This window comes from Argiope bruennichi, chromosome 5 (genome assembly GCF_947563725.1).
Source record: "Argiope bruennichi chromosome 5, qqArgBrue1.1, whole genome shotgun sequence".
NCBI classification, from domain to species: Eukaryota; Metazoa; Arthropoda; class Arachnida; order Araneae; family Araneidae; genus Argiope; species Argiope bruennichi.
The window spans coordinates 96,855,631-96,927,719 of record NC_079155.1 but is presented as its reverse complement, the minus strand read 5'-3'; positions in this window follow the sequence as shown (position 1 = coordinate 96,927,719).

The following is a 72,089-nucleotide window of genomic DNA, read 5'->3' as shown; positions in this document are numbered from 1 at the left end:
AGAGGAAATGCAGGATGTTTTCTGGGTAATTATCTCCAAATTTATTGAAATTGCTTCGGAATTTCTTCAAATGGTAAAATATTTAAATTGTACAACTGAAACAACAAATTATAAACTCATTATATTCAATTATTTCTCTTTCATAATATGCATCTTTTTCATGGACAATTTTTTATATTAAATATTTAAAAAATATATTACAATTCTTTTAATTTTGTAAGAGATTGTTTTTATTATTAAATAAAGTCTATTATTTTTGAATAAAATCTTCTGCTGAAATAACAAGAAAATTATAAGACTATTGAATGAAAGATATTTAAAAATTGATGTAGGATGACGACCTGAGCATGCTAGTAATTTTGAAAAGAAAGATATGAAAAAAGCATTCAAGATATGCTGAAATGGAAAGATAAAAGATCGTATTCATATGAAATCTAATTTTGCCTTAAAATTACTTTATACTCTGTTATAACTTTTAAAAATATATTTCATAATTTTAAACTTTAATTATATAACTTTTAATACCTTTCGAATATTCAAGTAATTAATTAGGAATTTATGAAGATTCATTGTATAATTATTATTAAATTAAATTTTATATATAAAACAGTTTTAAACATTTATAAAAATAAGAACTTAATATAAATTAATATACTTTTCCTTGATCACTTTCGCAAAAGTTACCTCAGTTTATACAATATTCTAATCTCTAACTTTAAAAACTTCAGACCCCCTTCCCTAAAAAAATAGTATTACGACAGATTATATATTTATCATCTAAAACCAGATTCAGGTAATTATGTAAGCTAACTTAATTATTTTATCATCAACTTGATTATTTTAGTCCACTATCTTTTTTTAACAGATAACAAACTCCGAAGGCACGTTTTGTCATCATATATAAACTACATAATTCTTTTTCAAAAATAAAAGTATTACTTCATTCTGAATTGCCATGAACTATTTTCACCGAACAAAGAATTAATTGATATGAAATAGTCTTTTCTTATGCATTAATTCTTTTCAGGTTTTAAACATGTTGTTTCTATTCATTTTCATAACTATATTACAGGTTGCAGTAGTAACTGTTGATATAATCAAGTTTGAATCTTATAAATAATAGAAGTACTTTTTTTCTAAGAAGTTTTTTTCGTTCCTTATTGTAAAAGTAAGTCGCAGAAATTAAATAGAAATGTGGACGCACTTAAACCATTTAGAGCCGAATGAAGATATATCAGTGTTTCGCAACACTTGCAAAAAAGGCCAATGACGATATATCAGTGTTTCGCAACACTTGCAAAAAAGGCCAATGACGATATATCAGTGTTTCGCAACACTTGCAAAAAAGGCCAATGACGATATATCGTTACTTATGAGTAGGCACTTTACTTTTAAAAAACTATTGAAATACAACTGGCATTAATTTACTACTCTGTAATTTCGCAACATTTTTCTTTTTGAATTTTACAAACATTTTTATTTTGTTTCTCATGAGCTTCTTCCCAAACCCTAGCAAAATCGCCAAATTGGTTGGGCATTAAAAGAGTTAAATAATTCTTTCATTTCTGTACAAGAAACTTCTGGATATTCAAATAAATCAAGTACTGTTTTAATTTTTGGAAATATTTAAAAATAAAATAGAAAATACAAATTGAATCAAGATAATAATTTTTAATATATTACAATATTAAAGTTCGTATTTAATAGAAATTAAGTATGGTGTTGATTTAATAAATTGACGTTTTGATCATTCTTAATTTAATTATTATAGTTGTAAATGCTTTTATCATCTAACATACTTAACATTTCTTCATAACTGTGTTTTACCATAAATATTCATATCTTTTGCGATTAAAATTCTATTGCTATATTACAGTTATACTCAAAGAAAGCTATTTCTTATTGAATATAAAATGTTAATTATTTCACAATAGATATTCGAAATACTTCTTTACTTTCAAAAGAAATTCAGAAGAAAAGAAATATATTAATATATATTTTTAAAGCTTCAAAAAGTAATTTTAAACGCTTAGAAATGTTACATTCCTGACTTATTTTCACTGCAGTAGAAAAAAAAAATAGTAATCTGAAAAATGCTGAAAATAATTATTTCTATATCCTCTTTAAGAACTACAAGAAACTTTTATTCTTTAATGCAAAGAGACTGCCCTTAAAGATATTAGAGCTTTCTTTTCAACATAAAACCAAAACATTCATGGGTAAAAATGAAAATGGAACATTTCCCTTTAAGAATTAATTTCTTTGTTAGGAATATGCACATTATTTAAATTTGTTTTGTAATTCCGTGGTCACTCCTTTGGGAAAATGAGTTAACTCTATTTTTAATAAAGAATGCCTTAAAGAAAGACTCAAAATTCTGATTCTTTAGTAATTTTGGAAGATTTCTTTGCGTAAGATGTGATTTTCTTTCTTGATTATGATTTTCCCCCTTGAGATAGTTAATTAAAACTTCCGAAATATTTTTTCACCTTCATGGGCCATCATATAATTAACTCATGAATCAATGTCAGTAACTAAGATATTTTTTAAAAAGATTGATAAAAATATTTAATTAGGATATAATACAATATTTTCACTCTGCCATTGTTTTCGGCATTTCGAGATTGTTTTTTAAAGATAAAATCAGGATTTTTTAAATAGGAATTAAACTATAGAGCTCTTTAAGAAATAAATTTTAAAGCATAGAAATATAGATTTAAAATGAATTTAAGAAGATGAATATATTTTTATACAAAATTAAAATAGGTATTTTAATGAATAAATAGTGAACTACTGCATATTTTATTATTTTAACTGAAATACTGCAATATTTTAGCCTAGAGATTGTTATACTTGGATATATGTATTTTTATATAGGAAAATTAGATAAAATAACAAATATTTGAGACTAACTTATTTATAATTTGATATATGTGTTTATTTTGTACTCAAAAATATTTTAGAGGTACTTATACCAATTTTATTTTCTTCAAATATCTTAGCAAAAATAGCTTACTAATTTTAATAAGATTATATTTAAACATTGCATAAAACATAATAATTTTTTTTTAATTCAGTCCTATAGAATCTGTGCTAATATAAAAATTAGAAATTGATTGGCTATTTCTAAGTTTTGAAATGAAAGAAAACAATATAGTATTTAAATAAATGGCAATGCCATGAAAAAACCCCTCACATTTATGAAAAATTACATATTTTTGCAAAACATACAAAACACAAATTCATAATCTGATAAGAAATTCAATAAATTGATAATGAACATTCTTTTTTTTCTCTCAAATGTACAGAAATATAATCAAAATATTGCACTTGGTGAATTAAACTAATTCAAAAATTTTACAAGAGAAAAATAAAGCAAATTAATTCAAGATTATTTAGTTTTTAAAACAAACGATTTACAAACTATACCTTCCTGTCTTAAGAAAACTAAATTCCCCTAGATCAAAATATAATTAATCCCAAAAAACAACTCAAAATATTTACTTAGAAACTTTCCGAACGATTTTTTTTATTTAATTTAAATTTTGTATAGAAATCAGCTTTCAGTTTCGAAAACTCTGTTTTGAAAACAATTTTTTGAACAAGTAAGTGAATTTAAAAGAGTTGTTCCAGAATTGGAGCTAAATTTAAAAAATATATTTGAAAGAACGCTGATGAGCCTTTTAAGAAACACGAAATTCTTATAGAATTTTCCAAGAATAACATCACACGAGAATACACTTTAGTATGTCTCTTCACTAATGGAATAATAGCTGTAATTCTCTAATTGCTTTTATCCTAAATTTCAAAATCCCCTTTAAGCAAAGTGCCTGGGTACTTTATAAGAAAACAGTTAAATTTATTATACCATTTCATTTTCGGATTCCTGAGAGGTGTACTTAATGTCAGAAAATGCTTTTTAATCACTTAAGTGAAATTTCTTAAAAGCTTAAATTCGAAACTAACATTTAAATAAAGTAATAAAGCTTCTCTAGATATTTTACTCCGTTTATGTACTCTGCAAAATTATGTTTGATAAGAGATACATTAATATCAAATAAAAATTCCGGAATATTCATAAATAAAAATATAAAATTCTAGTAGAATGAAGTTAGAATTTATTAAAATTTAGAAATAGGCCTTCTGTAATGAAGTATTGTTAAGGTAGCCGACTACGTTCGAAGCAATATTTTTGAAAAATTGGATTTTTTAAACACTATTTATGGTTTTTAGATGTATTGTCAATTATAAACACTATATATACAAAAAAATTATATGGAAATATAATATATTTTGAGAAATAGGAAAATTTGTAGTAAATTTTAATGAAATTTAACATAAACGGCTAACACTCTGCACAAAATTGTAATGCATCTATCCTATTTTTCTTTGAACACAAGTTATAGAATATAATAATGAATGAAATGAACCAAAATTTAAGAAACATTTTGAGATGCAAAGAAATTATGGGTAAAAATGTACGTATATATACATTTTTTCCATAAATTTACAACTTAATTTTTCTAAAAACACCTATAAATAAAAAAGTATTTCACCAACAATAAAACTTTTGGTTCATTTCATTGCCCACAGTATTTAAAACACACGCTGAAATTTTTATGTAAATACCTCTATTAGTTTTTGAGATATCATGTTAACGGTGGAAAATTTTTATAAAAATTAAAGTTTAAGAAAATTGAAGTTAAAAAAAATATTTTAGCTAAAAAATTGTTTAAAATTATCCTGGATGATAGATCAGACCTTCCTTTTCCTAGAAAATACTATTTTGGAAAGAGGAAAGCCTGAACTACAAGAAATAATAATAAAAGAAGAATTCGCCAATGTAGTCGAAAACCAGTGTTTTTAACGTAGTCGGAAAACTGACATCTTTGTTTGAAAGATATTGAAGATTTTATCTGCTAATGGCACGTTAGATAACATACTAATTTTTTTATTGCACTTTATCTTTCTTCGATACTTTAATTTCCACGGCACTAATATTATCTTATTATTCACTAATTATTATCTTATTATTCACTAATTAGCTATAACGATAAGCTGGTTCCCTGGGGATATTGAGTTTATACGTTTGCATACACACGTTGGTTTATTTCTTATCTTTGATACAACTTAATATCTTTGGTTTCGTTACATTATCAGTTATCAATGCCATTGCATTTTAATTGTCTTACAAGTGTTCTTCTGATAGTGTACACTAACCTTTCTAATAGAAAGTAGTTCCATGACATACCAGAGATATTAAAAATGAAATGCCGGGTTCATGTAATTTCTAAATTTCGTAGTATTGTAACTTCACATTTTTTTCGTCTTGCAAATTGCGCAGATATTAAAGAGTATCCTTATTATTTAGCTTTGAAAAAAAAGGAGATTAAATATTTGATGAAACAATGATAATAGTTCGAATTTCAGGGCAACAATGTAATCTACTTTTGGATATTAAAAAAAATATTTAAAAGGTTTCGAAAATTCAGAAAAATATTGCATTTGTATTAAGTTGGCATCGTTAAAACGATTTTTTTTTTAAATTTTGAAAGGATGTAAATTTTTTAGTGCAATGATAGTATCAAATGTTATCGTAGAAAACTTCAGAATTTATCTTCATTTTTAATTAGTTAAACTCTCAAAAAGACAAAAATAACAAACTGACCGTCCATCATATGTGCATATTGTTCAAACTTGGTTGATACAGGCTAAACAGTCTTCTCTGTAGAATCCAATCGATCCAATATTTGCTATCCAATGAATAATTTTATTGGATAGCAAAAATACAATTTTTTTACGAAATTGCCAAAGATTGAAAAAAGTATTGAAGGTAAATAAATTGAAACCATTAAAAAAATCAATATTTTGAATTTTAAAAATGCCAAATATTGCTAAATGTTTTGTTAATGAAGATTAAAAAAGTCATTCCAATGTGCAAATTCTCATTTATAATTTTATAAATTTTCCAAATTTGGAACTTACAATAAAAATGACCCTAGACGAGTTATCACACACACACACACACACACACACACACACACACACACACACACACACACACACACACACACACACACACACACACACACACACACACACACACACACACACACACACACACACACACACACACATATATATATATATCGTGAGCAGTATATAATCGATAATTAAATAACAATTTACTGTCTTTGGGTTCATAAATGTTATCTGAAGCTAAATTGTAAAATTTCCACGGAAAACTGAACAAATATGATCGAAAATTATTGTTAGAAGGTTGTTTTTTCTGGAATATTTTTAAATCATATATTCTAATCGAAAGATGTAAATTTTGGAATTGATATTGGATCAAATTCAGCTATTTCCTTCACGTTAATATCGTATTTATTTTTAAGTAACTGATAATTACAGTTTCGAATTGAGAAAGATATAATTTTTTTTTATTTAAAAAAAACCAGGATAAATTGAATTATAATTAAAAAAAAACTGAAATGTAATTTAACGCCTTATCACCAAAAAACGGTATTTATGTTGCTATCTTTCAGAAATTTATATTCTTTTATGAAGATGTTTTTTTTAATAATTGATAACTATAGTCTCGAATTATTTATTGAATAGAAATAATTGTATAAAAGTCATATTTGTTCTTCTAAAATTTTTCAACTCCTGAATGTAAAATATTTTCTTAAAATATTTTTGTTTTACATATTTACAAGAGATATTTGCTTTAATTAAAATTACCACTTGAGAAATTTCTGTAGCTTTCTGATATTCATTTAAATTACAATTTTTAATGGTTTTCTTTGTTACTATTTTCTTTTTATATGTACATGTAGGGTTGTTATTTAAGATATATACTCTGAATTTTATTTAACATTATTTTTCAGACGTTTTCTGTATTTAATTATATAAATTAAAATTATTTAGTGTTATTAGATTATACTTTTTAGCTTTCATATTAATTGTTGGTTCAAAGAACATTAAATTATATGCTTTTTAGTTTTTATACTTATTGTTGCGTTAGAGAAAACGAAATAATATGCACTTTGTTTGACATCGAAAGTCTAGACACTAATATTTCTGCCTTCTTGCTTTCTGAAATGCAGTATATTATTAAAATTTTCAAAACATCACAGCATAAATTCAATTTATTTTAACATTTATTTTACAATTTTCTACGAAAATTTAAAATTACAACTTACTTGTAGACTGAATAACTTTATACCGAAATAAAATGCCAATCCCAATCTTCTGCAACTTTCGATTGAAGACTTGCAGAATTGCGTTTCACAAGATCAAATTCAAAAAAAGAAACAACTTTATTCTCTATATTGAACCATTCTTATATCAAAGCAATCCTTCCAGAAATTCGACAACTGTTTGAAGAGGTGTGGTGCAACAGCATTTTCTCCTTCGAGCCATGTTTGGAACGAGTTGTTTCGATAATGCAGTATATGTGATGGCGAGGAATCCAATTCTTTGGGAATCGCGTTCAGATGAGAAAGACTTTCTTTCCAAAAGCAGGGGAATACACGTTCAAGGAAAAGAATTCTTACCGACTCTCAAAACCGCAATATTGAAAATGGAACTGGAAACCAATGCCAATTTCTTTCGTGTTATGTCACATGGTAAAGTTATTACATTGTATACTAAGGTTCAATTGTTTTCAACTCTAAATACAAAATATTTCTTTATTTTGAAAAGGTAATTTTACAAGAAAAAATGTAATTTAAAACGGTAGGGCAAGCAAAATAATTGATTGTATCTTCATGATTTATAATTTCTATTTGAGCATTATGAAATATTTAAGAGTAATATCAATGTGTGAATTTTAATCCCTATTTTTATAATTTATAGTTTTTATTTGGATAAAAATATCAGAACCAGAACATTATTTGTCTATTGATGTTTTTGATATAATTTACAATGAAATAAAATAATCTTATATTTTATTTCATGTTTCTGTCTTGAAGCGATAGCAGTAGAACAAATCCCTAAGTTTGAGGCAGCAAGGGAATTTTTTTCTTATGAAGAAATCAAATTTATTAATATTTAATATAGATTTTGATAAAATTATTCCAATAATATTATTTTTATATTCTTATAAAAATTCTTGAAGTTTTTATTATCGTCTTTGTTATAGGTATATGATGAGAGTTTTTAAAATAAGGAAACAAATATATTTAATTTTATAACAATTAAGCGTAATTCCAAAGTAATCTTCTTGAAACAAATAAAGAAAAAAATTCTTAAATAAGGAAAAAAAAATAATTAGTAAGTGAAAAAAGAAGAAAATAAGCGAAGAAGATACTAAATCATAAGGGAATTAAAACACAATGTTTAAGAGTAAGACTTTGAAAACTATAATTAAAATTCGAGGATGTTGATTTTTTGAAGAAATTAATTACTCAGTTTTGCCATGTAAAAATTGCCCGAAAAATTAGCATTTTTTATAATTAAAATTCGAGGTAGTTGATTTTTTTGAAGAAATTAATTACCTAGTTTTGCCATGTAAAAATTGCCCGAAAAATGAGCATTTTTTATTATGACTGGAAAAACGATTAAAAAACTTCATCAAGTAGAGTTTTATCACAAATCATGCGTATAAATTTTATAAATGTTACATGCCTAAGACAAGCACAATATTATGCACTTAAAGATGTTAAAAATTCGTATAGCTTTTATACAATATATTTTTTTTATATAAATTATATCCAAGCAGAAGAAAATTGTATTTTTTTAGTAAATTCTTCTAAATTGTTAAAAAAGAAGACAAGTTAAAACTGAATCCCTAAACGCGTTATCGCATGTCTATGCTTCCCTATCTATCCTTCTTTAATTTCTTATGACCTTTTCTATTCCCTTGTCAATGAATTTAATTATTCATTTTAAATAGCGCTGTAACAAAGAATAAATGATTATCTATTTAATTTTAGTATTAAAAATTAGTGGTTTGAAGATGATATCCATGTTTTTTGCTTGGAATTATAGTAGTTTTTTCCGGAATAGGAAGCCAGAATAAAACACACACAATATTTTAAGAAAGGCTGCTAAAAAGGGAAATTATATGTACCTTACTCCAGAATTATTCAACAAGAAAATTCGATTAATGTCAAAATATAAAAAGATTTTTCTTCCACAGCTTCTTATAAAATTATATTTTATAGAAATAATTTCTTTAGCGTTTATCAAATAAAGATATTATTTCAAATATTTTGTAAACAATTACGGGATTTAGCAGAAGTGAAATTGAAAGAAATGGTCTTTGAGAGCTTTTACATCAGAAAATTGTTAAAGAATGGAAACGTTTTTTCAAAAAAAAAAAAAAAAAAAAAATGAAAATTTGGAAGTTGTTAAAACTAGCAATAATTAGTTATTTTGGAACTTTAAGAGACTCGGATTTAAAATATATTGTAGAAGAAATGCCAGGAAATTTAAAGACGCATGGATATAAAATAGAAACTTAAAAGTTCATTTGATTTATAGATATTTTGATTAATTATCTGAAAATTTAAGTGCAGTCAGAAAGGTGAAATAATTTATCAAGATATAAATGAAATGGAAAGTCGATATTAAAGAAAACGGAATATCATCATAATAACCAATTACGATTGGAGTTTCAGAAGAAATGTTCTACGTCAAATTCATTATAAGTGCAATAAATGAAGTCTTAAAAAACTGAGAAAACATTAAAATAACAATATATGGCCATGTTCTTAAATCGTTTTTATCAATATAGAGAGCACTTATTAAGTGATAGAGTTAAAGAAAGTCAAATATATTTTGATTTTAGTCATTTCCCTCCAAAGTGAAATTATGCTGTGAAAATACCTTAATTGTTAGAAAAAGTAAATTCACATTTTGGAATCAGCGCTGGAAATAATGTAAATATCATTCATCAAAGTTAATTCTTTTTCAAAAAATATTGTTTTTTCAGTCCTATGCATATTTTACATATTAAACAAATATAACTCTCATTCATTACTATATCTATTTGATAAAATTTGTTCATGAATTTGTATAATTGACTTTTATTATTATTTTATTTATAATATAATTATTATTATTAAAATTAATCAACTTTGTAAGAACAGCATTTAATTTTTCATCATAATCAATATTATTTTTCATTCACTGCTTCTTTCAAATGCTCCTATTTTTACTTCTATCAAGTAAAGTAAAATTTTTAAGGCATGGATCTCTCACTAAAATATATATTGGCGCCATATCTTATAAGTGAAATATCTGCGATGATAAAGTGTGAAGCAATATTTTTAGGAAAATCGTTACTCGAGGGGGTCGTATTTATCAAAGGAAGTTATTTATTTGTGGTACTTATATCTTTGAGAGTCGATCATTTAGAAGATAGACTCATTTGCAAATATATAGCACCCTTTATTTTTATGATAAACGGCTGCTTAGTATTTATGAAAGCAAACAAAACAGGAATTGTGAATTTAAAAATGTTTAATTTGATTCATCAAAACCATTAATTTAAAACAGAAGTCTAATTTATTGTAAAAGTATAAAAAGAATTAGAACACCTTTTTAAAAATAAAAATTTCATTTTTAAACATTTTCACAAAAAAAAAAATCCTTGATATTTCGGTCTGAATACCTTTTTTTATATCATAAATCTATTACCTTTTTATATCATTAATTTCCACAATATTTTATAGTATTTTCCTTTGAAATTCCCCTACACAGTTTTGTGGTATTGTATAGTTTATAAAATTTTGTTTCTTGAATATTTTCTTATTTTTTTTTTGAAATATTTTATGTTGCTTTGACCTTATACCAGAAAAATAAGGTACTAATATTTCCAGATAAATTGTTATAATAAGTAAATCTATGAACACAATTGAAAAAAACATTTATTATAAACTATGCTATTTTCTTTTCGCACAATTTACGATCTGGTTATTGATTTGTATGATTTATTAATTATATTGCACATTTTTAGGACGCAAACAAATTAGATAGAAATATTTTTTGCAACCTTTAAAGCAAACATTATTTTAAATATCTTCAGTATTATTAAATCATATTTTTATAAGTTACAACATTAAATACTGCAACATACACAGTTATTTTTAAAAAAATCAATACATCTAGAAGATTCTCAAGAAGTAATAAGATAAAAAAAACACTTATGGACCTTAATTCACAAGTAAATATTGTCTCTTTTTAGCATGCAGATTACGTTTATTGAACAAGTTAGCACTAATTCCCAATTTGTCTTAATCTTCAATTAAGTCAATTTTTACCTTGTTACCAATTTCATCATCAAAGGAATCCTGTCGAGCATAAAAGCTTTTAGTGTCTCATGCTAATTTCATTAAAGTCACCTAAAATTTTTTTATGGATATTTAGTGACTGTCTAATATATTTTCACAGTAGAAAATGGTCTTTCCTAAAACAAGGCTTAAGGATTACGAACTCAATGTTCTTTCGTAACAAAATTAGTTCAAAAAGATTTTTCCCATTTTTCTCAATGACAGAGCTTTAAGTTCCATGACAATCAACTATTATTACAATCCTTAAAAATTTATTTGGTGCTTTAGTGAACATTAAAGGAGTATATCAACTATGCGCGTCCTCCCTTATTTTTGCAATTTCGTATGAGGTTGATTAGAACATAGAATTCCTTTCAGCAAATATATGTCACTTTATAACTGTTTGTTAATTTTCAACCCTGGTTTGAAACCTTTTGACAGTGATATAGCATATTTTCCCTTTTTCATTAAAACAAGTACAACTAAAATATAAATGAGTTTCAGCCCCCTTTCCATTTAATTTATTTTGTATTTTTACAATTTAAATAATGGTTATGTCCATTGAGTGAAAAAAAACCCCACCTAATTGCTTGGAAATATTTATGTTATCTTGGTTAATAAGAAATAACATGAACAATTTTGAGAAAATGTAATTGATTCATCAAAAATAGCACTATAAATTATATATGCCTACTGTATAATCTTATAATGAATCCAAAGAATGTAAAATTTCTTGTCTCTTGAGCCCTAAAGTTAAACTTTTGCTTAAATGACATATTTTCTGTTCTGGTAATTTTGCACTTCCAAATGGTTATTGATGGCCAAAACCAGGTGGTATATAGATGTTAAGTAAGAAAAAGTAAAATTTCGAACTAAGTGCATTATTATTTCTTTAATTGCTTCTACTGCAATCTGCTGATGCTTTGAAGAATAATCAAACTTTTTTTGTTGATACTATTTAGAAACTTGGAAGAACACACCGCTAGTATAGATAGAGAATTGTGATATTTTTTCTAGTTTATAGGATCTAAAAAAGCTCAAGATCAATGCTGCATCACATTATATAGAGCAGTATCTTCTGTTGAAGAATATTTCATTTAGCAACAAATGGCAGAGAGATAAGGGATGCCAAATGGCGTTTCCTTTTGCAGTTATTATTTAATACACATTATTGTGAAAAAATCTTCAAATGAAGTCTATAGGATTGTACAAGATGCTTTAGAAAATATACTCTTCCCTATGGCATGGATTAAAATGTTTAAAAAAAAGAACACAATGAATTTCAAAAGAATGTGAATTTGCTCCCAATTAGGGTTTGCTCTATTGGACCACACTATTTTAGACCATTCTTGAAAGTTTTTTCCAAAAGTTTAATAATACTCTATATAAAAAGGATATATCCTAAAATTCAATTTACTAAATTCAATACTTTTGCTGTTTTGATTCATGAATGTAATTCAGAAAATATATCTAATTATATGAACTCGTCTTTGTTATTTCTCAAATATAGTAGAGGCCAGTTCATCCTTTAATCGTTTATTTTTTTATAATATCGTTTGATGGGATTAACCAGATGGAGAATGTCAAAGAACTAACTTGAGGCCTTCAATTACATACTGCTTTTTACTTATTTAGAGCCGGCGTCCTGGCATAGGGGTAACGCGTCTTCCCCGTGATCTGGGCGTCACGGGTTCGAGTCCCGGTTTGGGCATGGTTGTTCTTCTGTTGTTCTATCTGTGAGATGTGTGAATGTGCCCTCCTGTAAAAAGGGGTTGTGCAAGCGAATGAATGATGCGTGAGTGGCAAAGTCGTACTCTTGGCCCTAGTTGGCGCTGCTATAAAAAATAAGAGACGTTCCCCTCAGGCTTAAATCGCTGTCTTCGTAACAGCGGGCTTGTCAGTGGCAAGTGCCATAAGAAACAAACAAACAAACTTATTTAGAGACCACTCCCTAAAGTTTCTTCAGAAATTTTTTAATACACCCTATAAAATGAATATATGCTAAAATTCAATATATTAAATTTAACTTGTTGGCTACTTTGACTCACGATTGTGATTCGGACAATCTAACTCATTAGATGAATTCTTCTTCGCTGTTTCTCGAATGTAACGGAGTCGAGTTAATCTAATTTGATAATCTGAATCACTTGGGTTGTTCTGGCAGCGAATGTGTTCACTTCTTTAAACATTTATTTCAAATGGGCTTGTTTAGTTAGAATGTATTTCTTCAGAATAAATACATATTAATTCACAGTTTAGTTTAGTTATATTAAAATCCCGTTTTTAAAGCAATACTAGGGCTACTTTGGGACGGATTTTGTAATTTTGATCCGCGGCCAAATGATAAGGACGACGCTTGAGCTGGTACCCCTTCTCCCCCTTTCAAAACTTCCACATCACACCAGCGGGAGGACGTTTGGCCCCGACGGATTTAGCGTGCACTAGGCTCGATTACACGTCGGTTCTTCGATGGAATCGGATCTCGAGCTTGAAACCCTCTGGTTCCGAAGCTGAGTCCTTACCACCAGTCCACCGTGTCCCCTTAGCTACTGTTTAATCAGTGATAAGTGGTATATTTATAACGAATATTATAAAGTGACAATATTATTTTATTAAAATTTCGGTAATTAATTCTTCTGGTAATTCTTCAGATATGACAATTCAATTAGATTTCTTATGCATTCATATAATTTATATTTCTATTTTCAAAATTAATAGACTTATATAAAATTCTAAAAATAATAAAATTACTTGGCTTCGTAATGTATAAATCAAGCATTATCACAATCTCGCTTTTGTGAATACTGGTGTAATGAAAATTAATTTTCTGCAGAATTTCCAATTTCACTTATTTAATGCATCATGTCTAAAAATAAGTCCCTTAGTTCTGTTTGATATAAGAGCTGCCTAAAAATTATTGCTTGCCTCCAGAGTAATTAAAGTAGTTGAATGTGCACGAGAATTTATTGACTAACGGGAAAGCAATATCTTCTGGTAGTCCTGTAGGTGATTACAAGAATTCAGTTATTTTTATACCTCTCTTGGCACTGTGTAATAAAGTTAATGGAAGTGTTGAACGCCATACACCATTCAATAAAATTTATGCCGTGGATTAGATTGTGCGGGATCTTCATGAAAAGCAGCTCCTTCACTTAAACCGAGATTTATCTGATTGATTATAATTTACAGCTTATTTAATTATCACATTTCAAAACAGTGCAATAAGAACAGTTGTTATTCCTAGAATTAATTCATTTTCAATATGAGTGTTATCCAAAAATTCCGAAGATTATACACTGAGGAAGAATGATATTCAATGATATAGAGGTTTAATTTGCATACATTTAAATGCGGACATCTGTTGCTGATGAATATTTTAATATATTGCCTATGACAGTATAGATTACAAAATATTTGGAATTTTAACAAGTTTGGGAGAAACTTGATATGTGAAGTGTTTTTAATTAGTTGGGATATAAATTAATTTGTTAACACCAAAAATTCTTTATTATTAACTATATGTTTCCATAAATCGAAATTTCAGACCATATAGTCATGATCTGAAATCAAGTTAATCCCGAGACTTCAAAAAGGCTTTCTCTCTCTCTCTCTCTCTCTCTCTCACACACACACACACACACACACACACACACACACACACACACACACACACACACACACACACACACACACACACACACACACACACACACACACGCACACACACGCACACACACACACACACACTGATGTTTAAAATATCGGGAGAAAATCTTAAGATGCATTATTTAAATCCTTAATCTGAAAATAATGATTTAAAAGTAAGATATTCTTTCTTTAACTTGAAATGAAAAATATTTTACCAGCGTTTCAGCTTTTTCTGCAATATAAAACCAACAAAAATGCTTTTGAAAAGGCATGATTTGAAAACCAAAACTCTTCCGATATATGGCTTTTCCTCCATTATACGAAGATTGAATTTCTTATATTGACTTCAAGAATAAGACCCATCCAATAGCAGAACGAATTCCATAAAACTCCATATATTTATTCATAGAATTTAGAGGGAAAAAGTGCAGCCATACCCCATAAACAGAAAAATTTTATAGACATCTTCCAAATCAGAAAAGTCCTGTCAGCTGCCAACCCAGTTTCTTCACATAAATATGTAGATAAATGTCTCGTATAAAATGATGAAAATGATGAAGTACTTTTTTTTATGAAAGCGTCTCTAATGGCTATTAGAAAAATAATTTCTAAAAGATTTTGAACATCCTCATCTATTCAATAAATTAATATTCTTATTTAATCAGTTGAGTTGTGATAACTTTTTCTACTATTTATTTGGAATAAAGTTATCTATTTTTCAATACTTTATTTCACAAACAGATATGGAGAATACTTAGGCATAAGCATTAAAAATTAAGAATTTTTAATTAAATTTTATTTATTAATGATATTGCCGGTTTTCAGGTAGAAATAGAAGGTATATTAATTATGCTATGAATTACTGAAGAATTCACAATATATTTTAAAATTCAGAATAAATATTGATGGAACAAATATTGTTTCACAACATAACATGTTATTTTTACATTAACATAGTGAAATAGAGAATTAGTTTTTCTTTTTTCTCCATATTTTTCATTTGGATTATATTACTTTGCTGCTCTTATAGCGAGTGCGGTCTCTGTCAAATCTTGAGAATCGGAGAATGTAGAAATTTATTGAAAGTTTCTTAAAAATTATAATTTGAATAAAAAATGTTCATTTCTTGTAAAAAAGAAGACATTAAAAACGAAACTAAAAAATTAAAAGTTAAATTACTTGCAATATATTTAAGTCAGTCTTATCATTTTTTAAAAATTATTCTTCTATTTATATTAGAAAAGATCTATGTATCTTTTTAAAGATTTTGAAAATTGATATTAGTTGAATGTTTTTGAAGATATTCTTTTAAATGATCATTTCTATCCTATAATAAAATTGGTAAGTTTATACTTATATACTTTTTAAAAAGTTTATAATTCGAATTATTTAACTTAGTTTACAATTTTATATAAATAAGAAGTAAGTAAAAACAATATTCTATTATGAACTATTTTTGAAGAATAAATGAACATTTATTTATTTGCACCATAATTTTGATAAATAAAAAGAGTTTTACAAAATTTAACTTTTTAACATTTTTTTCTTAACAAATCTTACTTCAGTTCATTGTATTTTCTAACTACTAAATTCAATTTATTTCCATGCCAATTCTTAGACATATTATCCCTCATATAGGTCTTCTTCCTACGATTTTCATCAAATAAAAGATTTAACTAAAACTAATCTAGTGAATACAATCTTAAATTTAGTTCTGCAGATAAAATATTGAGAAATAGAAAAGTTCCCGAGGACATTAGTTGAGTTAGAGGCGACTAAAGGGAAAAAATAGAAAGTTTTATTTTAACATCTTATATTTGATTTCATTTTATCTTTCAAATAATTCAGATCTAATTTTTTAAATTTTGTTACAAAATAGCAATTTTTTTCTTTTTATTTGATTCTTTAATCAAATAACTATTACTGGAGCAAATCTATTTGTAAATATTTAAAAGATTTTATCTTTAGTAAAACCAGTTTTATGTTGAACTGTACAGTTTCTAACATTCAATTTGTTTTCTCAATGAAATTTTTATTTCGATAGACATATTATGAAACATAAGTCTATCAAAAGAAGCGTAAAAATATGTACTATTTATATTTGTATATATACACCACAATTTAAAATATATATTTAAATGTTTTCTTTTTGTTAAGATCGTTCCAGTAAATTATTTGTGCATCATCGAATGATATTTATCTATTCCCATTAATTAATAAAGCAAAAAAGCGCCCAGAAATTAAAAATCTATAAATAATAAAATACTATTAATAAGTAGAACAATACTTATACATACTTATATTTTGTATATAGCATCTGTACCTCAAGATATAATATGAATACAACTTTACAAACATGTAAACCATCATTGAAGATGCTACTTTTAACAATATTAAACAATTTATTTAAGTTCCTTAGAAGCATACATGTATTGGACAGTACTATATGATGTTAAAAAATATTCAAAATATTCAAAATATTGTATAATATTGTATTATATAATATCTTCATTATCACAAAATTGGGCAACATGGTGTTAAATGTTGTGCTATTTTTGTTAATAAAAATTCCTACAAATAATAAATTCCTAAATATTTATAATATAAAATTATAAATATATGAGGTATCACTGAATATTATAATTGAAATTTATAAATAATTTTATTGATAACATAAACAAATATATATATATATATATATATATATATATATATATATATATATATATATATATATATATATATATATATATATATATATATATATATATATATATATATATATATATATATATATATATATATATATATATAAATAAATTCTTATGTGTGTGTTTCTTTATACTAATGAAATAAAGAAAAAAAGTAATAATCATATGATCATAATAATCAATACATTCCATTTTCTATGTAAGCCTAAAAAAATATTGTTCTTGTATATAACAAAAAAAAATCCCATAATTTTATTCTTCATTATGTACATTGAAAAAATGTGACATAATTTTAAAAATAATTCTGTCATTTCAAAATATTTTCCATATCCTGAGTCAATTTAAGCGAATATTTTCTTATTCTACAGGTAGAAAAGTTGAAATGGTTGATTTATGCCATCTTAAAAGGGTTTCCAGTTTGGAAATAAATACATCAGGAGCACTATTCATGAGAAAATATAGTTAAATTCGGTAAGAATATATTACATTTGCAGTTCCTTTCAAAAATCTATGGTGTAAAACAATTCTAATTAAATGGCATTCTATTTGTAAGTCAAAGATTCTGTTTAGAAATAGCAGGAAAGATGGACAGTTAGAATTCTAAGAAAGAAACAGAGATTTTTTTTAAAAAAATATATTGAAAAATCTGTTATTTTATATAATTTATACAATTATTTACCAACAATGTATGAAACGTCGGCTTTTCATAGAGCACCTAGGCATTTTAGAAAAGAATGAAAATTGAATCTTATTTGAATATTATATATTTTCTCTTGGTATTTATTACATTTAATATTTAGGTATTTTATAAATTGATGTTTTTTTCATTTATATTTAGACATTTTGTAGATTGATAAGTATTTTATTCATGCTTAGGTATTTTTGTTACATATTTTGTAGGTTAGTATTTAGGCAAAGAATGAAAAGAAGGCATCCCAAGAAGCTAGAACAATTGTATAAACACATATTTATATTGTAATGATATTATGGTATGATATTTGGTATGATCTCTGTGATTGCTTCACAACAACGCTTAAAATTATAGGTTTTATAGAAATGCTTTGTAAATATCAGCAAAAGACAAATTTAAGAACGTTTTTTTCATATTCAAAAAATCATTCAAATAGGTTACATATAAGAAATATAGAATTCTTTTCATAGAATTAAAAGAATTTGAATTCTATATTCCTAATATCATATTCCAAAAGAACATTAAAAATGCCATACATTAAATCATATTACCATGATTGTCTTTGTCTCTTCAAGCTCTCACGTGATATAATTCTAAGAAAACAGAAGTATGGATAGTTGAAACTTTCGTAAAGTTTAAATGTCAATGTTAAACACTTTGCAACATGAATTAAACATTTTATTGTAATCGAATTTAACAATGAAATCATTTATATACTCGTATTTAACAATGAAATCATTTATATACTCGTATTTAACAATGAAATCATTTATATACTCGTATTTAACAATGAAATCATTTATATACTCGTATTTAACAATGAAATCATTTATATACTCGTATTTAACAATGAAATCATTTATATACTCGTATTTAACAATGAAATCATTTATGAATCATTTATATCCTTAACCTCATAAATGAATCATAAAAATGAAATCATGTATGAAGGACTTTGTTATTCCTTTGGAATAGAATTTTCTAATTCACCAGAAAGGAATTCTGTTTTTAAAAAAAGTTTCATTCACTTTAATGCTTATTTAAAAACCCTCCCTCTCTTAGTAAATTTCTTTCATTCAATAATCCTTACATTTCGACAAATAACAGAGAAAATTATATTTATAAAGGAAATCATGAATTACATCGCGAAAATTATGTTTATTTTACATTTACACTGACAAAAAGGTGTAGTTCAATATCATCCCTTTTTAATAAATCTCATATATTGAGAAGTCATTATATTTCGATATGTTGCAATGAATATTATATTCATGAATTCAGCATGGCATGGTGATATCCCTTAAAAAACCCACTGATTATGCATTATTAGTTATTAAAATCATCAAAATACTTGTCACTATCAGTATGCCTTTATTTTTCGTCTGAGTGTAGTAAAATAAATCTGAAATTTTTCCTGTTTTCTTATTTAAAAAAAAAACTAATATCCTGAGAATAATTCATAATCATGCCTGTATGGAAAATACCGAAAAGGGATTGTAGAAGACGCTTTTTCCGTCCACGCGCTTTTCCTAAAAATCGATCTACTCTTGAACGAACACCTCTTCTTTATAAAGAAGAGGGAAGAATTGAAAAGAACTTTTCCTGATTTTTCAGTTAACCAGAAGTTGCTTCAACTGTAAAGGGAATCATAAAGTTTAATAGAAGCTCAGAATAGCATGTGGAATCGGTACATTCTTTCAGATGTATCACGAAGACAAACATAGATTTTGGTTAATTCCCTAAGTTCTGTATAAAGAAGCTTTATTTCTTTGATTGTGTTGAGTCTTTACATTAAAAAAAAAAGAGTTATTTTCTTTGAATTATATTATTCAGATATATCGTGTTTCTGCCCCCTGAGAAAAAATTTGTATTATGATTTGTCTGATTTACTTATTTGTTTGATTTTGTGCTTATCTCTAATATTAGATACTGATATTTATAGCAATGTTTCATGGTAATAATTTTTGAAAGTTTATTAAAAAAAGTATTTTTGATTTTATGTTGAATTTATGTTTCTTTGTAGATGAGTAGATGAATTCAAAATTAGATAAATCCTCGAGTTCTCTCGGAATTGCAAATGCAAATTTCAAATCAGTATTATTAATTTTGAAATAGTTATATATAATGCCTTAATTCAATATTACTTTATGTTCGTTTAAAATATTTTATAATTGAAGAACAGAAAATGAAAATTGCATTTTTATGTCAAACTTATTGGAGCTATTTTAACAAGAACGCAAAATTTTAAGAGTAAACACTCGATGATTCCTTAAGAAAATGCTAAAAAATAGTTATAACTTCAAAAAATTTAGAAAATTTTCAAAATATTAACTAATTTTTAAACTGTACCTTATCTCATACCGTTCTCCATTTTCATTTTTATCTCATTAAAAACATACAGTACTTTGCATTCTTTATTCTTTACCCATATCTTTAAAAGATATTTCTAGCTTACAGTCTGAGTATAGCCTTGTAAAGAATCACAAAAAATAATTTTTCCTATCACCATCTTACAGGGACTTTTTTTTCTTTCTTGTAGTTATTTTAGATCCAGTAATTAGGAGCTTTCTCAAAAGCCAGAGTGCCTCAGGCATAAAGTTTCTGCCATGTAAACAAAGAAAAGTAAATTTGGCTACACCACATTTTTGTAACTTTGCAATGTAGCTGTGGGAATACTTAAAAACAACATTTTTGGCTGTGGTAATACTTAAGAAATCTTGTTTATTGAGGACGTCAGGTAACCTTGGCAAACTTGAAAGACAGTATCAGTATGTTGAAAGCATCACAATCGACCAATTATGATACGCAGTTGAACAAGCTGTCTACAGAATGCAGATTTCACATCTTGAAGAAGGGAACCATAATGAGCAGTTTCCCGTGCATATATAAGGTCCTTCTGTTTGAATGTTTGATGCGTTTGAATAAAATGCGCTACAAATGTGTATTTTGTGTCTTTTCTGTATATTTTCTGTTGCAAAGCGCCATCTAACGGTATTTTTGGAACAATTTTTTTTCAAGTAATGTGATACCCCATGTCTTGAAAGGTATGCTCAACAATTCTGAAGCATTTACATTAAGTAGTTCGTCGCTGCATAGGAAGCTCATAGTAAGGGTGTTTTAATACTGATTACCTTGTATTTAAAAATCATAGTAAATTTTGATTTATTTTAAAGTAATTGCATTCCTTTCTTAACGCTTCTCTTCATTTCTCCATTTAGAAGAATTTTTGTCATTTGTAGAGATGAAAGATCGTTTTATATAATTCGTCTTAAGAATGATAGACATTTTATTTATAATGAGTTAATTAGCATTAAACACCATCGTTATATTTATCTCGTTTGTCAGAGTATAGAAACGTGCTATTTGGAGATGTTTATATGCTGATACACTAAAACAAATTTTAAATACTTTTTGAGAAATGCCATTGAAATTTATATGCCTCAAAAACTATTAAGGTGTACGTACACACTTGAAGATTTTTTTAAAAATTTAAACTTTAAAAATCTAGTTTTTTCACAGTAGATCATAAATATACGTTTAAACTCATTTAAGTGAGAAGAAACCATATTACACTAATTATTAATTAATTAAATAATATTTAATGAGCTAATTAGCCTATTTTTTGAAACATGATATCTTAAATTCTAATTTGTACAGACACACAATTCTAGTTTGAAATGATGCCTAATATTAGTCTTCATGTTGTCTGCCTCAAACAAGTTATAAAAATATATAGTTTAATTTTAACAGTTTTTCCATCAACGATGAATAGAAAAAGCGAGATTTTTTCTGTCATTTTAAAATTTAAACAGCTATTAAAAATTTATTTCTATAAATATAACTTTGATTGAGGCACAAAACATCCGCTATTTCATACAGATTATTTTGATATGTATATAATTGTATTTCTTGTTGAGTTATGATTGTTTGAATGAAGCAACATAGTAGAAAAATATCATTCTTCATAAAATGAGTTTTAAAAACACCGTAACTAGAGTTTTTAATGAAAGCACCTCCAGAAAAATAATTATAACTCGAGAAATATTTCGAATATCGACAACATCTTTGTATCGTTTGAAAGCTAAAGGATCAGAGAACATTATTAATCAATGAAAAAAAATATTCGATAATTTGAACGATATTCGAAGTTTCAAGTGTGTACATACACCTTAATACCTTACAATATGTTGAAATATGCAACAGAGAATATTCATAATGTATTGTAAACATCAAGACAAAATTTAATAAAGTTGCAATGTGAAATCTGTGATACACAATCCCTACTCTAAAATTTATGAACTTGAACGAAAGTGTAGAAAGGAGAGTGTTCTCTGGCAGTGCGTGTCGATGTCTCGTTTGATGAGGAACAAAAACTTCTAGAAATAGGATTTGATTCTAGAATTTCAATAAATCTCCGAATTTCGTTCGCGTAGAAAATAAAATAGCGACATTTTATCAATAAATAAACACAGAACTCCGGAATAAAACATAGTAGAATGAATATTACATGTTTATCTGACATTGTTTGGTTGACAAATCTTATCAGCTCTAAAAGTGTGGAAAAAGTGAGCATATATATATATATATATATATATATATATATATATATATATATATATATATATATATATATATATATATATATATATATATATATATATATATATATATATATATATATATATATATATAATTTTCAAAATTACTAACTTTTCATTTCATAAAATGCAAACAAGTTGTGCAATCAAGCATTTCAATATATTTATTCCGATAAAAATGCTTAATTTGCTTGGCTATTTTTTAAAAAACGGCGACTTCATGTCAAATATTTTGGAACTCTGAATGTAATTGTAAACATAATCCCGTTTTATATATGTATTTGTACCTTTCAATAGTATTGTAATTTTCTTCTATATGTAATCCCGTTTTAAAGGATTCAACTTGTGTGCAGGCGTTTAATGCTTTAAATTTATGTTATTAATTTCACCTGAAACCTTTCATAGTTGTTTACTACTAAAAACGATTTGGAAAGGACTTTTTCCACATTCTGTTGCAACAAATTTAATTCAAATCGATGTTTCCCTATTTTACTGACTGAATTTAAAAAGCCCATTTTTGATACTTACCATTTGAAAAATTCATTTAAATCTATACATGTCAATCGTAGGTAAGCCTTTATTAAGCACGTCTTTGTAATTTTGCCATCTCCTGCTATTTTGAAATTAATAGAAAGAAATTCTTTCAGCTATCTGAAAAATTAAATTATTTTCCCATAAATCGGTACCCTCTGTGGTTCGAATTAAACTATTGACTAAAAATGAAGTGCATTTCCTCTTGTCAATGGAAAATGTATCATGGAGTATCTCCTTTTGTGAAATCATTTATTAGTGACTTAAGAATGATTTTTCAAATCTTTGCTCAATCTTGCTTCATTTTGCATTTTTATAAGGTAAAATATGATTGGATCTGACTGTGTAAAATTTAGACTGCCTTTGAAAAATATTTATCAAACATTTATTATATAAATTATGACATTTTGTGAAATGAATCTTCAATGTTTTAAAAGGGATTTTCAAGTATGATTTTGATAAATATTCAGAATAAATTTTGAAGGTATGATGTTTCTTTATTTTGATAAAGATTCTTAAGTTTTAATTTGTAATGAGAATATGTTTTAAGCAGTTTTAATAATGTTTAAAATATATTTGTGGTTTCTCCACACATTTGCATTTATAAAATACAAAATTAATAGTTCTTTTTTTTCTGAAATTAATAAAGTATTAATTTGGATTTATAATAATTTTTGTACTTAATATACAACAATTTTTAAGTTATTTGAAAATGTTTTAATTATATATAAGGAATCTAGGACGATTTTCATTTAAATTGATAAAATTTATTTAAAAGCTTTTAGCAAAGTGTGCATAAGATGAATTAATTCTTTTACATTTTCTTTATAAATTAAAATTTATAATGAAAGTCAGAGTGCAGAATTAAATTAAGTATTAACATTTATTTTTATGGGGTTATTTTTAAGTATAAAATTTAAATTAATTAGTTATATAATGTGGACTTTTCTAGATATATAAAATATTATAAATGGATTTTCTTACTTAAAAAGATTTATTAATTATGTTATGCAAAAGTATACATACGTTTTAACATAACGGGTTGAAATAATCACTTTTGCAAATGATATTTTTTTATGTAAACGATATGATATTTAAGAAAAACTTTCCTTAGTTCATGAATAATGTGCAATCGTGAATATTTGCCTTCAAAAAGACATTAAATGTTGCATTTCTTACTTCAAATAAAATTAAAAGTAATTCGAAATTACTTTTCATTCCTCACGAGATTAAATTTAGGTTTATTTCAAATAAAAAAAAACATTATATGAAATTTATATTTAAAAAAACTAAAGAGATTAAATATTTTGCTTTTATTTAAAACATTCTTTTAACATTTAACATTCATTCTTATTAACTCTTGAAAAAGAATTAAGGTGTACGTACACACTAGAAGATTTTTTTAAAAATTTAAACTTTAAAAATCCAGTTTTTTCACAGTAGGTCATTAATATATGTTTGAACTCATTTCAGTGAGAAAAAACCATATTACACTAATTATTAACTAATTAAATAATATTTAATGAGCTAATTAGCATATTTTTTGAAACATGATATCTTAAATTCTAATTTGTACAGACACACAAATCTAGTTGCAAATTATAACTAATATCAGTCTTCATGTTGTCTGCCTCAATCAAGTTATAAAAATATATAGTTTTCTTTTAGCAGTTTTATAACTTTGATTCTATAAATATAACTTTGATTGAGGCACGAAACATCCACTGTTTCATACAGATTATTTTGATAAATAAATAATTGCATTTGGTTAATTTCTTGTTGAGTTATGATTGTGTGAATGAAGCAACATAGTGGAAAAATATCATTCTTCATAAAATGAGTTTAAAAAACACCGAAACTAGAGTTTTTAGTGAAAGTACCTCAAGAAAAATAATTATAACTCGAAACATATTCCGAATATTTACATCTTGGTATCGTTTGAAAGCTAAAGAATCAGAAAACAGTTTGAAGCAATAAAAAAAAAATATTCGATATTTTGAACAATTTTCGAAGTTTCAAGTGTGTATGTACATCTTAAATTTTTATAAATAATGAAAATAAAGAAATAAAGTAAAACATTTTTATATTAAATACATAAACAGAATCATTCCAAATTTCCATTCACTGCACATGAATCTTTTATAAGTATAATAACATACAATGATTAAGAAAATAAAAGATATAACATAAGTAAGAACACAAACCAATTTTTTTAAAACTCTGAATCGAAAACGTAGAATTAAAGGCATTTCTGAAAAACAAACTTTAATTTCAAACAAGTATCGAAATGACAATTTTCAGAAAACTTATTTATAATTAATTATTTGAACCTCTTACCTTGATTATTATAAAGAAAATTATTATTGTTAAATATACTTAAGATGTTTTATTTTCTTAAGTTCATATTTAGATGGCGATAAAAGATCGCTTTTCTTGATTGCTATTATTTATTTTTTATTACATTTGAATTGCATATAATGAATTTTATAAGCGATTTTAAAATAAAATAAAACACGAATAGTTTAAAAACATAGGACGAATTAAATTTTTGATTCCTAAAGAAATTTGAATTTCCAGCTCTATGTATGAATTTTGTATTTAGAAAGATAGAAATATAGCTATGAATAAAAGATAGCAATACAGGTATATTTCTATCAATGATGCGAAGTTTTAGTGTTATTTAAATATATTCGGAGAAAAATCATGCTAAAGATTTAAACCAGTGATAAACTTTTCGTGATATTTAAGTACAGCCATTGAATAACATTCAGTTAATGTTATCAGTTTTAATAAGAATTCTAGGCACAAAGATTCAGTTTACAAGTATAAACAGATTTCATTTCAATAATAGAAACAGTAGAATCTCAATAATTACAGAATGCCTTCAGGTAGATACATGTGAACTGCCGTCTGAAAGGAACTTAATTAGTATATGCCAAATCAAAATCTACAGTTACACAACTGAAATACGATTGCTTGAGGGTTGTTTCGAATAATGTATTCTGATTATTTAAATTAACTTTACCACAGCATAAGTCAAGTTTATCAATAAAAATATTTGCGATTCATCGTTAATCTAGAGAATAGAGATGAGAAAATCTGTCAGGATATTTGTCGAAATAAATGGATGCACGTTAAAATAAAAGCCTGATGTTATTTTTATTTGGAAGTTCTTTTATGTATTTTGAATTAATCAGACGATTGGAGTATTTGTTTATTTTTAATATTTTGAATTTTGCTTAATTTAATAACATGATGAATTTCTCAAAATCTAAGATAACTTTTGGAAGAAGAGAGTGAAATTGCATAAAATGGAAGTTTGAAATTATTTTTATTTTCTCGCAAGGCCTTTGGGTATAAGGGGGTTTTGATTGATTGTTTTGATAAAACTCTTTCAGTTATGCTCTAAATTTATTTTCTTTATTTAAGTTTTAAATTGGAAAAATTTAATTAATAAGACAGCAATAAAATCTTTTTGAAATGGTAATTGCCTAGCCGTTGCTTAAATTCATTCTATTAAGTTTATTTGGTTGAAACCAATAAAGAAGAAATGTAGGAAGTGTTATTTTTATTTCTTAAGAGATCAATACTTTAATCCATTTTTATTTCCAGATAAACATGACTTCTCTTCCATATATGCATAATCTTCTACCTACTGTACATATATGGAATTGAATTCTTTGTAATATTTTTGATGAAATGTGGTACAAGCGTACTTCAAGAAAAAAGGAAGGACAGCAGTTTTCCAAACTCAAAACATGATTAAAGTTTAATTAAATTTAAAAAATTGAGTTTATATATTTTTTTTGGCAGCTGTCTTCAGAAAATCTCAAAAAAATAATTTTTACTTTATCTTAAAAATTAAATAAAAAAATAAATAAATAAACTTTTTCATTTGCAGCAATTTATCTTCCGCACAACTGTACGTTTTTTCCTAATTTTAATAATTTTTCATTTATTTGATGGGCACTCTTTATCAATATTTTAAAACTTTTTTCTTGTGTGAAATTTAAGCTAATTGCCAAAAATGGCAATTTTTTTTCTTTTAATATTATTTCAGAAATATAATTTTATTTAAGCTTTTAATTGGCCGTCTCAATGCGCTTTACACTACAATGCGTCTGTAGTGTATTGATTCGAAAATATTTATTTTTTTCAATCTCATCAAATAACAAAGTGAAATTTTAAATAATGAGTTCCAAATTAATCGTGTAACTACACAAATAGCTTATACTCTGCCATACAAGCTGATTGCCATAGATGGTTAGTTTTATATAATTATAAGAAATGTGCATTCATTGAAAGAATGCAAAATAAACTAGTATATAGATAATGATTTTTTTTTGTTTAACAAAATTCTTTAATATTAATGATATTTAATTTATTTAAAGTTTTATTTTAAGAATCATATCAATTAAGTACTCAATGAATGTTTATCTAGATTTTGAAAAATTTTACATTTATCCACTCTGGAGAATATATTTTATTATTTTGCAACCCAGAACAATTGGCAAAATTTATTTTCTTTCAAAAAACTTTAGACAAAATATTTATTTTTTTCTTTCATAATTTGAATATTAGTTGTTGGTGAACATATTTTTTCAAAGATTTGGGGAAATTTCCTTACCATGAAAAGGATTTGATGAACTGAATCTTCGATTAAATTGTATCTTTAAAACCTCAGAGTCATCGGTTCGAGATTCACAGGCAAAATGTATCCTCTTTTGGTGGACAAGTGTTTTAACGAAATGAGTTCAAGCGAAACGCGTCATTTTTTAGCAAAGCTTAGAATTTCGTTTTTATAATTAGTATAAATGGATACCATTGGATTAAAATGTTCCTCTTTTTGCCTGGAGTGGAAATTCAGAAGGAAGTCCATCTGAATTCAGGTCATGCTTGTCTGGGAAGATAACCGAAGACTGGTGACTGTGTGTGATGAAAATTCCACCCAGTAATGACATTTTATTCTATACAAAAATATAAATGCACATATAAGAAAATATAAACAAAGCGCATGCATGAACAGCACTTATAGTAAATGGAAGTATACAAGTGAAACGTCTGAAATAAACAACAGTAAAAGCACAAAGTGAACGTTAAAGAGAGGGATTTATTCCAAATATATATTTACGTCTCTTATCTCGTCCGCTAACATCATTGACTCAATATTAACTGTATCTCAGTTTTTTATAATTCCTGTGATAGTAAAAGGAAGCTTTTAGGAAGAAATCGCAATATACGATATATCGCCAAAATTGTAGTAGTTTCAGGAATTTTTGTTTCTACCACAAAGGTGTAAAATTCGTCGCCAAATCACTCGGTCGTTCACTAGGTGTCCATTCAATATCTGCAAAACTCTCTTCCTTACCATGATAGTGATTGCGCAGGGAAGCAATATTACAAATTCAACACAGTATTTAGCTTATGAATCCTTATTTTTCAAAATCTCTGCTAATGATATTTTGACATTTTTCTTAATAGATGATCAAAATTACATATTGTGAGTCTTTTGGCTATTCAGAAGTTCCATTTTAAAATTATTTCGGATGCATCAGGTAAAAACATAACTGTTATTTCAAATGGAAAATAAATCCTACAAGTGATCTAATAAGATGAATTTTAGAGAATAGCGTTATTTTTCAGTAATCTTTAAAAATACTTTTTTATTATTGGTAAATTCTAATTAAAAATATTGATATTAGCTTAACCAAAATATTTCTATAAACAAAATTATTTATTTGATTAAATGTTCCTAAGTTGTTAAGTCTCATGTTAAAGAGTTAATTACAGATAGAATTTACTGGAAGAGGAATTTTTGTTTGCAATACAGAACAATATGTCAAATTTAAGTAGCTTACATTTTAGCAGTTATTATTATCATCAATTCTCCTAAATATTAAAAAAATCGAGATAATCAATGATTCACTTTATATTGATGGTTTAAAATTAATGTTTTCTGATAATGTTTTACATTTTTTAGCTAAATTGTTTGAAATTATTACCCGAAGGAAACGATTGTCATAACATTCAAATGCACAAAGAAATCTGCTACAAAATAATTCAGTCATGTTTGTTTAAAAGATATTTTAAAATTATAATCAAAATAAACTACACACAGAGAAAACAACATAAATGATATTAAATGGTCTTTGTAAAAATTGTTGAAGTTAAAAAATATTTATGTGATGTATGCTAGGTTTTGAAAAGGACATTTGTATTCCTTCTGTGTTCATTCTATTCAAACTGTCCTTCTTGTGAAGCAAAGAAATCTAAATCGAATACAAGCTCAAAAAACATCTTGTCTCTCAGTTCTTATTTTGCAGTGCCATGCTTTTCCTTCAGTACTGTAGACTGCCAAGAACTACTTCGTTCTTTGGAAACTTTTTTGGTAAATTGAGGCCTGCATTTTTAAAAATCTAGTCACGTGATATGCTTCTCGAATGATTTTTTTGGTGTACTCAATTGCCTTTAAATAAATGTTCTGAGTGGGTAATTTTGAAGAGTAAAAGAACTGAAAGGAAGTTCGAATTTTTTTCTCTTCATTTTGTAGAAAATGAACGATATCATTTCTCCTTTTTTTGTTGATTAGTAGATGATGAATACGGATTTAGGAAAACTAAATACTAATATTATATGCCAGTTTTGCTCGATTTAAAATAAATTGTTTCCCTTTTTTTCGGGGGGGGTGATCCAAAGAATACAGTTTTTTTTGTTAAAATTTGCTAAAATAACATGAAGTAATTTACGTATAATTAAAAAAAGCATAAATAAGAAAATATATGTTTTTATTATGATCTTATGAATAAGCCAAGATCGCAATGTTTTGGCGATATTTCCCTATCATCTTGGCGATATGTGTCGGATGCTGATTGAATCTCAAAGACTCTATAATATGGAAGGACCTTAATAACCGTTCCCAAGTTTCAATCACAGAACCATTTAACCATTTTTTATATGATCGTTTAGGATCTCTATATATATCATCTGTTCCCCACAACTCCTCATTTTCGACATTATTTCGATGCATATCGAAGAAATCGGAGAGGTCTCCATGCAATTATCAATGTTTCGAGGGAATCATTTAGGATTCTTAAAATAAATATGCACGTTTAATATTATCTGAAACAACTGCAAACAATAAAAACCATAAAATATATGCTGCGGCAAAATATTTGTTACACATTGATTATCAGCACTTGGGATAGTAATAATCGATATCAATGATTTAGTTTTCAAGACAAATGTAAATATTTAGTATTATCTAAAACAATTACATAAGCAATGAAAACCATAAATTGTATGCTGTGATAAAATCGCTGCAGCTTTATAATAAAGACACTGTGGATATGCCATTAAGAATAACTTAAAAATTCTCATTTGGTAACATAATTTTCTTCACAGAAAATATATTGGCATAGAGCATTTTCTCCATATTAATAAATAATCTATTGAAATTGATTCAATTTTGTATGTGAGACCCCACTATTAGACAAACTGTAATTGCATTACTGCGCCTAAGTGATTGAGACAATAAAGGTTTCACCTCTAAGGGATAGAAATGATCACATAAAGGATTTTAGAGAAATTGGTATTAAGCAATTGTCATTCCCATCATTTTGAAGCATATCCAATTGGGCAATGATTTATTGAATATATTGGTCATTCCATTTATGTACTATATTCAGATTTAAAATATTTATTCACCATAAGAGTGTTTGATTGGTGTATGCTTTGGGATGCATTGATTAGCTGTCCAGTTCCTACAGCTTTCACAAATAGGCTATACATATAATTAAGCCACTGCATATAAACGAATATCTTTAAATTCCATGAAACGTTGCCGAATATAATTTTCGTTATACTTAACTAAATTAGTATTCTATATAATGAAGCTATGTGAATGCGGTTTTAAGCCTCATCTCTTTGAAACGTGATCAGATGACAAAAAAGACTTTTAACTGGTCACACAACTCTCTAAACATATAATAAAGAGTGAAAGGGTTTAGATAAAAATAACATATTTAAAATGCACTAGGTATTATATGGCAGGAATTTCAGAAGTGCTGAGTTTTAATTTTTTAGATCTTAAATCAAGTGTATTACTGTCTGATTTTCTCTTTATTACACATTTGAAAAATAAGAATATTAGTACTAGTTTGAATTATTTTTTATTGATAATTGGAAGAAAAGTTTTTAGCTCCCTTATTATTAAGATCCTTTTAAAAAATTCTGAAAAATTGAGAACATTTTATTACCTACTGGTTTATTTGCTTACGATTTAAATCAAAATAATCGCCGTGTTTTAATATACTGCATATTCTGATCCTGGAGTGGAGCTATCTGCTTTTCTTATTAGATGAAACATGCATTAGCATTTGTTAACTTATAGTTTATACTACAACTAGGATTTTCCTGCTTTTTGAGAGTGACAGATGTGAATGGATTATAAGCTGTCATCATTCAAGTTGAAAATCTCTAACTCGGAAATTTCCCACTTATTTTATTGAAAATCTAGGTTGGAGATTCAGTCTACCGAACGATCTGAAATGTGTACGTGGCTAGTTCAAATTAAAGCTGCTACTACAGTCAAATGCCTTCAAGTCTGTGTGGTAATTCAAAATGGAAAACATGGCTTATATGCCTTTTCTGTTGATTCAATATTACTCAAATCAACCTTAATATCTAATAAATAAAGGACCAATACTTGAAGTTTAATCTGTAGCAAGTCAAATTCAAGTCCACGTGAGTTCAATTCAAAGAAAAATTCAGTTTTCAACGACCATTTTCAGAAACATTCATGGCTTTCCATGCAAATTTTCACACATTATATTAGAAAATAATAATATAACATCTATATTTATACAGATGCAGGAAATGAAAAATTACTGGTAGAAAAAGATAGCGCATCATTTGTTATAAAACACTTTGGAACTTTATCCAATTTTTAATAAACTATTTATACATACGTAATTAATACGTTTTATAGGAATTTTCTGGTTTGAGTTTCATATGTAGTTTTTACTACGATTACTACGATAAAAAAGAAATGGTTATCGGTCTGCACAACATCAACTCTATCAATCCTCACAAATGTTTCGCATTCCGAAATATCATCATATAGAAACAATCTGAAGAAAGAAATATTAATTCACATTTTCATTAATTCGGAGTTTTCAGAAGTGTGACTAATCTAAAATGAATATACGGAAACTTTTTAGCATGTGAAAATAAAAAAGAAATAATTGAAATCCTGTTTATATGTTCAATCCATAATCATACCTAATTAAATATACATTTCTAACTTATTAGAACAATATTATAGTTACAGGAGAAGTGCGTTATTAAAAAATTCCTGCTTTGGTAGCAAAAAAAAATTATTGCTTTATTAATATAACATGAGAATGAAACTATTTTAAACAAGTGGGAAAAAGTAGACATATTTATAACGAGATGAATAAAAGTTATTCAAATATTTTTTTAATTACTTGACAATAACATTAACACATGGTCTTCAAGATTTTAAATTGTTAGTGTAAAAGTTAATTTAAATAATTAGATATTTATTTTAAAGTCAAAATATGGTTCTGCATATGATAAGTCTTGTTTATAGCGCAGGAAATTCTATGATCAATAAGCATCAAAAGTTTTAAAAAAATAAGGAATTCATAAACTATTATCTAAAACATCTGATTAAACTTTAATTTTATAAGTTAATTAAGTAAATTAAATAACAAACATTACAACTTTAGAAAGGAAGAAAATATTTCATGAAAAGCAATAAATTAAAAATCACTTAGTGGGATTCCGAAAAGACATCAATTCCCAAAATATATATTTCTTAAATGAGGTGCACGAGTGATAATTGGTTCTACAAAATCGCTTTTCAAAATGTCTGCCTCATAAAAATTTTCGAAAATATCGGAAGAGCAATCAAAATGATTAACTGTATTGCAACTCAAAGAATTTTTTGAAGTTTTTCTAAAAACAGATAAGTGACTGACATTTTGAATATATCTATTCTTCAAATGTAAAAATATTACAAACTTGAAAAAAATCTTGTTATTAAATTAAATCTAAATCTGTATACATTAGATTACTAACAATATTATTGATCTAATATAAGATTACAGTTACTAGGTATTTAAAACTTGTTAATTTTTCATTAAATAAGTTTTTAAAATTTATTTAGTGGCCTATTTTATGAAACGGAATTTTAAAATAATTTAAGTTAATATTTAATTGGTCTAATATTTTTTTAACTCGGATTAGTCTTTAACAGAAATAGAACCAATCAAAAATCAAGCAAAATAGTTCCACGCAACTGCTTGTTTCAAAATGAAAATCGAACAAGTAGTTTAAGTATAATATTTGCTTATAATTAATTTACGAATTTTAAATACATGGGGACAAACTAAGTACAAGAATTAAACATATATTAAAAATATTTTGTGGTTTTCACTTTTATAACAGTTCTAAAACGTTCCTCTAAAATATCTGAAATTCTTAAAAATCATTTGAGGAAAGATGATGATTAAAAAAAATCAAACAGAAATTATGATTTGAAATATCATTCATATAAAGACCTTTCTAATTTGAATAAATATTTATGTTAAATATATGTAATTTATCCTTTTTTTATTTTCAGAATACAGATTGATTCATAAAGAAGTATATAATTCTCAGATGCTATAAAACATTAACAGCACCATCTTAGCGAATCGTAAGGTAGATGTACTCTTAAAAGTTTTTGTTTTGCCCTTGATGGAAGTGATATAGGACGGAAATGTGTATCATGTGACTTGCCAGTCGAAATAATGCCGTCTGAAGAGCAGAAACATTCTTATGTTCTTCAGTTTAGCAAAACGGAACCCGCAACTTATGTGCAATGGCATTTTAGATCACAATTTTGAAAAGAAGATTCAACTGGAAAATATATCCATCAATTAAGGGCATAAAAAATTTAATTTTATGGGCTTTTTCTGCAAAGGTACTGGACACTGGTAGAGTTTGCACCGCCATTCAACGGAGCCCAGGAAAATCAATGCAGAGAGTAAGATTTCTCAGACCATTATCTAGAGAATTTTGAGAAAGAAGCGGAAAATTATTCCAAACAGAGTACATGTAATGCAAAATCTGAATGCCTTTGACGAACAAAATCGCTTTGACTTTTATGCCGAATTGCAGCTTCATTTTGAAAATGATGATTTCGCCGATCGTTTAGTTTTCACTGATGAATTAATATTTCACTTCAGTGGGAAGGTAAACATGCACAATGTTTGTTTTTAAGGAAGAGAGAATCCCGAATACACAGTCCAACGCATGCGAAATCGCCTTAAACTAAATGTATTCTGTGCAGTATCCTGAAAGAAAACATAGGGGCTCCATCTTTTGTCACGGGAGTCACTTCTTTTTATGTGTTAAGTTTTTGGTTGATGCCACATTTGCAAGACGACATTGACTCTACTACTCTAATTGGCCTACGTAAGGGATTACGCCGATAAGCACTCCCACATCGATGCCGCGGACTACAGCATGCCACTTACCCAATGGCCGCCCCTCATGATTTCTTCTTATGAGGTTACGAAAACGACAAGGTATTCGTCCTTCCTCTTCCTCTTGATAAAGCGGAGTTGAAACAGCGTATCACTGTCACTATCCATTGATATGATTCAGATACCTTAACACGTGTTTGGGTGGAAATTGATCACCGGTTCGATGTGTGACTAACGGGTCACATATAGAACATTTGTGACTGTCTCTAACAAAATGTGAAATAATCCCATAGAATGTTATTAAAGATGATATATAATGTCTTACATAGTTCTTAATTTAAAGTGCATTGAATCTGTATACTTATTTCATCCTGTAGATTCTTTCTTATAGAATGTCTTCGGAGGAAAATATCCGAGGGTTTTGAATGAAAATGAATTATTTCTTTAAAACGAAGTAAAAAATTGAGTCTTTCCATGAATTTTATATTATTAAATATTTTAATTGCATGAAACAGATGGTATTAGGATATCATAAATTTCATTATATTTTCATTCAAAATAAATATAAAATATAACTTTTCGAACCTACTGTACTTGTAGCCTATATTTTAATTTTTGAAATTTATTATTATTTTTTCAATAAGCTCTAATGTGAAACTGATATTTACAAAGCTGAAATATTATATAGCAGAATATAAAAAAATCTTAGTAATTACAGATAACTAATTAAGTTAAGCTTCATTTTTAACAACATTAAGATTGGTATGAGAGAATCTTTTAATTTGAACCATGCCCATATGACGAGAGCAACTTCGCAACCAGAACCCCACAATTTAAATTTGAGGGCTAACAATAACCAATTTATTGCACAGCAGAGCTTGATATGCGACGATGGAATGTTTCGCGCATAAATGACCGACTTACGGAATAGAAATAGGATGGCCGTTTTAAAGGTGCACATTAGAGTTCAAATGACTCAATGTGGTTAGCGACACATTGGCGACAAAAGCGAACAAAAAATTTTTTTAAAACGGTTCAGGATTTTCATGGGAGATATTCTATACTTAATAAAAAAATATGATATGAGAAGCTAATATTTGAGATAAGTAATTTACAACCATGAAAAAATATTGTAATTACTAAATTTGAGCATTTTAAGTATTTTCTGATTTTTTTCTGGGGACTCCTCAAACGTATTTGGAGGATTCAAATACGGGTTCTCCAATTTCAATACAGAATCTTAAACACTATCTTTCCTTTGATAAATTATTTAAAAAAAACATTATTATCGTTTGTTTTATCTGGTCAAATTAGAAAAGTAGAATTATCTTCTGTTTTCTTTGATGAAATTTATTGCTAAACAGAGAAACAAAGAAGAGTTTTTATCTTATTTCTGTTGAATTTACTTAATTCCACAGTATATTATTGTAGATTTTAACAAAATTCTAAAAAGCAAAAATGAGACTATACTCTTTATAAATGTATATGTACATACATAACATTGTATATGAACATAAAATGTATATGTACATTCCCCATAACATCATTTGATTCTGAGACAAGTCTTACAGACAACCTTCACTTGATATCACATCTTGGCATTTTATTCAGAGAATCTCCGTTTCTTAATTAATGAAACACCTGTTCTTAACATGATACAAAAATGAGAAGGAGATATTAATCTTATTTCGTAATGCTGAAGTACTTGTGCTATTTTTGCTGAAATATTATGATCAGCGAAAATAATCTTTTTTTTAATTTAACCATTTGAAACACAGATTATGCCCCTTACATAACATTGGTTAATTTCAAAACTTTATGCTTCAGACGAGAAACTTCATGATGAACTCACTTTTATAATTATATCATCGAGAAAGAAATTAAGGACAGTTAAATGAATTACCATTGCAATATATTATTTTACATGAATTAATATTCTTTTTTTAAAATCAAAGAGGACATATAAAACTTATGGATGTCATAGAAATATTGGAAACTATACTGTAAAATTAATTTCTCTAAATATTTCAGGAAATTAGATAGAGAATTAATAATTCATATGAAAAATTGAAATTAAAACTTTAATCAAGACACTTTCAAATATAACGAAAAAAAAAGAGATTTTTTAAAAAAAGTTCCTAACTGTTAGTAGATATGCAGCATGTCTGGGATATAATTCATGATTTTTTTTATTTTTGTATAAGATCAGACTGATTAAAATATTTTAATTCAATTGAAGTCGGGAATAATTAAAAAATCCTTAAAGATATTGCCATTTATTATTTATGTAAACTAAAATTAATTTAGGCATGTTAGAACTTTATAGGACTATATGTTAAAGACTGTTGGAATCAAATGCATTTTCTCATAAGAGACTTCTATTTTATTTAATGCTCACCTCTTCCCATCTAGATAAATTATAGCACAATTTGACATAAAATATAAATTGATTCAGACTTAAATGCTTTTTTAATTTCAATGAAATGAAAATTATTCAGTAATAATTAATATCTACACACATTTTACGTCTTTTCATCTATGCATGTCATACAAATGCGTTTATAATTCAAAGTGATTGCTTTCTTTAATCTTAATCAGTATTTATTAAGAAAGTTCGTTTTAACATTTTTAAAATGATTTTTGATACATTATTTTTCCAACAGAGGACACAAATATACATTTCGAATCAATTACACTATATGCGAGAGATCAAACAGTGTTTTAGATTTCAATCGTAAACAGATGACATGAGTTTTCACTTGGCACTTCTATATTATTCTGTTATATGTTTTTTTCTTGTTTTATCTTTCATATTTCTTTTCTTTCTGATATAGTTAAGAATATAATATGATATGATCTAGAAAATATTTATAACCTAAGAGAGTGCACTCGGATTTCATTGGTAAAAAAAGGTTTTGAAAGTTAACAACGAAGTAAGCTAAAGGGGAAAAAGTAATAATTAGTCTTTTTTTCCAATGTATTCATGTTGTGTTAATAATTTTTATTATAGTCATGTTTTTGTTGTAAATATTTAAGACAAAAAAGTTTTATCTAAAGATTACATGAATCTACGATTTATTCTTCTGATATTCATTCAGTATTTTAACATCCATTCATTTTCCCAATGTTTTACGATATAGGAAACGCGAATACACTCAATCTAATTTGTCTTTTCCTAGAATTCGCTTTCTTGGAATTTATATTTTTAAAAATTTTTATGCAGTATTAAATATTATGAAGCAATTTTCATATTTAAATATATGGTATTTGTAGCAGAAAAAAGATGCATAATGAAATCCGCGTCCTTATATAAATATTGATTCTTCCATCAGAATATTTTTATATTCCAAGAATTCTAATACAATATCGAGAATACCTTAATAAAAGTAAAGGGAAAGTTTTAGATTCCTACATTGCTTGAAAATAGAAGAAAAAGAAAATCCACTCACTTGTGGAAGTGGAAGAAACAAATCGTGTAAAATGTAATGGGAAGATATTTGTTCGTGTTCAAAGTGTGCTTTTGGTTTCATCTCTTAATGAGATCTCCTCATTAAGAAAGCTTTCATTTCTTTGTATGAATATTCTCAAAGATATGTCATAAAGAAGATTTCTTTAATTGGCACACAACTTGGATTTCCGTGACAATCGGAAAATAATCTGTAATTGGTTTTTTTTAATGAGTGGTTTGCTTTAATCAGAAACAAATGAATCTTTATTAAGTGGCCAAAGTGCGTGTCTTCTTAAACACTGTAACATCATAACAGAATGAGATAAACTATTTCCCAAAGTTTATGCGTGTTGTCTCGTGAGTGTTTGATTATGTATGTATATTTTCTGTATCTTTTTTTTATTAGTTTTCTTTCAAATGTATCGCTTTACTGCTTTGCGTTTGTGCATATATCCATTATTCATCAGACCGCTTGCATTGATTTCAGGATTACTTAAATTATTTTGAGAATTAGATTATTCCTTAGTCAGAGGTTGTAGAAATTCCAATAAATAAATATTTATTTAATAGCTCTTGTTTGTAATTTTTGGAAAATTATTCAGTAAAGATTAGCTTTATGGTTATTGAATTATTTAAAAATAAAGAAATAGATTATGCATATCATTGACTGAATTCCTAAAATGAAGTTTACTGATTTTTATGCACAGACAGTGGCTTAATTGATATTTGGATTTTATTATGTTTCTATAAAGCAGTTTTGGTATAATATCTAATAACACCAATACGTAAGAAATGTCGAGAAATTTTTTTTAAAATATATACATCTAACATTTGAAGAATACTTAAAGATTTAATAGCTTAGTTATTTTAAGATGATGTTGCATTTCAAAGCTTTAGTAACAAATAAAAAAAAATATTTGCAGTGGAAAATTGGCTTTAAAACAAAAATTCCGGATTTTATTAGTTTCAAGTGAACATGTTTTAACTTATGTTTTTTGCCCAAATGTATTTTTCAAGCAAATATATATTTCTGCTAAAACACAGACAAAATATTCAAATTCAAATTAATTTTTTAGAAAACGTTGGTGTTTTTATCTCATGAATGAATTTTTACCAAAGGGTATTCAACTTTTGCAGAAAATGTATGTTTTATCCAAAGAAATTGAGAAATGTTGCACACTTTTGGATTATATTATAAACATAACAGATCTCTGGTGTCTTAATCGGAAATACGAATGCACAATTTGCTTGTTATCAATACCGTTGAAACAACACCAACTAAACTTTTCTCTGTTTTTCCAGCATTTTTTTACATCTATGTACCATGATTTTCGGTTTCTATGATTTTTGATTTCCTCACTTGAAATTCTTAAAATTTCCTTGATTTCAGAATTTATAACAAAGAATTGATTTTACTACGAAAAGAAAGAAAGCTTTGATATAACCCGATTACCATTTACCAGGGAACTTATAAATTTTAGCAACAAATCAATATAACAAGACATAAAGAGGGAATATTAATTCTGTTTAGAAAAGAGAAAATAGGAAAATGACAAGATCTTCTTTTTTTTTTCTTTTTTGTTACTTAACTGTAATATTCTCCCTTAAACTTCCTTGTACAAAATGTAAAAAAAAATGTAAATAAATTGAATGCTAATCAGAGATTTTTGAAAACAAAAATTTACTATTATACATAAAGCAAAAATATAATTATTTTTCATACTGATGTATAGATTAAAACTAAAACGTAGAACACTTATATATATAATATAAAAATCTTGCTTAATAATTTCATTTATTAAATTTTACTACAGCTATTGTTTTAATTCAATAATCATAATATTAAAGAATGAGTTCTAGCAATATTCATTGCTGGATTGAACAATTGATATATTCATGTAATACAATAAATTCTTTTTTTATATAAATAAAAAAATGGCTGTATGCAAATGCTTCTCCTATCAAATTTCAAAATTTCACATTTGTTTTCACTTTATTTTATATTTACTTTATCTTCAGTCGAGCTATTTGTTTTTATCATGAATAAAACAAATAAGTATCAAATGCTAACAAATCTCTTAACGACTGTTTGTCAGTCTATTTATTCTTTTTTTTTACGTCAATGTTCACATTTGTAGTAAACTAGAAATATAAATTTTGCTAAAAGCCATTTACATCAGGCTTACTAATCTCTAAGACTTTTGGAATTAGTTGGTTTAAGCACATAAATCAAAGATGCATACTCAGTTTTCTCACAGCGTAGGAAAATATGAATAGCGGCATACTATAGAAATATTTGTAAAAGCTCAGAGATGTAAATTTGCACTAATTCTAACATGTGATACATGTACATTGTATTCATGTAGATAATTTCGCAACTTCCTTTCTACAGAACCTTATTTAGCTGCTATTATGTTTACTTACGCTCTAATTTTAAATCATATGAGAGATATTTCATGATAGATCTCGAATCATTTTCAGATAATGGATTGAAAACTGAGCCGACATCACACATACCAAACTTTCAGACAACAGCCGAATTATCCAACTTATAGATTATTCAACCTATCAAAAGGACAAACAATCAATTTCTAATGTCCAAAAGCCCCACTCCTAGAGTTGAAATCTTACCATAAGGTTAATGAAGTTCGATTAGTAATTCTTGATAAAACAGAGATAATACTTTAAGAGAAAACTTTTAGTATAAATAAAAGATTTTAACACCGTTATATTCTTGATTGGACTTCTACTTGAACTGTACTCTATTATGATTCATCTGAGCAACTGGAACTGAAATGCCAAATATTAAAGAATAATTTGTACATTCGGTAGTTGTATAGGTTGTTATTTTAAATATATCTGGCAGTCATGGTTTTTTTTTGACTGAAATAATATCCAAATGAAGACACTGGACTTTTTCGTTTCGGATGATATCAATTTGCTTCAACTGAATAGTTTCGTTGGGTACTGCTGGAAGAGATGACGTATTATTACATCTTAGAAAGATATTAGATACCCATTACGCGCCTACAGCTCACATTCGAGCATTTCCTTATAATAATTCACTTAGCTGTTTAATCCTTCATGCGATATCTAAATCTATTAGCATCCAATCTCAATTTTTCACACATTTCAGGTGATAAGTATGAAAAACTAGCTGAATTGCATTGGAATTTTCTTTATTCAAAATTGTTCTCTTCTGGGTAAGATTCCTTTGATTTTATCTAGTGGAAATATAGCTAAAGGACCATTTTAGAAATGGAGATTTTTTAATAATAAAAAGTCTATAAAAGAGGTTCTTCGTCATCTTATTTATTTGACAAAAAAAGACATAAGTGAAAAAACTTTTGATAAAAAACGATTTTTAATATTAACTTTTCTCATCTTCAAGCAATTTAAAATTCATAAGAACATGAATTAATGGAAAATCAAAGCTCGTTATATATAAACCCATTGCCTTTAAATAAGGTTAGTGAGAACAAAAATAAAAGAAAAAATCATTTGATGCTTCATAGATGGTATCGGAATTTTGATAAATGTATCGATTTTAGATAAAATCAATTTTAACACTTCATTTAAAGAATCGTTTAAACTGTTCTAAAGAATATTAATCTAATCTACACAAAAAGTTTCAAAGGAATCAATAATTCTTGCTACAAAAACGTATGTAATCGACAGTAGAAAAACTTTAAAAGGCTGTAGATTGTTAATTATCTTTAGGGCTAAAAGGACTTCACAAGAGATGAAATTCTTTTATTCTGCGGAATATTAATTCAAGTTTCGGTCATTTAAATATTTCAAAGGCAATTAATTCAAAAGATTAAAACCTTGTTAAAACTTGCGGTTTCATAATTCTTTTATTTGTATCATTATCATATTATAAATACTATTATGAGTAACTGTTAAATACTTTAGAATGAAAGAAAAAAAAGATGTTTTTTGAATGGTTGTTCATTAGCTCAGAAATTAGTTATGACGGAAAAAAAACTTACTAAAAGCAACTCGACAGTAGATTATTTTTTTTTGTAATCCTATGCATTGTATTTAAGACAATTATCTACGTATCTATAGTGAATTTTTTATCTTAAACAACGTATCTATAATGAATTTTTTTATCTTGAACAACGTATCTTCAGTGGATTTCTTATCTTGAACTACGTATCTTGAAAGAATTTCTTATCTTGAACTACGTATACTGAGTGAATTTCTTATCTTGAACTACGTATCTTGAGCGAATTTCTTATCTTGAACTACGTACCTTGAGTGAATTACTTATCTTGAACTACGTATCTTGAGTGAAGTAATTTGAAAACATATTAAAAAGATAAGATCATATCGCGGAAATATGAAATCAGAAGAGAAACTATAATATAGCAAACAAGAGAAAACGAAATATTATATATGAAACTAATCTTGGTTATGAGAAAACAATTAACGGAGCCCCAAACTTGAATTGTAGACATCCTTGCAGAATGACTGTAGAACTCAGTAGGATAAGAGTAAGGTTTTGTTTCCCAATCTGCTACTTAGTTATGCGAAGTGAGTGATTTTTAATGCTATCGGAGGCAAATTACTGTCCAGCTCGAATTTTGTCAACTCCGTCATTGATTCATCATCATAAACAAAATTTACAATTGTAAAATAATGTTTAGCATGCTAATAAAGTAATTAAATTTATTCATCCATTCATCAGCCATCCTATTCATTTCATTTTGTTTATACCAAAGTAATAAAAAAAGTTTTTCTGTCTTTCTAAAAAATTGTTTTTTTTAATTCTTTAACCTGTTTGAAGAATAAATTAATTTCTTTTTTTTATAGTTATCTGTTAACAATAAAGATATGAATACTGTGATTAATGCTTTTAGTATCTATCATTTTGTTTTTTATGGCAAAAATGTTTTGCATAGAAAAATTTGTCTGTTAGAAATAATTTTTATGCAACATTTCAAAAGACTTACAATGCTTTAAACATCATATTAAATGAAAAGTAAATATTTGGAAGTAGTAAGTTGTTTACAAATGTGAAGTTACAAAATGGGAGAACATATTTAAAAAAAAAAGAAATGGATCGTTTCTTTTAAAAATGTGGTGGTGTCCTGGCCTAAAGCTAATGCAACTTCCCCATGATCTGGGTGTCCGAATCCTGGTTCGGGCAAGGTTGTTCTTTACCCTGTGTTCTATCTGTGAGGTGTGTGAAAGAGCCCCCCCCCCCTTGTTAAAAGGTGTTGTGCACGCGAGTATGTGAGTGTCATCTTCATATGAGATAGAAGTCAGACTTCTACCCTCGGGTGCTCAGGGACCTATACCCTCAGAAGTTACTGCATAAATGGCTTAAATCACTGATTTCGTCTGCGGACTTGTCTATGGCAAGTTCCACAATTAACAACAGCTTTAAAAACTCTTGTTATTCTTTAAAATATTTTTTCAGACAGCAGAATTTTTAGTAGTTGTTCTTATAAGCTTGGAAAATTGAAACGAAAATGTACATCTTCAAATTAAAATAAAAGTTTAAGGCATTTCAAAATAATTGAAGTGATTAATGAATTATGAATTTCATGAAACATTGACAGGGCACTTGATAAGAAAAATGCACAATTTCTCAAGGAAACCTGAATAGAAAAGTCGAATTACATAAACAAAAAATAATTGAACCATGAAATATAATATTATAACACTAATCTGTTGTGAAACTCAAAGTCTAGTACTGTCAAGTGATTTATCAATGATTGTCAGAGAGTGCCTAGCCTGAGACCCTTCTTTATAACGGTATTAAAGTATGAATTTTCCCGATTTTAAAACTGTATGAAATTTATTGTAATTTTGTCATTGTGAGTATATTATTAAGGAGGAACTTTAATTTAATTTATTTATTCTTTTTTCTAAAGTAATAAGGCCACATGTGTTACAATGAATGTATAAACTAAAAAAAAACACTTTTATGTGAACTGTATTAAACATTTACAACATGATTTTCTTTTTGTCGTACTAAAGAGCATGAACATTTCTATAAATATCTTTAAATAATACAGAAACATTATTTTGAATATAATTTATTATTAAAATTTATAATCCAAACATATATCATTGTATTATTATACTCAGTTCTTCTATTTTCAATTTAAGAAGTTATTGATGATGTCGTGCGGGCGTTACCACGGAAAGGGGGTTCAGTAGCTTCTGAAGTTGAAGACCCGATGAGCACCTAAGGGCAGGAGTCTGACAACTTGCTCATATGAAGATGAAACTCACACATTTGCTTGCACAACCCCTTTTTACAGAGGGCCACATTCACACACCTCACAGATAAAGCACAGATGAAGAAAACCATGCCCGAACTGGAATTCGAACCCGGGACGACCAGATCACGGGGAAGATGCGCTATCCCTATGCAAGGAAGCCGGTTAAGAAGTTATTACAATAAATATATCAACTGCTTAATAAACAATTCCAACGTAATGTCAAAAAGAAGACGGGATTATTAGAAAAGATCAAATGAATCACCATGGATTACAAAGAACAGTACAGATTAAAAAAATGGTACCGATGATTTGGCAAGAGAGGTTCCAAATATTAAAAAAATAGAGAAGTTTTGATTTAAATGAACTTCTTTAATCTTAAAAATTGAGCTATAATATTATATGTGAGTAATATTGTTATGCAGTACAATTTATCATAATTATCAAATGAATAATTTGCAAAGTAATTCACTAGAGATTTATATAAATATATTTCATTTTACCAGATTGTTTAATAAGATTATTATCGGTGTGTATAATGAAAACGAAGGAATATTCTTTTAATAATATTATATATTTTAAATTTTAGATTTATAAATAATAATTTCTTAACAAAAAAATCGATTTTCATGCAAAACTCAGTAAACGCACAAAGACATATAAATTCAGAACTTTCATTGATGGATTTTCTCATGAAGGTCCGAAAATGTTATAAATTTACCTTACATATAACTTCAGTTGTTGCATCTTGCTCTGTGTATCTTTTCTTAGAGTATTTGATGAACAGGACACAAAAAAGAGTAGTTTATTGATATCTATCATGTATCCATTAGGAATTCCATCGTAAAGAAAAAAAAATCTTCCTCTAGTAGTAGCCTACCAGAAGGAATATTCCTTTAGATAGGGGCTTTTATTATTTGCCTTTCGTGTGTATTGAACCGTTATTTGCTGACATTTCTCTTCCAAGATAGCACTTTGTTTGACTTTCTGACTCAAAGGAAGATTTAAAAAATGTTCTTTTTGCACTTCATACGCATCCGAATAGCTGAAATTCGTGTTACCGAAAGACGTTTATCAAACCATTTATTTTCTTGATTTTATCATTTTGGGTTTCAGAATAGCATTTTATGCTGATGCTTTCCACTCATCGATAAATCCAGTTCTTCGGACATTCTGAATATACTGGAAATGCAATAAAATGTTCTGTTTGTAGAATATCAAGGCAGAAAAATTGCATTCCTTTCGATGTTCGTATAAATTGAATATTCTCAAAGACATTCATCTATATTTTAGCTGTTTTTAGTTAAATTTAATTGAATGTTCCTCAGAATTGGAGATAAAAATCGTTAGCTTTTAATCCAATATTAATTCATAATACAATTCATATATTTGCATTTTCTGAGACTTCGAATAGTTGAAACGTTTCTTAAACAGTCTGTTTTCTTGATTTTATCATTTTGGGCTTTAGGATGGCATTTTATGCTGATGTTTCCTACTCATCGTTAAAACCTAGTTGGGAATGAAATAAAAAGTATTGTTTGTAAAATTACAAGACAGAAAAATTGCATTGCTTCGGAGGTTCATGTAAATTGAATATTCTGAAAGATATTTATCTATATTATACTTCTTTTCCGTCAATAAGTTCCTCGCTAAACAATTCATATTCTTTATAACTTTTGATTTTGCTACGATTGTATAAACTTCTGTAGAAAAACCAAAAAGAGACTAAAAATTGTATTGGGATGTATTAGGAAAAGAATAAAAAACTAACAGCTTGTGTGGGCAAATTTAATTCCTCATAGTATCGGCAGTACAGATAATGCCAATAACGAAATATAATATATTTACAGATAAAATTAAAAGCATTCTATAAGAAGACATTTCCAGAGACAATATTAAAGTACGACACTGCAATGAATAAGTAGATTTCCCAGTCCTTAGTTTTGTCACAGAAATTGTCTCTTTTTACAACTTTTTGTGTCTTTTTTTTAAGCCTTTACACGAAACATCATGACAGACAAATTTAGACTATCAGACACAGACATTCTCCATATCTTTGATGGATTGGGCTTTTAAATACAATTCTGATGATCAATGATACTTTACGATCTTGAATCAAATAAAGTTTTTCATTCCAAAGGCAGGTAGTAGGAGAACTGTTCCAAAAATTTTGGATAGTCTAGTATCCATTTTTTTATTAATTAATATTCTATTAAACTGGCACATGCAAGCAAGATAACTGTTTCTAAATAAAAAGAATTGCTTAGTTCAATATGCATTGCTAGCAATAAATTTTCATTACTTTTCAACTCAAATAAGAAATCCTATTAGAAAATAATAAAGCATGCGCTGTTGTTATCATTTACTTCTTTCTTCATATGTACTTTTACCTAGTCAATGTCATTAAATTATTATTTTAGAAGTCTAAAAGATTGGACTCAATACATAAAAGTTGAAAAACACTAGAGCGTATTATACGTTGGTAGAGAATTCCATTTAAATTTGAATCTTTATCAGATATTTGTGTGACCATTTATTGTCGTAATATATGTGCCTTTTTGTTTGATTTCAACTTGATATAATGGTTTTTTTTTTGCTCCAGTAGTGTCTAAAGATACTGCACTCTTGGCACCAGAGAAATCATGTTCCGAAAATTGAAGGAAATGGTGAGAATTGCTAACCTCAAAAATATTCACCATGGCTTTCAATGCTGATTATGGACACTTAACGTCTTGCACACTTTCTTAGAATAATATTTGGAAAAGTGGTATTATCCAATTCCATGGATAGTTTCTTCGTTCCGATGGATGGAAATACGAAAAATTTTCAACGTCTTTCAGCAATTAGAAAAAATAAAATGTTTCCTCATTAGCTTCAAATTCTTCCATCAGATCTGAGAAGAGTTCTATTCCATTATCCATCAAATCTGGTCTTATTTCTTTTAAAACTTGAATAAAAGATATTAACTTTTTTCATAAATCTTGTTCCTTCTATATGGTATTGCAACTGCATTCCAGCAGCAAGACTAGATTGTGGTTCATCTTTCTGCATGAATCTTCCTTTATCAAAAACTGAATGTCACCTGTCACTTTTGCTTGGAATTTATTATTAGTTAATAGAGATTTACAGATGAATAATTAATCTCCAAACTTATTTATTAATTAATAAATAGTTAATCTCGAAGTTTATCACTGTTTGTAAATCGAGGTGACCCCCCGGGGGGTCCCAATATTTAGTGAAAGGTAATTGTTTTTGTAACATTTGCATTATTTGTAAGCATCAAACAAACATAAAAAATATATATATAAAAATCTTCAAAAAAAACAATTTTTATAGCACACATTTAGAAATATTTATACCGTTAAAAAGGTAAAAATATAACACATTCATAGACAAAGCAATTCACAAAAAATATACAATAGAAAGGCTGTTTTAAAATTTAAAAATATATAAATACGTCATTGTATCCACTGTTCCACACTTATTTATCAACTCTGTATAATCTGATATGAAAATAAAATTCAGCTTGCTTCATAATATTTCTTTGTAAACTATATTGGCTGGTTGATCACTTCGCTCCTCGTGATATTCATTTTGTCTCTGTAGTTCCATTGCAGTGCGATTTAAAGATGGAAGGTAAATTTGCTCAACAGAAGACTCTCCTTCATTAATTGTGGATATTTTTTCTCTGGTAGTCGCTAACCGAACGTTTCTTTCGTCTACTTTTTACTTATTGCACAACAAACGAAGCGTTTTGGCATTTAATGTGCCCCGGCCAAAGTTGGATTTCCTTTTTTTTTGGGTGGGGGCATTATGAGTTTTGAATCGCTGTTTAAAATCAGATGTAAACAAAGAAATGTATCGCATATGTTCTTACTATTTCCGTATGCTCATTTTGAGGTTTTCGCACATGCGCGTATTAGTGCAAAGCACATATACTGCTGTTTTACGCATTTGTGAATCGCAATAGGAAAATAATTAAAATCGCAATTATAAAACTTCTTTTTTTAAATTTTGATATGACTTCAATATACTAAAACCTTTCCCAATAAATGCCGTACTAAATGGTGCAAATATCTCCAATATCAGTTAAATAATTCTCGAGTTTTTCTTTTTCAAACACAGAGACGCTTTCAGGCGACTTAATTTTATATTATATATAGATAATTCACCTTTTAAATTACCCCGTTTATTTGCTAGTGAAAGAAAAGTCCTATGAACTGTGAACCTCTAAACAGATTTAGTTCCAAATTTGACATATATCTTTATTTTACATGTTAGCTGTAAACTAAATTTTATTTTTCTATCTCTTTTCGTTTTATAGTTATCGCGCTAATTTATTCTCTGAAAGCTGAATAGATAGATTTTCTCAGAATGGATGTCGTTCAGACTTTGTTAGAAATGTACTAGATTGATGTTGAGGTCATGCAATAAATTTCATCAGTTTAGCCTAAAGCGTGTTTCACTTATCATGCCCAGACTCAAACATAGTTCCCAAACGAATTTTTCTTTATCAGGGAAGTCTAAAACTTGGAGACTCATACAATTTTCGCGTTCGAACGTTTTGACGATCATTATACTTTCAATTAATATCCTTCTATTCGAAAACGTCGGCTACGGAACTGGAGGGTTTCAGGTTCGAGACCCGATTTTCTGATCGTGTAAACGTGTCTGCGGCACGTTAAATCCTTAGGGACCAAACGTCCACCCACAGGTGTGGTGCGGAAGTTGGTAAAGGGATGAGAGCTCGGGTGTCGTCTTCGTCATCTGATCATTGCTCAAAATTAAGAAGTCCGTCCCAAAATAGCTCTAGTATTACTATAAATCGGGACATTAATATAACTAAACTAGATTAAAACTTTTCGTAAACGAGAATATAATAACTTTTCGTTCTTCAATGTGATAAACTGAACACTTTGATATTTGTCACTAGATAGAAATTCTCTAAAAAGGAATTATTGCGTTAAATAAACTAAAAAAATATTTAAAAAGTCAAAAAAATATTGAAGTATTGTCAGTTACTTCTACAGTCTTTCGAAAAAAAAAACGTAGTGTAAGTTTCAATTTATATTTTATATAACATACATATTTATATGCCAACCAGAATGAAAATTGAATTGATGTATTTGACAGTAAATAAATAAATTTTTGGGATCCTCTTTGCAGAAAAGATCACAAACAAAGTGTAAAATAAAGATTTTTATCCATTAAGAAGAAGAAAATTCAGAGAAGCAAAAATAAATATCAAAATATTAATTGGTTGAGCTTTTCTGACGTCCTGTTACTTAACGCAACAATAAATTTTATCAAAATCATTATGAAGACAGTATAAACGAGAAACTGAAAGGAGCTGAGAAAAAATTAAAAATGATTTTTAACATCAAAGAAATGACTTTGGCTTTAATTAAATTTTGTCGTGATGGAGAAGCATTAATTAACTCAAAATCTGAGAGGAAAACTCTAATTAACGAATTTCTTTACCTTCTGCGAATTGTTTTTATGCAAAACATACACCAAACCAACACCATGTTTCTTCGAACGTTGAAACTACTTTATATTTCGACATTCTTTAATTAAGTAGTGCATTCGGGAACGCGGAAATGTAAGTGAAGTTTCAGTTGTTTCTGAAACAGAGTCATCTTTTGTTTAGAAGTTTTCATTGACTTGTACCTTTGGAGATATCGAAGTTAAACAATTGCATATTTTAAAACCAAATAAACTCAACAATTATAATTAGTTTATCTCGTGGTTTGATTTTGAGTCATAAAATGAAAATATATATAAAAAATTGAATAAAATAAAAACTCTTTTAATTTTTAAAAATTTTTCTTATCTATTTATTTAATATAGTGATAAATAAGTTTGCAGAAATAATTAATTTTCAATGTTTTTGTTTTTTGCGTTTCTTTAGATGCTATTCAGGGACAAATATTTCTAGTTTTATTTTTTTGAGTATTTTTATAATCTATGTACCAAAAAAAAACAAAACAAAAAACAAAAATAACTCCTCTATTTTTGATTTTGATGAATTGCAAGGATTGAAGTATATTTTTTTAAATTTGATTTAAAAATACAATCGTATTTTAGAAAAAGTAAAGATTTTTATCACAACATTTAATGAAAAGTGCAATTTTATTAACTATTAAATGAAAGTCAAACACGTTTACTTCTTATTTGGTTTTTAATTTTTTATTTCTAATTTTTTTTTATCAAGTACTGCTTTACACAAATATTATTTGATAAATTTAAAATGGACGATATTCCACCTCACTTGATTCATAAAACAACCCCCCCCCCAAATGAAAAATGACCAAATAACATTAGATTCACTACTTATTATTTTCATTTAAAAGTAAACCAATAATTTTTCTGTTTATTGAAAAAACGACAAAGGCAAGATTTATTGAAATATAAATTGTCATTTAAAGGAAAATGAACATTAAAACTAATTTTCATTTAAAATATTTCATGAAAATATGAATACAAAAGTTCAAATACGATTGAACATCATATAGCATAAAATTTATATTACTGGCATCAAGTTATGATGAAATTATTATTAAGAAGTTTCAATTTGTTAAGAACTTTTGAAAGAAATCTTTATTATTATTCAACAAATGCGTCTGTAGAGATGTGTTTATAGATGATATATTGTGAAATCGAGCGTCGCCTCAATCATCGCCAACAGTAGCCAAATATCACAATAATAGTGCAAAATCGAGAATTCGAGTTTTGAATCTACGTTCTAATTTAATATTACTTCTAGTCAGACATAATTTTCTATAGGTATAGCTGCATGCCATAAATTTATTTCTTCATTCTTTACAATGAACACACACACACACACACACACACACACACACACACACACACACACACACACACACACACACACACACACACACACACACACACACACACACACACACACATTTAGCATCTCATATAATATTTCTTGAAAATTTAATTCTATTTATTACAGAATATTATGTAAACAATACTTAAAGAGATTTATTTGAACCGAGTAGATTGAGATCCTAATACAGTTTTTTGGATTGATATAAAAACCTCTTTTTATTAATAATCATGCAGTTTTGCATTAATTAAAATCAATCATCTGCAGCTAATTATATAAGAACCATATGAACTATGTTGAAATTCTTGAATTACATTTTTCTCCAATTTATAACCCTTTCTGCCGCAAATGAGCACTTTGCGTAAATGTTTAATCTAAAATTTAGACTTCTGAGTACATTTCTGCTTCCTATTCCTATAACTCACAACAGCCTCAAGTAAAGTCTCTCCATTAACCTTCATTAAACAAATTTAGAGTTGAAAGCCAAGCGACTTGACCAAATTCAGGAGACTTTAATATTAGATTATACAGATATATTTGCCTACTACCATTTAGAACAGTCGATACATGCATCCCAGCAATCATTAAGTTAAGCTCTTTATCCTCAATTAGCCAATTGGCGTGTACAGAACAATTCATTAACTCTAAACGGTCTAACGGTTATCATTACGAAAGCAACTACAAACACGAAAATGCTCTTTAGATCCAAGTATTAAATATTTCTCACTAAGCAGTGGAATATAGTTTTGATAATATTTGTATTGAACATAGATATTTGAAAATATATGATAAATGTTGAAACTTTAAGTAACCTTATTGTAAAATTCAAATTATTTACCATTTTGTCTAATTACCGTTTCCCAATATTGTTGAAATCATGTTCAACCTCCATGAACAATTTGATAAACGAAATTAAAGTATCAGGAGGATTTAATTTATTATACAGAATTTAGTCTTTCAGAAATTAAAAAAAAAACTCAGAGAACTTTTGTATTATTTAATCGATTAGTTCCAAATATCAGTAATTTTGAAACTCTTTCGAAATATTTCACACAATGTAATTATTAAATTCGAAACGTGAAAAATCCCTCATTACAAAATTTATAATTAATAAATTCTATAATGGTTATGAAACAGCAAATATAAAAAAGCAATAATAATTATGAGATATAATGACGGCCGATAGATTATATTAATTCCAATGTAGTTAATCTCTTATTATTGCCAAGATATAAAATGTTTGAAGTTACTAGCTATATTAAATTACAATAGAAAATTAACTTTTAATTGAGGACACAAAAACATTGAGTAAAATAGCACAATTTGAGAAAAAAAGATGCAAATATATAAGTCATAAGGCATCTACATTTTCTTTTAGAAGTCAGTATAGAAAAATCCTCTCTTATCCAGCGAAATTGAGCAAATCCTTAGTTGTATTAGGACGTCGTATTGTGAGCATTTCATACATACTGTAAACATTCACCAATATTATTACCCATCATCTTTATTTAATCCAATAGTCATGGTTAAGATGGTATTGGGCCATCTGATGCTTATCTAAAGGGGAAGATTTCTTCTGATGTTAAAGAATTAAGTTTTCCTAAAACTCTAATGAATAAATGATTTCTTTAACTATTTTCCTATTAGAAAAAAAATGTATATCCTGACATATTATTCGGAATTCATGATAATACACACATGTGCACGCATATGTGTAAATGTTGTGATTTAAATAAGATTTATATGCATTAAAATGCACAAAAATAATAAAAATGAAAATGCATAGTGAATCCAGCAGCAATTTATCATTATATTTTCTTTGATCCTGAGGAAAAATTACAACAATAATTGAATCTATCGTCAAAGCATTCATTTCAATGCTATACAATTAACCCTTATGTTCATTTTGTATAATATACCATACATACAACTTTATAAAAATATACTACCACTATAAAGTAATTTTTATAAAGTTGTATGTATGGTATATTATACAAAATGAGATGCTATACAAAATGAGGTATACTATACAAAATGTATAGCTACCTATATACATTTTTTTTATTTTTGCTTTTCTTCAAAAAAGCAATTTTGCCACGATAAAGGTTAAGAGAAAAATACAAAATGTTCAATTTTTTTCTATAAATATGTTGGAAAAATGAAAGGAACAACGTAGATATATTACAGAAATAATGTAGATATATTTGTCTCAAATCTAAGACAAATTCTGTTTCAATTGATTTAATTTAAACTTATTCACTAAAAATTACCCCCGATCAACAGCATTAGCAGATTTTCTGAGCCATTACGGTTAATTAGTCAAGCCGGGGGTTATGAAGCAAAGATTTGTAATTCGAATTCTCAATAGATTAATGGCGCACGTGAGCTTGTTCACTTTAAATTCTTCAGATGACTAATTTGGGAGTTTGGAAAAGCTATACAGGTTGAAACAGCACCTTCGCTCAAAATCACCTTTTCAAACCGAAAATAGTTTTAAATTTGTTTCAAAATGGGCTATAAAGTAACTGAATTAAACATGTTTAGATACAGTTAATCAGTTTGCTGTTTATACATTAATTAGTCCTTATTTATTCAATAAGGAAAAGAGTTATTGATATCTTAGAGGTATTTAATGAATATTGGCTATGAGTTTTGGAAATAGGGAAAATACTATAAGAATCAGTAGCGAAATTTTGAGACCTGAGTAGTTGCAAAACAGTTAAAAATGATTTTTGGCAATATTATCTAAATTATAAAACGTAACATTTTGTTTAAATTTCATAGAATACCCAATTGCTGTTTATATACATTTGGGATATTTTTCAATCCTATTTATTAACAAAATTAAGTTGTTTCGGTTTTTTGAGATTAAAATACATTAATTAGGTGCTGATATTTAATATACTAAGATAATTCTTTGAATTTTCATGGAGACTTGGAGCACGAGATTGAAATGTTACAAAATTCTAGCAAGCTGTTGGTGACTCTATCGATATAATAATCGTAGAGAGGCTGGTTAGTTGTTTTATCATTATTAAGGCATATAATGGACCTGTTATGGGCTTTTTACAAAATTCATACTATTATCTTTATCAAACTGACCACTTCTTTTCTCTTATGCTACTGTGGCAAGATTGACATTTTCAGACGATGTTGGTTATTTCTTTTATATTAGTTTTTGATATAATTTGTACTTTTTGATACTAATTTCTTATATGTTGTCGGATGTCATTCTATTGAATCGTTTTTCAAAAACATCTAAACAAATGCTATATTATATTTGATAATGATTTATTCTTTATTAAATAACCCATTATTAAATAGTAATAAAATTTTATGGGATTTCGATCTTTCTGAAATTGCATCAACAAATTTATGGAAAAAGTTTTACAATTATCGAAGTTCGTTTATTAACAAATAAAACCTCTTCATATAAGACAGAAAGGAAGTCACTTATAAAAACATTAGACACATTTTTCTTATAAAATTTTGTTTTCGAAGGGAGCAGTCATATTAGATATATATATATATGTATATAAAGGTTTTTTTTTTAAATCTCCAGTTGAAGATTAGTTACATTAACGCGCCGTTTTAATGCAACATAGAGCTATTTTCAGATGGATTTTGAACCGCGGTCAGATGACGAGGAGGACATACGACATCTGGAGCTGGCATCCCCCTCCACACCACGTCACACCAGCGGGAAGACGTTTGGCCCGGACATTTAACGTGCAGCAAATCCGCTTACACGACGGTTCTTTTGTGGAATCGGGCCTCGACCCTGAAACCCTCCGGTTCCAAAGCCGAGACCTTGCCACTCGGCCACCACGGCCTCTGCCTGCAATTGAAATACTCATACTTTAAGATGAAATAGAATGAAAAACAGTTTATGGAAACATATATTGTATTATCTCAGTACTCAAGATCAAAAAGAGAAAAAAATCGTAAATAAAGCTTTATATTTAAAAAAAAATAAGTGTCCACCTTTTGTATCTTCATGCCATTGTACATGATAAATAATTTTAAGGATAAAAATTTAAAAATATAATTTAAATAAAAATTTAATAATAAATTTAAATAAAAATTTAAAACTGACATTCAACGGCGTTAAACAGCAATCTATCAGTCTAGAGATAATGTATTTTAGAAATACTTATTTCAAGAGCTTTCACTAGACAAGTTCGAAATTTAAATCATTAACCTTTTGTTATTTATTATGGTTTGTCTGGTTTTTCTTGAGTTAGTTTCTCATAGATTGTACACTAGTACAAAATTTTAAAATATGTGTTAGAAGATAAATAGTGTATAGTTTTGAGATAGCTATATCTATCAATGAGATTTATGTGTCTTATTTGATAAATCCCGATTGATAACAAAATTTTGGCAAACCTTGTATACCTTTTTTTTAATATCCTTACAGGAGCTTAGCTGCACCACTGAAAGAAATAAATCCTGTCATTTGTAGAAACGTTAAGCTAGGATATCATAATCATGATTTTTGGCACAATTTAAAATATATCTGACAGAAAGCAAAGGGAAAACAGAAAAGTCTGAGTTTTCTAATCTCGTCTAGACTTTACGAGTTATACCATCTTATCACCTAGTATTAGAAAGACAAGTAGAGGGAAAAAAAAAAACATAATCTCATGCTCTGATGAAAAAGCAAATCACAGGATACCAATTTTCGAGTAAATCTCCCTTCTGGGCTTTCTACCATATGTATCCAAAGCGCAATAGCAGTGCAATCAGAAAAACTATGTATTGATCCAATCAAATAATTCGCTTTTTTACTAACACCTTTCCTTTTGTTACATTGTTTCTTTCATTTTCGTTTCTGATTTTCTGACTACGTGATGCTGATTTTTCTGGTCATATATTTCTTGGAATCTTTTTTTAGATTAGGTTTCGTCTTATTGGAAGTTCCTTTCTTATACGAAGAACTTTTAAGATTTTATTTCTTCAAATAAAAGCACCATTTGAAGAAAAGAAATGAGTTCAAAATATAGATAGTTTAAAAGTGTCGATCCTATTTAATTTTGATAAATATATAAATCATATATTTAAGGAAAAGTTTCTTTGAAGAAAAAGTGACTTTTGTCTTATATTTTAGAAAAGCCATTCTTTCAAATGAAAAACAATGAATAGAATTGTTACAAATTTGTGATATTACTTCCACTCGCTGTAAGTCTCTTCGTAAATATAGTTTTAAAGGGAGCTTTTACGGTTATGCGGAGTCAATGACACCCCTTCTTAGTGACAAATTTACTGATGAATTTGATGACATTAGAGACAAATTCAACGATTCCATAAATTACAAGAATCTTGCCGATAGCCATGTTGATCTTTCTAAAAGGTTCTTTTCATTGTTTTCTAAACTGTAAAAGCAAAAAGGAAAAGATGAGGGTTAATTAGTATTGGACCAGTTGAATGTGGAAGACATGCCAAGAGATGAGGATGGTTGAGCGAAATCTTTCTGTTGAATGTTCTTTCTAAGATCGTTATGCTGTGTGCGAAATTGCAAAGCTGTAATCATAATTTTCTTTGCACACAAGTCGACACTGATAATGATTTAGAAAATGGCCCAAAATCTAAGAAATATTTCGAAATGCATGTAAATTATGAGGTGCAAATATGTAAATATTCATCTTTTTAAATATTTTATGACTGAATTTTGGTATAAGTGTTTATAAATGAAGCAGAATTTATGGGCCAACTGCAAAAATTTTGCCTCATTTCATTGTACGTATTAATTGAAACCGATATTGCAACTTTCAGACAATTACCTCTATAAAGTTCCGAATTATAATGGTAAGGGTGAGATTTTTTTTGAAAATTTAAATTATATGAAAATTATATTTATAGAATTCCTTTAAATTAAAAGAATGGCTTCTAATTTCATTGCAGTTTAAAATTTTCCATAATGGAAAGTACGGACTTTCTTTTTCTTATTTTGTTATATTGAAAAAGTTTCTTATTTGTTGCGCAAAATGTTTTTTTGTTGAGCATTGTAGAGAATGTTCTTTGGAACATTAATTAGTTAACTTTCAATTAATTAATAAGTTAAATTTCAATAAATGACAAGCTACTTAGCATGCCGCTTTCAATTCTCAACATTGATGTTTTTAGAAGGTATATGGAAAATATTTAAGAGAGAGGGAGATATTTAAAATTAAAAATTATAACATAGTTTATGGTGAAACCACTAATTATTAATTGAACGCAATTCTTCAAAAGAAAAATAGAAAAAAAAAATCCAATTAAAAAATAAATCTTCAAACTTTAAAATTTCAACTATAAGAGATGTTTAAAAATTACAATAAACACTGCATCTTAATAAAGGTATAACTTCTAAAGATTGTAAAATTTCCAGAATTAAAGATATTTTGGGCATAATATAGTTTAATTAAACAGATATGGCATCAGCTTACTATTTTTTGCTAATGATTCACATTTTATTTCTTATATTTAAACGGTTATTTATCATCAATTCTTTTGCATACAATTGTTTACCTTAAAACGACATCTTAGCTTGGAAATGATCATTTATACTGTAAAAATGACTAGTATAATGTCTACAAAATTAAAATCAACACTCGCAACCATATTCCTCCAACACATACGATTGTGAAAAGTTGTTTTTAAAAAAAATTGGCTGTTATTTTATTATTTAATTTTTACTTTACAAAATTTAATCTCTCTCTCTTTCTTTTGCTTTATCTTTTCCTTAGCATCATATACTATACTCTTGCAATTATTGATGTTAGCTGAAATTCCTAAAAAATCTTGTCATTTCTATAAATAATTAGATATGATTAAAAATTAATCATGTTTTAAAATTGATTTTTGTTATTATTGTGAAGTATAATAAGATCTTTCTGATGATACATTGGATATACATGAAAATATTAATTAATGTTAATTAATAAATGATTAATATCATACACCAAAGAATTAAACCATACATTAATTCTGGTAGTCATAATTAACGCCGGAATTATTCCATTTACTGAAAAAAAAATATAACTTCAAAAATCAGGTGAGAAACATAACTGCGCTTGTTTTCTGACATCTAAATTCACATTATCTTGCACTAACATAAACCGTCACATCGTCCATTTTTTCAAAAAATTAAGTTATTTTATAATTAAACTGCATATTACATTTCATATGATCATGAATTATTTGCATTATGCATTTACCAGAACTTTTGTTTGTTCACGACTCAAGCATATTTTTTCAGTGAAACGGAAAAGAGATTCAAATCCACGTGTTTCAGTCCAGATAATTTATTCATAACAATATTATAAACCATCATGTTATTTATTTGTGGTATTATATATTTTGAATTAGATGACTACATATTTTAATAAAAGTCAATACCCCCCCCCCCCCAAAGAAATAGTAATAAGCGCTTGTTTCCTGTAATTATTGCATTTAGATATATTTACATTCAACTATAAAGCTTCAGGAAATAAAGCATCTAGATATATGAAAACACTTTAAATTCTGAAATGGTTCAGAATAATAATAATAATAATAATAAATAAAAAAATAAAAAAAACTGAAGAATAAATTTGTGCATCCTCCATAGTAAAAGTATTCCAATGAGTAAAATGCTTTTTCTTATGCGCCTCTATAATTACACAAAGTTTAATTTTTATCCACAACATTTTCTGAGATTAGAACTCAACTATATAGAGATTAAAACTCAAAATATATATCATTCTGAGATAAAAACTCAAAATATATATCATTCTGAGATAAAAACTCAAAATATATATCATTCTGAGATAAAAACTCAAAATATATATCATTTTCTCTTACCTTAAACTGATGTTTGAGATAGGTTTTTGTATACATATCTCCCAATGTTTATTAAAAGGGAAGAATAAAAAAGCTTATGCATAGTGATAGACGTATTAATTTTCATTAAATTTTAAAAAAATGTGAAATAAAACATTAATAAAAATACTTCAAGCACATGTTGAAAATAAATGATTTATAAACAAAGTTGCATTTTAATAATAACATTTGTATACTTTCGATACATTTTATCACTTTCTTATATCATTAATCCATCAATATAGATAGGCCATTCATTGCATCGATATAGGATTCTTGAATTATCCGGAAACGTTCTGTTGCGTTTATTGGAGAGTTTTCATATGCAGGATATCATAAGCAAGCCCATAAATAAAAGTCAACAAGGAAGTAAGTCAGGGGATACAGAAGGAAATTCAACAAGTCCTTGAACCAATCCATCTATCTTCTAACCCAACATCAATCATCATCATACAGCTGACGTATGAAGAGAAGAAGAACCATTTTTTTTTTTTTTACTATTTTATCTGAAGAAATACCGTAAAAGGCCAAACGATTCGGACACAACGGCATTCGAAACTAACTAAATATGTCGGTGACCATTCAGTTTACTGTTGTACAAAATAGAACCAAACAACGAGTTTTTTTTTAAATATCCCCTTCACATATTTATAGAAAATTTAACTTATGATAAGCCTATTTATATAGTATGAAGGAAATGTTTTTTTTTCTTTCGAAAAGTAACTGTTTTAATTATCAGTGCTTCTATTTTAATAAAATTGATGTGCATTTGCTCAAATTACATTTCTTAAAAAAAAGAAAGAGTTGATTCCAAATGAAATATGACTCGATTTTAAGAGTAGACGTTTATAAATTGTACCTGATGTTAATTATATACAAGTTGCTATATGGATTCCTGTAATTATGTTGTAGTTCTCTATTTTGTATTATTTTTGGAGGATGACTTTTCACCTAATTATTTGTAAACTAACATAAGAGCAACTTGATATGTAAATTAGCCAAAATATATAAACCACTAGCATCCTCCCCGGAGAGTAAAAATCTGTTATTTGCAGTCCATAAACCGTTTTAAAAAAACATTTTTGGATAGGATGTTATAAACTTAGAATATGATTTTAGTAATAGGCTGCCATTATGATTACATATAAAATAAATCAACGACATTTCAGAAACATTCTTAGTTAATGAAATATTTATTATCAGACTCAGAATTGCAAGCAAAAGATCTTCTTTTCTTTTGAGATATTCCATTACTTCTTTGAGATAACATAAATATTTTTTATATCTAAAATTTCGATATAATGAATGTTTATATTGAAATTTAAATGTAATAAATGTTTCCAATATAATTTTGTGTTCAATGACTCTGAATTTTAAATAAAAATATATCAGAAACTTTTTTTGATAGAATCGTAAACTTTTGTGTCCGCAGTAATGGATGCAAGGGAAAAATTTTACTGATTATCCCTTTCAATTTGCCGTGATTGTATAAAAATGTATTTCTTTAATTTCAACCTCCACAGAAACCAGAATTTTTCGTAAAACTGCCTATTTAATTCTATGAAAAATTGCAAGAGGAAGTTTATCTGAATGTGCAATATTTAACAAAATAAACACTTATTCCATCTGTTTGGGACATCATGTATATCAAAACACTGAGTAAGCAAAACACAATGACAGAATTTAGAAAATCCCTCTTGTTAATATAACGTATGAAATAAATAATTTATATTTCTTATCTTTGCTGTCAGCAGAGTTAATACGTGTAATGAAAGAGCCTTTAAAATAAATTATTAATTTTATTTTTTAATTAACATACATAATAGCTTTTTACCGAAGCATTCTAGCATAGATTGTAATAGTTATTTTGTGTTTTCCACACGGAATAATAAATGCTTCGCACTTTTTGATGAGTAATTAAGATATTCTTATTCATGAATCTACGGGGCCCTAACTTTTAAACAATATTGAAGAGGAAGTTAATTAACAGCGCAAATATTTATCTTTGTGCTGATTTATGACTAGATATGTGTGGAAATGTGAAATATGGTAAACATATACTAAAAAAGGAAGAAATAATTCAGTAAATTTATATTCAGTAAAGAAGTCTTTGTACATACAAGCATGCTTCTATTGATTCTTTAAAAAAATATTTTAACATAAATTTCGAAATTTTTATTATGAGAAGTTTCATCCTTGCTGTGGTTTTGTGTTTTTACTATTTTTTTCTTTTATAATAGGGGAAGAAACATTCTCTGCATCTTTCTTGAATTCAACGAAATATTTTCTTTTAGAGTCTGAAAGTCTGTTAGAATTAATATTTTGTTTGATAAAAAAAACTTCATTAATTATTTTATTGCAGTATTAAATTAAATGAATTATGATAAATTTTAAATTTATGGAAAGATAAAACAATAGAAATATAGCAATAATAGCGATTTCACCGAAAATTTCTAATAGATTATCTAATAAAAGTGTCATTGTTATTTTCGCAGGGGCTTAGACTTGTTCCTAAACTTCAAAAGTATCCTTATTATTTTAACCCTAAACTGGGGGGAGGGTCTGGATGACTTTCGGTCACCCCTTTTCTATTTTGAGCTCAATTGAGTGGATTGACCTTGTAGCTTCCTGTTTCGTGACCTTAAGTTCACATGCGCTTTTTCAAACCGGTTTCAGCGGATCCTTTTTGAAATATTTCAGCTAGTTCTTTGTGCGACGTCCGTCAGACCGCACCTCCTTTTTAGTGCTCCATTATTGTAAAAGCCTTAGCAGACGGCTCTAAAACTTGGTCCTCAAAATATCATCCAATCTGTTGATTCTCATTATGAAGCAGAGTTCCAATGACTTTTAAACGAAGCAGAAAGTGATTTTAGTGATAAAGATAATTGTACGGAAGATTTTTTCGATGAAAGTTCGCATTTGATTGATTCTGATATGTGTGTTGAAACATAATTAATTTTTCTAGTAATAATGTATATTAAAAAATTATAAAATATATTAATATATCAAGAGAATATCTACATAATTTATAGCTTGATTTTTATACTAATATTTAACCTGTATGTTTAAAATATCCTCGAAAAAGTCACATAAGCCGATAAAATTTTTTTTATTTTTCATATAATTGTTGAATTTTCCATTATATTATTTTCTATATACCTTTGTATGCTGGAAAAATAAATATGATTTAAAAGTAAAAATTAATATGTTTTTTCAAGAATATTATTTATTCTAACATGCAATTTAAGTAAAAAGAATGTATGTTCCAACGCAATTACTTTTTTCAATTATAATATATTTTGAAAATTTTCTAATACATATTTTTATATCAAGAGAAGTACATGCAGAATATACTCATGCTAATACAGTCATTAGAAAATTTAGTTTGAGTGTAAAGAAAATGCGGTCTCATAGACAGCATCTCCAAAGTTAAGTCCTAAAATTTCATCTCCCCAGTTAAGGTTCAAGTATTTCTTTTAATTTCCTTATCCCGTATGTCAGCATTTAGTATAGTATAGAGAAGAAAACTAAACATGCATTTTCAGCGCCTGTTTTTTGATTGAAAATTTACCACAGAATTACGATGACAAGTAACAAAAATCCCTTGCAAAATTCAACTTTGTAATTGCGTTTATAATTATCCTGTTTATAGGCGTGCTAATGAGCAGATGGTCAATTCGTTGACAAATTTGATTCAAACTTTAATACGCATCAACGCTTTAGTTGTTCAGGTAGTATACCTACGCTTTCTATTTATCGTTACTCAGACACCCTGAGAGACATATTTCCTGTGAAGGGATAAATTTGACAGTAGTTTATTTATTTGAAGTAAACACTTTATCGAATTTTTTCCATTTAGCTCCAATCTATGTTGAGGAATCTTATCAATAGATAGACAGAACAACAGAAGCGTAATTCCAAAACGGGAATTTTCTAATAGTGGTTCGAAATTTGAATCAAAATCTTTAACTCGAATTTTAAACAAATACACTACTTTCTCTTTGAAATACAAGAATGCAAAGAAATCTTAAAGTAAATAAAAAATTAAAAAAAGTTAACTGAAATGAAATTTTGATGTTCAAAATGTGATTAAAAAATAGAAGACATTAAAATAAAACAGTGAAAGAATAAGGTAATGTCTAAAAAATATAAAATATCGTGATATTATATTTTAATTTTGAATTCGAATTTATATAGGATGTTCTTTTTAAAAGAACATAACATTTCCTTCATTTAGAATGTGTATTTTGAGTCTATTTACTAAATAATTTTATTAAATAGTAATAATTATTGCTTGGAATAATGCAATATGTTTGTATGTATTAAAACATATCTTAGGAATAACAAAACAAACAAAATATTGCAAAGGAATCGTGTAAGAAACAATTTTGGACAGCTTAAAATTTTCTATATCACCAAAGAACACTTCAAAGCATTTCTGTTATTATTTATGGATAGCAGTTATTACATTAACAATAAAAGAAGATGATGAACTATTCGTCTTGAATAACAGAAATAAAAATATTAAAAACAAGCTTATGCCTTGATTATCAAAACGTTAAATTCAAATCATACCGCAATCTTTTATACTTGTAACTGTTTGTTTCAACAAACACTTAAGTTTAAGCGTGAACTTATAAGCTTAAATTCATTAATTTTATTAAAATAAGAATCTAATTTTTTTACTTAAAATTTTTTAATAATCACACGTTATAATTCATTCTTTAACCAGATGAGGGGGTGTTGCTCTTAAATATTTAGCATTCTCCAACAAGTTGGTTGTTTTAAAGTTTATTTTCGTTATGTAACATTAAGTTTCGTTTTATTTTGTTCGTTTGAAAGATCATGTTTATATATTTTTGTCTTCTTTCTGCTGATTTATTAGGTTCAAAATTTTAAATGCATCTATAATTTTAGTTCACGAGAGCGTAACAAATTTCATTTATCTATCCCTTTGTAATTGTGAGTTATCTTCTTCATGGTCTCCAAAGCTGACATGTAATCAATCGAGATCCGGCAGATTTTATTCTAAATCTGATAGAAATCAGCAATTCTATTAATAAAATCATACATCATGTCACATATATCTAACTTCTTGTAATGTGAGTCCTTGTTTACATACTAGAATAGAGAAAGTCTTTCCATAAAAAAGTTTCTTCCAAAATTGTATTGAAATCAACAGGCTTTAGGCAAAGATAGCATATTAAATCTCACCCTTCTAGCTTATTGCATGTGAAGAATAATTGAATTCGCAATCTATATTGCAGGTAAATTCTAATTTTTTTTCCCTAATGCAGTGAATTCTAAAGCCAAGAATGTATTCAAATTTCGTGGTAATTTTTTTTCCAGCGATACATTTTTCTTCGTCAATGGTCTGGTATGACATACTCAATAATGAATGTGGTTTGTTTATTTTTTGGTGATATCAATATCATTTACTTATTTATTAAGTTCGAATAGAATTATTTCAATCGAAAGAGAAATTATTGGGCGAAGTATTTTCTTTTCTACACATTTGTAAGTGAATTGTGCCAAATAGAGACAAAGGTAGAAAGAACCATTCTCAATTGAGTTGTTTTATTTTTCAAAGGTTCCCTGCGTAGACTATTCTTTTATGGCTATTGATTACTGGAAAAATAGAAGTTTCATTAGAGAAGCATAGCACGCTACCTGATTTAAAAAGGTTTAAGCATCAATTTAAAAATAAATTTAACAAAGTTTCGTGAAGATTTTTCTTAATACTGAAAGAAATGCATGACACTGGAAAAAACTTATTTATTATTCCTGTTTCGTTTAACATTTTTTTGTTTAATAAACTCATAAAAAAAGTACGGATGTTGTTTGCAAAAAATAAATTGTAAATACATGCGCAGTGAAAAAAAAATACAAAGACAAAAAACAATGTCGATTGTAAGAGAATGAAGAACACGTTAAGGTAGCTGTTTTACTCTGTCTCGCCATGTTTTAGTTTTACATTTTGATTTTATCAAAGAATTTATCTCACTTTTTAGCACGCGAATATTATCTAAGCATCAAAGATATTCCTATAATATTAAATCAAATATTAATAACCATTTTTAATTATAAGATTATCTTAATTTGTTTTCTGAGTCATAATTCATCACTTCATTTTTCTCCTTTTCAGTGAATCAATTTATTTCCTCTTGATTATTTAGTGCGGAAGATCTACAAACGTTGAATCTTAATTTCTTTCCACAATTAAAAATTTCACCAGAAAAAGAACATATGGAGAGTTCATAAATGGTTGTTTATTGATCTTAAATATTGACAATAAAAACAGTACAATTTATTTGAAAATAGAAAAGACGACTGAATAAATTTTAATCTCTGCAAATTTAAAATTTTTTCTATAGATAATTCGATATCTCAAAATATAGCACTCCTTTAAATTATAAGTGTTATTAATTTAAAGATCATTATTTGTTAATTTAACAGAGCAGATATTATGAAAATCCTTAATTAACCTTGTATGTTAATTAGTTTTTTATCCTTAATTAACCTTGTATGTTAATTAGTTTTTTATCCTTAATTAACCTTGTATTAACCTTTGTAATAACCTAAGTTATTTGGGGAATCTTTATAAGATAAATCGTCAAATATAATGAAATTATAGTGCAATCAAATACATAAGGGTCAGAATTCTATATCTTCTTTGAGCTACTGTAATTATACAGATAATATTATGCCCATATATATTATGCAAATTCTGAACAGAATTATTCTTTCTTACATTTCAAAGTTGAAATAAAACCACACAATTAAATAATTATTGGAACAATTAAAATGGTTTGAATTTCAGTTTAATAATGAAATTTCTTTTTTAAAACTATAAAAAGAACATTTTTAAAAACTTTCCGAATTTAAGGTAAGATTTGCACGAAAATTAATTGTTGTCATTATAAAAACAATTTTTAAAAAATGGTGTAAAAATAAGTTTTATGCAGTATATTTTAAAGATTTTTTGAAAACATCGTGATTTTGCTAGCTATTTAATTAATAAAAATTTCAAAATGTTGCCAGGTAATAAAATTTTTTATTATTCAAAACATATAAATGCGATACTTGCTAACTCTAGATCAAAAGATCTCTTCTACGAAATACATATTATCCTTTATTTTTTCTAGATAATATTTTTATTATATAAAATTAAAATATGTGTAGAAAATAAGAAATATCACTCATTTTGTTCATTATAAATAATTGCGCATCATAAATCATAAAGAAAACATTATAAGTAATATATATCTGTTTGTGTATTGAAATTTTTCTTTCTCTACACATGAAATATTTTAAAATAAAACGTGGTATTTTATTAATTTCAAAAGGAAGAGTTTCTAAGATTTGCTATTACTAATTTTGATTGCATAAAGATTTTTACAAATAAATAAATAAAATCAAAAGAATATTTAATGAGGGAAAAAACATGCGAATTCCCCTAAAATATAGCAAAGCAAACGTTGCATAACATAGTGCATAAAGAATTCATCCGATACAGAGCAATAAGCATGATGCCATTAAAAGGAATCATATAACTTCATACGAGTTTCTTTATTAAGTCATTCTGGAACTTCGCTGTTCTAAGTATGCTATTCTGAATATATATTTCCAGAAATAGAAGAAGATGGAAAATAATTTTTATAGAGGAATATAATGTCGTCACCTTAAGCAAGTTTTAGGCTAATGTTAATAGAGAAAATGATTAATGATTCTAAGAAAAAAATACCTGTGTCTATAGATAAAAATAAAGAGGAATAAGAAAGAAGAAAGCAATCTTATCATGGATTATGTCTATCTGATTTCGACAAAAATAAATTGCTGGTTGATATCCCCTTCATTTGTTGGATTCGAGATATTATAGCCTTATTCTGTGTGTTGATATTGCAAGTGAGCACGTTTTTATAGTTTCATTTACATCATTTCATTTTTATAGTTTCATTTACACATTCATTTACATTACATTTAAGATAGAAGGGTATGATCACGTCAAAAATTAGGTCCATATATGATGCCCATTTTCATAAAGTTAATAATAATACATATTGGCTATTTGTATTTTTATCTCTACCTTTTCAGTTACTTACTTTTATTCTTATATCTATTTCTACCTTAATTTTTTATGTATAAACTTTCAATATTTTTTAATTTAATAAATAATCATACATTTGTAATGTTAAAAAATAATTTAAGTTTATTGTATCATTTATCTAATAAATTCCAAACAAATATTTGTCAAGTTAAAGACAGACTGACAATCAAAATCTTTCCTTTTTCACTACAACTAAAAATAACATTGTTTATATCATTTTTAATTTTTTATAAAATTAAAATGAGAGGATTACTTTCCATGAAACCTAGAGATACAGTTATTTTTACCTTATTTTAATTTACATGGAAGTATTTGGATAGAGGTTGACATTTTATACATCTGAATGAATATATGTAAGAAAAAGATTTATTTTCTTCTATCAATTATTGTAAATGTTCCGTCACATAATGGTACATATTCCTAGTTTTTTAAATGTATAAATTGCTATCAACAATTAAAACATATAGCTTCAAAGTAACACATTTTCCTACTCTTCTTGTATTGTTTATGATATAGGAAAGTTAATTCCATAGCTTTGAATTAGGGGATATAGTAATGAAACCTGTCATGTAATACATGGCCACTTTCCTTTCCTACCATGCGCAGACAATCTCTATTCATTTCATTTCATTAATATAAAATTATCTCAAAATTTCATTAATATAAAAAATCAATTTTTAGGGGATTTATTGCAAAAAAATTAAAGAGGCAATTACCTGATTTCAATTATTAAGAGAAACAATTTTAAATTCATTTTCAACTGTTCATTATTAATCAGTTGAAAATAGAGTTTACTAAGTAGAGTTAATTATAGTTTTTAACAAATAGATATATATTTAAATTAGTGAAATTCTTTTGTAAAATCAGATTAAATACTTATTTCTTCTAATTTTTATTATAAGGAAAATCTAAGTTTTGCAAATTTGCGCTTCAAAAGTGATATCCTTAGATGTATATATCCATATGTAAGCGGATGCAAAAATATACTATATAAAATGAAAAGAAGCGAACAGTATTTTCAAAAAAATACCTCATGAACAAATTGCAAAACTCAACTGAACTGAGTGGCTAACTCAAAGTAGATCAGTTTAAAATGCCAAAAATTTCGAATTCCATCTCACGTTTTTTTTTCTTAAATTCAATTCGTCGTAGACGAAAAACGCATGCTGCATTTATGAAAGTTTAGAATATTAAATTATATTGTCAGTCGTTGCCTTTTTATGATGCCGCTTGCTTTCTATTTCTCAGAAGTCTAACTGTTCTAAGAATAGATATTTAATTTGAAGAGAGGTTCGTAGAAGTCCGAAAATCTTACAAAAATCATTGGAAATTCTAAAAATAGAGTAAACTGGAACTTTTGATTTTCTAGAAAATAGTTTCGAGAAAAATGTGGAATATTTAAATTTAAGTCTTGCAGACATACTTTAATGGAATTTCTTGAAGAATTACACTTATGTTCTTTATAATAGTCAATAAGAGCATAAAAAAAGGAATGCAACTTTACAAAAAAGAAAAAAAAAAAAAAAAAAAAAGATGAAAAAAGTTTTGCTTTTAAAGCTGAAAAAAGAATATTCAAATCAAAATAGAATTTCAGAATCCTATACCGCGCGATTTTTCATCTAGAATTACTGAAATGATAGATTTCAATAAAAATATATGAAGATCTATAATAAAAATGATAAATAAAATGTATCTTATATATAAATTATCTTATATATAAAACCAATTTAAAAAAGTTTTTTCTGCGAGAGGTAATCTAATTATTTCAGAATTTGAGAAGCAAAGAATTGAATTTATATAGAAGGATCTAATATCAAAAGATAAAAAAGTTTAGTTTTAAGACAATATGAATATTATATTTAGGATATAATATTAAATTATATATAGAATATATGAATACATTATATCATATATTTAACATATATGAATATTATATGCGAAAAGTATATGTAGAAAGTTTTCATTTATCCTTAAAATAAACATTAATTTCAGTTTTTCAATAGCTAAAAATCTGAAATGATTTTTAGAAAAAAAGAAAAAGGATATTTAAAAACAGATAAGGGTTTGAATTAATATTTATCATATTGAAAAATAATCTTGAGAAAATTTTTAGCATCTCATTGGAAAGTAGCTGTTTGCATAACAAATAAATTCCAATCTGTTTTTCTATTCAAATTTCAATTTATAATAAGTAATAGCTTAGTAATATTTAGATGGTGCATATGAACCTATTTATGTATTAGTTAACAATAAAATACTGTGACATGTTTGCTTGGGGGACCCAAAAAATAGACTTATAAATACATATTTGCGTATATCAAATAAAACAAATATCGTTATATTATTTTGTGTCAACATAAAAACACAAAATTTTAACTTTTATCAAGTCATTGTAAATTTTTAATTTGATTATAAAAGCATCTACTAAAAACTATATTCAGTTCCTTCTCCAGTAATATTAATAGTATGCACTACTAATATTACTAGAGTATCTCTACTAGTACTATTAGTAGAAACACATAATATAGTATGTATTTTTTAGAGTCATTTTTTTTTTATCGGTTTCTAGATTTTTCTCGTTTTTTTTTAGATAACTGTATCCACGACAAATAAATCTTGCAGGAAATTTAGTTTAAATAAAATTGTGTTATTTAAGAAAATAATTCGATGATTTTGAATAATATTAGCTGTCGAAACTTTATGTTTTAGATGCATCTTGAGTGGCATATATAGGTAAGATAATAGCATACATATTTCAACATGAAATCATGTTTTATTTCATTTCATAGATATAACATAATCCCATAATTACAGCTTCTATGATGCAAATATGCACAGTAGCTTACAGAAAAGTGAAATATAATTTGGTAATTGAAGCAATCACTCATGAGTGCTAGTTGCATATTCATATGATAGCTCATTTTCTGCATATTTAGGTTGAATTTAATTCTATTAAAATTACAATTTAAAGCCCCTGCGAAAGACATCATATTGAAGATTTAGGTAGATAATTTATATGATAGGAGATATGTGACGGTAAAATGTCATTTCTATATATAAAACGTTAATGTATGTGCCACAAAAATAGTTTTTTTTTAAATTTTTGTCCAACTGTAATAGTTAAATGTAAACAAATCTCAGATTGCTCCATTAATCATTTTAATAGTTAAAGTTAATGTGACACTTCGTGAATTAATAGAGTTGTTAAATATTATTAGAAATGCTTTGTAGAGAGCTCGTCATATAAGCGAAACTTATATTTAGTACGATACATAAAAGAAATTAAGAAGCTGGCATCAAACAGAAAGCATAATCTAACGCGAAAATTCGAATACCAGATGGGTAATCACTATGATTTACACAAGTGAACTAATGACCGTTTCTTCAAAAACGTCTTCTCAAAAATGGATTTTGCATTACCTTTAAATTAAAAAAAAATACCTTCTTAATGACATCAATTTTATTTGTGAAAAATATTTATCTCCATTTTTAATATAATTAACAATAATTATGGGTTCTTTTTGTTTCGATTAAATTCACCCATACAAACTTTTAATATTAAAGGTTTAATAGCCTAAAAAATCAATAACCTGTGCAAACAAATTGGTTGTCAAAGTCGGTTAGCTTGAGAAATTACAGATAATTTAACATATATATGTTCTGTGTCGGCTTCTCCTAATTTATTAAAACACAATTTTTTATTTTTAATTACATCATCAAATATTTCTTGCACGTTTCACATCAATTGAAAAAAATTGTTTATATTAAAATGTAAATTGTTTCTCACTTTTGCGAAGAAATTCTTTAGAAAATACTGACAATCTCAGTTGTGAAAGATTTTTGAGTATTTGATTTTGAGTAATTTTGATGCATCACAAACAAAAATTTTAAAAAAGTGACAAAAGTGACTGATTAACAAAAGTGTTTAAAAAAGTGACTGTTGTTTAAAATAAAGTGATTGATTAGCATTGATTTACATATAAGACTTATAATTATTTTTTTTGAGATTCATAACATAGGACTACAGGGATTTGAAGAAAAGCATTACTGGCTGCTTGGAAAATTATTAGCTCTATGAACACTTTTGAATTTAAGAACAGTGCTTTTCATCGAATTTTTAGGAGCAGTATTTATTTTCTAGTAGAGAAAGATTGATAGAGAATTGTATTCTAAGTTAAATAAACCTTAGACTTTTCTAATTAGCTTGGTTATTTCTATTTTTTGCTAACATTTCATTTTTGATATACAAAATATATGGAGAGAAAATATTGCAATCTTCAAATAATTCGACCTTAAAATTTTGATGAATGTTCACATTTTAGATCTCTCTAATTCGGAAAAACACATTTTTGGAATTTTGAATATCTTTGCGTCTCTCTTTTAGGTACGATATTTAAAAAAAAAAAAAAAAAAAAAAAAAAAAAAAAAAACTTATTGCGCTACAAGAATGAAATTTAGTATGCCGCCCTAACACCAAAATTGCAAAATTCTATCAAAATGTAGACAAACATCGTTGAGGAGAAGTCGGTCCGTGGGCATGCGATTAAGGTAGCTCAAAAACGCAAATAACTAGATAGATGAAATTCGGCACATATTGTTATCGTCATAAGTTAAGAAGTGTTTTAAATTTGAATAAAATCGTCAAATGTC